The following is a 72,089-nucleotide window of genomic DNA, read 5'->3' on the forward strand; positions in this document are numbered from 1 at the left end:
TTTCTTATAACGGTTTTCTATGGTAAGAACATGCTTAACGCGTAATTAAACGCATTGCGTTCATATTCTGGGCTCATCTGATTTTTTATACATGTATGGTTTATTAATATGATGTGTACGGTCCTTATATCACTGTCTTTGTACAGTAAGCCACGTTAAGCGTTTTCTTATAACGGTTTTCTATGGTAAGAACATGCTTAACGCGTAATTAAACGCGTTGCGTAGGTATTCTGGGCTCATCTGATTTTTTATACAAAGTATGGTTTATTAATATGATTTGTACTGAGTTTGGTCCTTTAATATCACTGTCTTCGTACAGTGAGCCACGTTAAGCGTTTTTCACGTAAGCGTTTTAGAATGTCCACTCTTGTCATGAATCGCCCGGAGGTAACGTTAAGATTCTTAAACATGAATGATTTTGTGTTTATATGTTAGGTTAGCGTTCTCAGCACGTGGGACATTTGTCTAAGCGGTCTCTGGTGTTTGTTTTAAAGTAGCCTACATTTTGTGTAAAATTGATTAGAACGCCACCTTGTCTACTAGACCTCAGTTACACAGACAGGACGCGAGCGGCGCGACGCAACACAGCTTGAAGCGACTGTTGCAAAGAGCTGGGACTAGGTCAGAAATAGGATGGGGAATCCGTGTGCTGTTGGGGATTTCACGGGTCGCGTCGCACCGTTCGCGTCCGGTCTAGACTGCGTCGTACATGTAATAGACCTCCGGGCGATTCATGACAAGAGTCAGAGAGTGGCAACCTCTTGAACCACCACCACGTTCGCGCTGGAAAACTTCCGCAGTCCCCAATTGGCCAAAATGCTCTGTTCGACTTTTCTGAGATCATCTACTCTTCCCTGTGGATGACCTGTGACCTACTTTCTGTCAGATCTGAATTTTTGAACTTGAATTTTTGACATTGAATTTTAGAAAACTGAATTTGAAGTTCTGAATTTCTTCATCTTGAAAACTTGAATCTGAATTTTTTAAAACTGAATATTACTGTTTGAAAATACATGTCTATAAAATTCAGCCATAAAAACATTTCAATTTGTTAAATTTCAAATGTTCAATATTCGTTTAAAAAAATTCAAATTCAGAACTATTTAAACTACCACCTAAAATTCAATTTTGTTAGATTACACTTGCAAATAATTCAGATTTACACAATTCAAATTCAAATCATTTTGTCATAATATAAGCTCCATATATAAGCAACTGAAAAAAATACAAATATCAGGTCATGTCAAAACATCTCAAGGACCCCAAAAACACCTTAGACTCCAGAGGGTTAAACTGGGTGTCTGATACTTCTTTACCACATCCACAGCACAGGTCTCATTTAACATTTCTTTATAGCTTGCGTCTTTACGGTCTCTGCCGCTCTACAAAGTGAAAGGGCTTTCTCCAAGTTCAAATCTTGTTCTCGAAGTAACCGTTCCCTCAACCCATTGTCAGGTAGCCTATTCCACACACAATCCTATCTTTGATCAAAGAATCTGCCAACTCTCCAAACTCACACGTTTTACTCCTCTGTCTGAGCTCCGTCACATACTGATCAATTGTTTCCCCACTTTTCTGCATGCACGTGAAAAATCGATGCCTTTCATAAGTAACATTTCTCTTGGGTATGCAAAACACTTCAAACTTGTCCATTATCGGCTGCAACTTCAAACTCTCTCCTTCTTCAAAAGTGAAATTATTATATATCTCCAAAGCCAACCACATGAAGAAACAATGACGCTTTCATCTTTTCTGACTTACGATCTCCATCAATCGCAGATAAATACAGAAGAAATCGTTGCTTGAATCGTCTCCAACTTTCAGCAACATTACCGGACAATTGAAGCTTCGGTGGTGGCTGTAATCCTTCCATCTCCTCTGTTTTCTTCGTCACACGTCTGTACGTAATCCACAAACTTTCACTTCTGAAACCACTTCTGACACCATGTTTTAGTTGTGATGTTGCTTTCCATTACAGACAAACTCCTGGTCAAATGAACTGTCACATTAAGATTTATTCGAATCTTTTCACATTGGCGTGCTGCCACAACGCACCTATGACAAACTCGTTAGCCCCCTACTACCTGCACCTGCGCCCCATATATGCAACATGACAGGGTTGCCACTACTTCATAAAACCAGCCGCTATCATTACAGTGTCGATTTGCAGACGCTCGATGTCGATCAGTAGACGCCACAGATTTATTTATTAAGTGTCGATTTGTAGACAGGTTTAGGGGAAAATCCATGACAGTCCATTACAGAAAAAACCATGACAGAAAAATCCATGACAGTCCTCAGAAGGTTTTTTACAATATAAACTACTTCCAATGTTAAATTAGACATTTGTCCATATTTGACCTGAGGAATATATTTCTGGCCAAAAAGTCCTCGATATTGAACTTTTTACAAATTCTCATTGACTACTTCTGATATCAGCCTATATTTGGCCCATTGAAAATATTTCTCGCCAAAGGGCCCCGAAAAAGCAACTTAGCTACTATATATTCTCAAATACTCTTTCTGATGTTTCCTCAGCCAGACAGTAGTTCTTATTTAAGGAGTATTCGATCTTAAACATTCTATACTCATCGACTCCTTCTGATGTTACCTCATATAGTATAGCCATATAGTAGTCCATATTTGACATAATTAACATATTTCTGGCTAAAGAGTGCTCGATATTGAACTTTCTACATATTCTCATTGATTTTTTTTTATATATATTTTTTTAAAATATTTGACAAATGTTGATATTAAAAGTTTACAATTTGTACCTGAATGTTTGTTGTTTTTCATAGTGAGATTTTTGAGGAATTGTATTGAATCCAATTAGGGTCAATTTGACCCGCACCACAAAGGGTGTACACAGAAATCGAACAGTGGACAAGGGTTATCCGTACAGTAGTCCGTATACACGGGTTTCTGTGCAACGTCATCACATAGATGCGCGCGCATCTAAGAGGCAGAAAGCAACAGTCTTTACGGCTATATCTAGCAGAAGCAGAGATGACGCAGAGCTGTTGTGCTGTAAACTAACATAAATGCATAGGGTATGTCAGGTTTTTATGATTCGCAAACTTAGTTGGACTATTTCATACTAGTCAACTAACTAACGTTTTACATAATGTTATATTAATGCAAATGAAACACAAGCAAACAGATCCAACTCTGAATCTGCAGTTTATTATTGAGTCAACAAGAATTTACAAACAATGCGAAATCTATGTTAATTAGAATTTTCTTTTACAGAACTCGGCATAACATATAGCGGTCTTGCCTCTTGGATGGTATACAAGAAACCTGTGTATTTGACCTTTTGAACATTTTTCTGTCCAAGAGTCCTCGATCTTGATCTTTCTGTATATGCCCATTGACTCCTGATGTTTCATCAACCATATAGTAGTCCAAATATGATCTACGGAATATAAATGCTGGCCGAAGTGTCCCCAAACTTCAACTTTTTATACATGCTCATTGACTCTTTTGGATGGTTCATCAGTCAGACAGCAGTCCAAATTTGACCTTTTGAACATATTTCTGCCAAAGAGTCCTTGAGCTTGAACTTTCTGTACATACTCATTGACTTCTTCGGATATCTCATCAGACATAAAGTAGTCAAAATTTTACCTATTGAACATATTTCTGGCCAAAGTGTCCTGGAACTTTGACTTTACATACTCATAGACTCCTTTTGATGTTTCATCGGCCAGACATAGTCCTTATTTGTCATATTGAACATTTATCTGGACAAAGTGTCATCAAAGGGTAACATACTATGCATTCTCATTGCATTCTATTAATGTTACTTCGACCAAACAATAGTCCATATTAAACCTACTAAACAAATGTCTGGCCAAGGAGTCCTCGGTCTTGAACTTTACATACATGATCACAGATTCCGTGTGGTTTCATTAGCCATAGAGTAGTCCATTATTTGAACTATTGATGAAATTTCTGGCATAAGAATCCTCAATCTTTATCTTTCTGTACATGCTCATTGACTCCTTCTGATGTTGCATCAACCATAATAGTAGTCAAAATATGACCTAATGAACATAAATGCTGGCCGAAGTGTCCCCAAACATCAACTTTCTATACATGCTCATTGACTGCTTCGCATGTTTCATCAGTCAGACTGTAGTCCTAATTTGACCTATTGAACATGTTTCTGGCCAAAGGGTCATTAAGGCTAACATACTCTGCATTCTCATAGCCTATTGATAATGTTACCTTGACCATACAGTAGTCCATTTTTGACCTACTAAAATTTTTGGCCAAAGAGTCTATACAATTTCTATACATGCTCACAGATTCGTTGTGACGTTTCATCAGCCATACAGTAATGCATTTTTGACCTATTGAATATATATCTGGCTAAAGAGTCCTCGACTTTGAACTTTCTCTATACATATCCAGGTGTTTCATCAGCCATTCAGTAGTCCAAATTTTATCTATTGAACATATTTCAGGCCAAAGGGTCATTAAGGCTAACATACTCTGCATTCTCATCATAGCCTTCTGATAATGTTACCTTGACCATACAGTAGTCCATTTTTGACCTACTAAACACATTTTTGGCCAAAGAGTCCAAGATCTTGAATTTCTATACATGCTCACAGATTCCTTGTGACGTTTCATCAGCCATACAGTAATGCATTGTTGACCTATTGAATATATATCTGGCTAAAGAGTCCTCGACTTTGAACTTTCTCTATACATATCCAGGTGTTTCATCAGCCATTCAGTAGTCCAAATTTGATCTATTGAACATATTTCAGGCCAAAGAGTCCTCAAAGGGCGAATTAATATACATTCTCTTGGTCCACTTATGTTACATAAAACATACAGCAATCCATATTTCACCTTCTCAAAATATTTCCGGTCAAAAAAAGTCAACGGATAACGTTCTACACATTCTCATTTACTTCTGAGGATACAGTAGTCAAGTCAAGTCAAGTCACCTTTATTTATATAGCGCTTTTTACAATACAGATTGTATCAAAGCAGCTTCACAGTGATAACATGAAAATAATACAAAAAACAAAACAATTTCATCATCGTCCACCTTTAAGGCAGATCTATAATATTGTTGAATATTAAATGTCTCCAACTAAGCAAGCCAGAAGGCAAGGCAACAGCGGCAAGGAACCAAAACTCCATCAGGTGACAGAATGGAGAACAAAACCTTGGGAGAACCCAGGCTCAGTCGGGGGCCAGTTCTCCTCTGGCCAACGAGCGAACAGTGGATGATTATGATTCAGGAGCATTACAGGTCAGAAGTCAGAATGAATCAGAGAAATTGTCCAGTTCCGGTTGGTTGAAGTCGGAGTGGAGAGGAGGAGAGACTGGTTGACACTTCAGGTGTTATGGAAATTTTACATTTAGATGTGTTTCTTTTACTTTTGTATGGGTACAACTTTTATTAGCATTGAAGATGTATTGTTTACTCATGAGAATTTAAAGGAATATAATCATATAAGCAAAAAGCACATTATTAAAGATATAAAACCAAGCTTTTAGAAATGTTAAAAGTTAGGACAAACTTTCAGGAACGAAATGTTCTCTGAGTCATGTGAAGGCTGACAATATGTGTGTGCGCAGTTTCGATCAGCACACGAGATCTATAGCAGGAAACTTTTGCTGACATGACAAGTTGTTCTGTCTGATATAAATAATGTTGGACATGAGATCATGAGCACATGAGACCATGAGCTAAGAAGTCTGGGTTTAAGGTAACAAAAGGTTTTTTTACACAGGATGTGTTAGGGTATATAACATTGGGGAAAGGGACTAGCCTTCGCCTTCTCATGTCAGATGCTCTCTGCGTGAGAATGCCATGGGCCTTCTCATATCAGACGCTGTCTGTGTGGGAACGTCTTATTTCATGCATGAAATAAAATACTTTGTTTAATCTTTTGAGAATCGATTTTGTCTCCTTCATCCAGGTTATTGAATATTGATAATTTCCACGACAAATGGCGACGAGGATGCGATTGCAACACCGATGATCGTCGTGAGGGAGAACAGTTGACTGATCATCCCGAGAGAACACTCTACGGCTCAAAATCCTCAAGCTTAAGGAAAGAGAATTGTTCAACTCCTCACGACGACCTAGGTGGACGCAATCCCAAGATTAAAGAACTCACAGACAGTGAGACTCACAAGACGGTGAGAAGAGAAAATTTCTTATGTAGCAAATAAGACAAATTTTGTTGATTGATATTTGCGTATTGAATATATATTTTTTCCTAATGAGTCACGTTTGGGATAAGCCTGATAGTAAGTTCCCAAACAGGTTTGGGATAAGCCTGATAGTAATTTCTCAGACCAGGAAACGTATTAAAATTTCCTTAAAAGGCTAGGGTTTGGGATAAGCCTGATAGTAATTCCCAAACACCAGACATCAATCACTTGTCTGGGAAAGACCTATATTGACGGATATAGGCAAGTGGTAGGCGTGGTAGCGACGCAAGGAAAATTTAATACGTAAAAGAGAGCGTGGGTGACTGCGTGAGGAAAATTGATAGGTAAAAATAAAATAATAAAAAGAATAAATAAAATACGCAAATATAAATTAACAAAATTAAGTATTATAGGGAAATTGAACAAACAAAATTGTTTAAGTAAAATGGGTGATGAAAATTCAAAAAAGAAGGATGGAGAACAGGTTGATTTCTCGAAGGGTTCATACAAAATAATGGACAAAGCTATAGGGATTTGGTATCATGAATATGTGCCGTATTTGAAAGAAAATTATGGGTTTAATGGGGGTTAAGTATGTCACATTTGACTAAAACTAAAGCAAAATTGGTCGACTCACGTTGTCAAGAAGAAAGACAAGACACATAGAGAAAAGCATTATGACGTATCTTAAAAATGACTGCTCTGACATTGTTTCTTCTTCTCCCTATTATGGTATTGTTTTTTTGTTTGTTTTTGTTTTGTGAGAATAAGAGAGGAGGACAGGACACATCCGGCTCATCTTCCACCTCCTTGCAATCCTAACCAGATTCCAGCAGCCGCAGAAGGACGGGGTCACGCAGTTCCTAACGCACCACACGAACAACCACCACCGCTCTGCAGCCCTCCAGAAAATGAAAGTAAAGACTTTGTTCTTGGACGGATTGGACAGTGACATTTCAAAAGCAATTCAAAAGAGCTGTGTCGGATGGCAATGGCCTCCACAGCAGAAATGAGACGACACGCAAAACATCATGAAGACATCATGAAAGTGCAGTGAAAAATCAACGCAGCCAAGCAAGACAAAGACCTCATGTTGGCCCTGGTGACAATGCAAGGTGTGTATATGGGCAACAACAACTCCAACCATCACCAAATGAACCAGAGAGACAATGGCAGAGGAAGTGGCAGAGGACGTGGTTGTGGAAAAGGACGAAACTGTCAACAACAACGCCAAGAGCCCTATGATCCAGACAAATGTTTTCATTGTGGATGAAAAGGACATTGGCGTGATGAATGCCCACACGGCGAAGGCGGGGATCAGGCGGATTGAAGGGAGGAGGAGGGGGTGAGCGACGGGGTTCCTGTCTCTCCAACTGATGAGTATAATTTACCTTTATTTTCTGATTCTGCTCTATGCAATGAAGACTTGCTTGCTAGGGTTTTTCTATAAGGCTCATATTTCTTTACCCTTGATAGAAATGACTGTTAATGACGTATCTTTACTATTTCTGCTTGACACGGGAGCTTCCAATTTTGTAATTAAAGCCACAGAGTTTGAAAAACCAATTCCACTCTCTGGTAAGACGACTTCTTCCAGAGGTGCAACTGGTCATGTGGTCATAGAACAATATTCGAAAACACTTGAGTGTTCAATTGAAGGGGGAAAATAAAAATAAAAATTGAGCATTGTTTTTTTAAATTACTAAGTTATGTCCAGTGAATTTAATGCGAAGGGATTTACTTTGTAATTTGGGGGTTTCTGTTCATTGTAGTGATCAGGGCTTATCAGCTGACATGAGAGTGCTGTATGAAACTGAAGACACAGAGGAAAACTCCTCTGTTTTTATATGAATGGCAAATTTCTGACACATGTCTGGCAAAAAAAAAAAGCTCGAGACAGAGTGTTGCCATCGTCTGACTTTATGGAAGACTCAGATTTACATTGCACTTCTCATGTAAGCACTGATCATGATGATGAATATGCGCAGCGATGATTTAATGTTGACATAGAAAATGTGATGACTGACTATGTGTATTGGACTGACCAATGGTGTGTTTTGAATGTGAAATTGACTGACAAACAGACAGTGTTTTATGACATGGAAAATGCACAGCCTCATATATCACTGGCCAAACCAGTGAAGGCTGAATGGCGTGACGCGGGTCCCTTCATGGCCAGGTGCCATGAACTGACCGACTGGGTCATAATAGATCAAAAAAGAATGATCTGCCAAAATGAAGGTACCAAAAACAGCCATGTCATGAAACACAGAAGTTTGAGAGCAGTCACAGTGTTGGATGAGGAAGTGAAACTAAACAGACTGAGTTTAACACAACTCCCTGTCATAACAGACGGGTTGGAGAGAGTTTCCAAAATGTTTAAGGGCTACTGATAAATATGATGTAGGTCTGATTGCAGATTGTGAGCCGATTCAAATAAAGACCAAATCCGACTATAGACCAAAAAGAAAATGCAGTATCCATTGAAAAAGAAAACAGATCAGCAGAGAAGGCTGCAGCTCAACTTCCTGTTCAGATAACCATAGCAATAGAGCTGAATGAGGAACTAGGTGACAGAAGCGATGCAACAACACGCTTCTGCCTATGATAAAGAGAAATGGAGGAAGGCAGGCCGGGAATATGGAAATGGACAATGGGGCCCCAACCAATAAATAACAAACCATGTTTACCTTCTCATTTTCTTTCAGGTATATGCAAGTTTGATGCATGGATTGGACCATGTCTCAAAAGGGAGGATGTTTACTATTATGCAAAATAACTGATTTACCAAAGTTTTTTTTTTCCACAGTGGCAGCAGATTTTTGCAGCAGATGTTTGATTTGTGGGACTAACAATGTGGGGAGGGGTCAGGCAATGGGACAGGGGGGGCATCCCAGGCCGCAAGACCATTCTCACATGTAATGCTCGATTATATTGAATTATCAAAATCTGACAAAAAGAAATACTGCGTAGTGGCAGTCGACATGTTTTCAGAATGGGTAGAAGCCATGCCAACAACAAAGGCAGATTCAAAAGGGGAAATCCTGAAAAATGGGGAAATTCCACGATGGGGAAATCCTGAAAAATTATTTAGTGACAATAGCTCACATTTTGTAAACAGTGCAATTTCAATTTGAAACATTCCTGGGTACATCCAGAATGGGGAGGAGCTAACTTACAAGAGAATGAGAAAGAGGGGCTGGGACGCGCGAAATCCTCGAACATTGCCTGACACAAGTCGGTGTGAAAATGACATGTTGCAATATTGTGTTGAACTGGATAAGGTGTTCTGTGATATCTCAAACCAGGTCCAGGCAGCAGTTCCAGAGCCAGCTGAGACGGCCCTGCACAGCATCCGGCCAGGAGATTTCGTGTTGATAAAGGATCTGAGACGAAAGCATTGGAAGACGAAAAGGTGGCAGGGGCCATTCCAGGTTTTGCTGACAACTCACACTGCGGTGAAAGATCCATGGGACGCACTGTCGAGAAGCATCAGCTCATGCGGTAGCTGCAACGGAAGAAGAATCCCACTCAAAGCTAACGAGTGCCAAACAGAGATCAGACTAACCAGAGACGTGTCATCCCGTAGGTTACCAATTTGAAAACCACCATCACTGGAGAGCGGACGAATCAATAGTAAGAGACGATCCGGCAATTTTAGGAGTGGTCAGAACTGTATCAAGGACTTTGTGGAACTTTAACGGCGTGGGTATTGGAATAACGGGTCTGATATCAACTAGACCTGCCCTGAGACCAAGAATACATAGAGAAACGGGACTGATATCATTCACACAAGAACATTTTCTCGCCTGACAAGGTTGTAATGTGTGGCAATAGGTCACTAAATATTATCCTCTTAATTAATGTGGCTGTAAGCCTAGCACGAGATGATAGCATAGAGGTGAAAATGACAAAGGGAAAATGGGGTAAGACCATGTATTTTTGTAAGGATCCATGTCAATGGCAAGATGAGTACGGAGGTAATCAGGGTGCTATCAGAGTTTTGATGGTCTATGGACCAGGGGCGGGGTATATCTCACTTCCTATAGCAGGAAACTTTTGCTGACATGACAAGTTGTTCTGTCTGATATAAATAATGTTGGACATGAGATCATGAGCACATGAGACCATGAGCTAAGAAGTCTGGGTTTAAGGTAACAAAAGGTTTTTTTACACAGGATGTGTTAGGGTATATAACATTGGGGAAAGGGACTAGCCTTCGCCTTCTCATGTCAAATGCTCTCTGCGTGAGAATATCATATCAGATATTCAGATCAGACGCTGTCTGTGTGGGAACGTCTTATTTCATGCATGAAATAAAATACTTTGTTTAATCTTTTGAGAATCGATTTTGTCTCCTTCATCCAGGTTATTGAATATTGATAATTTCCACGACACAGGTCAGCGGCGTCGTCGTGTAATGGCGCTGGTCCTTCATCAGATCTGGATACGGCCTGGTTCCGGTGGACAGCGGTAAACCTCGGGATAGACAGAGAGACTAAAATATTAGCGTAGACGCCATCCTTCTTATGATGTACCAAGTACATCAGGATTTACGGGAAGTGTTCCCGGTCCCGGCTGTTCTAAACTATGCAGCCTAAAATTTAATTATAGAAGTCTATAATGTGTTATGTGTATGCTAGGTGTGTTTTTAGTCTAGATTTGAACTGACAGAGTGTGTCTGCTTCCCAGACAATGTTAGGAAGACTGTTCCAAAGTTTTGGTGCTAAATAGGAAAAGGATCTACCGACAGCAGTCGATTTTGATATTCTAGGTTAGAGTTCTCAACGGGCCTGAAAATTACAACCCGACCCGACCCGGCCCGTGGCTTTTAAAGCCCGGACCCGAACTAACCCGACACATCAACATGAATTATCTGCCCGAACCCGGCCCGAATTTTTTTTTCTCATACACGTATTGACCAGCAGACGGGAATTCAAATCAACCTTTAATGTCCACGCCTTTTAACAATACAAACAACTGAAACAATAAACTTTAACTATATAGATGGGCTATATAAATATGCCTTAGTCTAAATAAAAATCTTCACACAATAATAAATAAAAAGAACTCAAACATGTATAACGTTACCCAGCCAGTGGGCGGGCTGTAGGCTACATAACCTGTAGAATTTTCATCAGAATCCAGCACCAGTCCAAACACTTTCCAGACCTCTGATTTCCCATTCCTGTAGTAGCGATGGTGAATTCACCTGCGGCAAGTTTACATTTCACCAACTCCATCTTTTTCTCCCGGCTAAAGGAGACGCAGCGCGCAGCGCGCACGCAGGCGTCAGGTCTGCCCGCACCCCTCTCCATGATGCACGCCACGTTACACGCACACGCAGCAGCCAGACTTTTTACGGTGAACAGCAGCGATGATTAATAAATGTTTTTTTTTTTTCACTGAGCGGAAAAGATTAAGCCCGAGGTCCGACCCGACCCGAGTCATTTGCTTATATTTTCGACCCGAACCCGGCCCGACCCCGCGGGTCCCGTCGGGTTGGCCGGGCCGACCCGACCCGTTGAGAACTCTATTCTAGGTATTATTAACTGGCCGGAATTTTGAGATCGCAGTAGACGTTAAGGACTATAATGCGTTAAGAGCTCGCTCAAGTACTGTGGAGCTAAACCATTTAGTGCTTTGTAAGTGATCAGCAATATTTAAAAATGTATATGATGTTTAATAGGGAGCCAATGCAGTGTTGACAGAACTGGGCTAATATGGTCATACTTCCTGGTTCTGGTAAGAACTCGAGCTGCTGCGTTTTGGACCAGCTGTAGTTTGTTTATTAAGCGTGCAGGGCAACCACCCAGTAGAGCATTACAATAATGTAGCCTTGAGGTCATGAACGCATGAACTAATTGTTCTGCATTATTCATTGAGAGCATATGACGTAATTTAGATATATTTTTAAGATGGAAGAAAGCGGTTTTACAGATACTAGACACATGACTTTCAAATGAAAGATTGGTATCAAAGAGCACACCCAGGTTCCTAACCGACGACGAAGACTTAACAGAGCAGCCATCAAGTGTTAGACAGTACTCTAGGTTATTACGTGTGTAAGTTTTTTGTCCAATAATTAAAATATCAGTTTTTTTCTGAATTTAGTAGTAGGAAATTACTAGTCATCCAATTTTTTTTATTTATTTATTTATTTATTTATATCAGCTATGCATTCCGTTAATTTTGTGAATTGGTAGGTTTCGTTAGGTTTTGAAGAAATATACAGCTGAGTATCGTCAGCTTAACAGTGAAAGCTAATTCCATGTTTCCTAATGATATCTCCTAATGGTAGCATATACAGAGTGAACAGCAGCGGTCCTAATACTAGGCCTTGTGGTACGCCATACTGAACTTGTGATTGATAAGACATCTCTTCATTTACTTGTAACCGCATTCAAAATGGCTATAAAGTCATTTAACTATGTGGGGAATTAGTTATATTTTAATCAGGAATATGATTAAGATATCTTGCACATTACAGTTACGTTAAATTATCGAAACTGATAATGGATCAATTGTATATATTAATGATCATAGTGCACTATGGTTCTTCATTAATATACAAATAGTCCAATTACAGATCGATTATAAGATAATTCTGATTGGAATTAAGTTAGTTACGTTCGTCCAGTGAACGGGCGTTTGTATTGATTCTCAATAGGATCATCGATTTTATAAACACAGAAGAGATCATCCTCTGGCCAGAAGAATGACGACTCCTATCCTTATAAAATTTATAAAGCATTGTAGCTTAAGATCAGACATTTCAGGGACGATGTAATGTGAGCTTGAGACAGTTTAATCAAATCATATTTGTATTTTAATGAAACGAAGCTAATGAATACATAATTCTACATCTAAACACGTGATACAGGTATTTACACAGGGTAACGTTACGTAAACACATAAGACAAACGGATAACGACATGGAGTTGCGCAGGGGAAAATGGAGGTGAACTAAAGCTAAAGAAGATTGGATATCATTGTCTAAATGATATCAAATATCGCAAACATCATATACAGTTAACCTTTGAGAACACCAAGGAAATCATTCATTTAAAACAGGGATAAGCAGTCTTTAAGCAATTAAATCTAGAAATAAATAAATACTTGTACCAGGTCTCTCTGTATGCGTGTGTGTTATGTCACATAACACAATTTGATGCGTCTCCCGGAGCACGTGGGCTGTGCGCGGTCCTTTCAAAAGGTGTCTGAAGTTGAGTGTTGCTGGAGGTTGAAGAATGAATGGTTGCCCATTCAATAATGGAGCCGTTGCAGTTTTCATCTGCCGTTGGGTGGCAGGGAATGGAGAGGCCTTGCAGGCTTGTAGGCCCGCGGCCTCATCTTCAGATAGGGACGTTCAGCACGTCAAGATGTTGGAACCAAAGCATGGGCAAGAGAGCGAGGAGTAGGGTTCCTTACTATTTGAGTGTAAAGCTGTCCTGCCCTCTGGGGGGTGTGAGCCAATAAAAGCGCTCCTTTGGAGGAAGATTTTATGGCTCTTTGTGTTCAGGACAGAGAATTTGAATAAGTAATTTGAAGGGTTTTTCAGAGAGGACCCTTCAAGATTCTGATAACATACAATACTAATTCTTATAACACAACATTAGTTAAATGTAATGTAAATTAACCAGTGGGCGACGACAATTAGATTTTAAAAAGACTAAACATGCAACACGTGAGTGTGTCAAGTGAACATCACGTCTTAAGCATTAATGAACACATAAAAAGGAATCCCACATCAATACGTTTTACAATCATGAGATGGGAAAATTAGGTACATGTTTAACACATCTTTCAAGTGGTTATATTTATAGAATATAGGACAACAGGGGTTCATTTGTCTTTCAGCCGGCATTGGGTGAGGGTCGACTCTCTCTGTGCATTCCTAAGCGTCGTAAATGGGCTGTCGGTGCGACAGGACACGTAACGAGATTTAAAATGACATTAAACACATATGAAAAATACACACTACATAGGATTTGCATATTAGAAGCTTTCACACTTAGGTTAATGTACATTAACATTGTGGCCATTTAATATGATGAATTTAGAGAACTTGTGTGTGTGTGTGTGTGTGTTTGCCACATGTGTGTGAGTTTGTCACATGGCTTTCTCTCTTGCAGAGAGGAAGTGAAAAAGGGGGGGTTGGAATGTCTTTGAGGCTGGTCACATGGCAATGCGTGTTTTAATCCGTGTTCAAACTAAATTCGTAAATGTACCACCCATTGATGCTACATACTGCTACAAACTGATAACGGTCAGTAGTCTATACACTAGTCCATATTTGACCAAATAAACAAATTTCTGGCCAAGGACTCATCGATCTTTAACTTTTTTATACATGCTCACAGATCCATTGTGATGTTTCATTTACCATACAGTAGTCCATATTTGACCTATTCAACATATTTCTGGCCAAGGAGTCCTCGATCTTGAACTTTCTGTACAAACTCCTTCTGATTTTTCATCAACCATGGTAGTCCAAATATGACACACTGAACATAAATAATGCATTGAAAAATAACATCAAAGATATGCCCTTGTTTCAATGCATTGCATAACATATCTTTCTTATTTTGCGTTGCATTGCATACACGATGTAATTTAATTCGCTGTGCAATGAAGAATAACATACAAGATATGCAATTGTTTCGTATATAATTTTGCATTGAAGAATAATAAAGATATTTCATTGCTCTGCCTACAACTAACATATTTCAATGTGCAAAACGTATATCGTGTTGCATTGCTTTCACGACCTAACCTTAAAAGCTGTGCATGAAGAATAAAACAAGATATTCACTTGTTTCAATTCATTGCATAACTGACTTGTGTTGTGATAACTTTTGTGCTATTGCATTGTATTGCATACACGATGTAACAATCCGTGGTGCATTATCTCTTTTTTGCACAACTGAATAAGAAAATTAATGTATGCAATACAATAACATATGATTTTTCTCCAATGCATAAAAGGATAAGTTAGTTATTTTATGCAATGCATCAATACAATTGCATATTTTATATGTTTATTCCTCAATGCACAAAGGTTTAATTTCGTAACGCAATACATTGCAAAATGACGAATGTTTTGTTTTCAATCCACAATGGAATAAGGAATTCATATTTTATTTTTTATTTTTTGTAAGCAGTGCAATGAAAACGTACTCGGTTACTAACGTAACCTCGGTTCCCTTTCGTCCAGGGAACTCCGACGTACGTCGGGTTCCCCTGACGAATTGGGATCACGCTAGGGAGCCTATTACCTTCGAGAAACTAACAAAAAGCCAATGAACATTGGCATGCAACATTTGCATTCCGCGGACCCGCCCGTCAGCGCGGGTATAAAAGCCGGAAGTAAACATTGCATCATCGCCTTTCGCTTCGGAGCCTCAGTTATACTGTGCCTGCCTAAGCCTTTTGGAGAAACAACAGCTTACCTGGAGAGCAGAATCGCCGGTGTGACAGCGCGGTGCAGCGATCTTCGCCTTCAAAGCAGCAAAGGGTTGCAGTTTCCCCCGTCTGTCTGCTGCGGTGGTCCCTCGGCGCTTCGGCGCGTTCTCTCTCTCTCTCTCTCTCTTGTTTTTCTCTCTCTCTTTTCTTTCTAAAAGAGCTGGCGGGTGTTTCGCGTCCTTTTCAGGATGTCGACTCACCCGTGCGTTTCTGGATGCGGTAGACTTCTCCCTCCGGATGACGGCCATCAACACTGTCTCGCATGTTTGGGCTTAAAGCATGCTGAGGCAGCGTTGTTGGATGAGTCATGCTCTCTCTGTGGGAGCATGGCCATCGCGACGCTCCGCTCGAGACTGAGATCCCTGAAATATGGGGGAGTCCCTTCGGATAATGCCCGGTCTAGTTCGTCTGTCGGCTCAGTTCGACAGGCGGCTACTTCGGTCATTCCCGTTGGTGAGCGTATGAGGGTTACAGTGCGGAATGTCTCGTGTGGTGAAATATCTTCGCGAGCTTCCCACTCCTCTAGTAGCTCGCTGCCAGCGGCGCTTCCGGCGGAACTTCCGGGGCCGTCCCGCACGGTTCCGGTTGTTTCCTTTGGAGCGCCCCCGGAGGACCAGATGTCTATCGCGGCATCGGAAGGGGAGCAATCATCTTCGGGTGACGAGTCAGCGGGTCTACCCCCTTCGGGTGTGGTGGCTGCAGCTGACGCTGATCCTGAGGTGGTTGCTATGCTCGAAAGGGCGGCCGCGTATGTGGGACTCGAGTGGAACCCTCCGCCCGGGCCCTCACATTCGCGGATTGATGATTGGCCTGCTGCGGTACGTGCGGATGCCCCGCGTACCGCTCCAGTGCCCTTCTTCCCTGAAGTGCATGAGGAGTTGAGGAAGTCCTGGTCGGCGCCTCTGGCGTACCGACGGGGGCCTCCTCGCCCCTCCCTCTTCACCACCCTTGACAGCGGGGCGGCGCACGGGTACGAGGGAATCCCCACAGTGGAGCGGTCTATCGCGATGCAGCTGTGTCCGAAGCCCGCTTCCACCTGGCGGGGTGCCCCTTCACTCCCCTCCCGCGCCTGTAGGTTCTCCTCGGGTCTAACCTGGGAGGCCTATAAGGCGTGTGGAGACGCCGCCTCCGCTCTGCATGCCATGGCTCTGCTTCAGGTCCACCAGGCCAAAGCACTCCATGACCTGCAGGGGGGTGGTCCCGACCCAGCCTTGCTGCAGGAGCTGCGTGCGGCGACCAACTTCGCTCTACGGGCGACGAAGGTTACCGCACGTTCGCTGGGTCGGGCGATGTCCACGCTTGTGGTCCAGGAGCGCCACCTGTGGCTTACCCTTGCGGATATGCGGGAAGTCGAGAGGAACAAACTTCTCGACTTTCCCGTGTCCCATGGGGGCCTCTTCGGCGAGGCGGTGGATAACTTAGCCCAAGAGTTTTCCGCCGCCCAGAAGCAGTCGGAAGCTATGCGGCATGTCCTGCACAGGAGGAAAGCCGCTGCTGGCCCAACTCCTGTTGCTGCACAGCCTCCGGCCGCTCGTCGCCGAGGTCGTCCTCCGGCGGCCGCTCCCCCTCCAGGCCAGCAGTCTCAGCCTGGGGGACGGAGGTCGGGCCGTAAGAGGACGGCCCAGCCCGCTCCGACGCCACCTGCACCTTCCAGGAAGAAGAGAGGTGGACGTCGTTCCTGATGCGGGCGACCTGGAACTGGATGCTGCTGCTCTTCGGGAGGCGGTTCCGATCCGCCTCCTTCCCCCGGGGGAGGGCCGGGTGGAGAATCCTTGGTTTGTTTGTGTTCCGCCACTGACACAGTCAGTGGTACCCACTTCCTCATTAAAAGAGCAGTTTCCGCATCCGTTTCCAGGTCACCCACGGCCGAGACTGTCGGGCACGCAGTCTCCCCCGTGCGAGAGGGTCGCAGCGGCAGCACGTGTCGTCTCAGTGCGACACGGCCCCCGCTCCCCTCTCCCCAGCCTGTGGGTAGCGGCCTCGCGGAACCCTCCGCGTCGCCCCGGCCCACGGCTGGCCACGGAGGCGCAGAGACGGGGTTGCGAGGAGTCAGGGCCTCGTTCCTCGTCTCTCCCCCTCCCCTCGCCACGGGGCAGCCCGCAGCAGAGGGTACACGAAGAACCCTCTCTGCCGTCTGCCCCCCGGAGTGGACAGGTAGGTGTCAGTACCTGCGCCCAGACCCCGCTCGCGGTCGCCATGTCGTCGCTGGAGCCGGGTCCCTGTCCCCCGCCCTGCTGCCCCTCCGCGGGTACGCCGGTGGTTCGGGTGGGTCTACTCGCTCGGTTCTTGGAGGCCTGGCTAGCGCTTCCAGCTCCGTCCCGGTGGATCCTCCGCACCATTCGGCTCGGCTACGCAATTCAGTTTGCCCGCCGGCCTCCCAGGTACAGGGGCATTCTCTTCACCCGTGTGCGGTCAGAGGATGCCCCTGTCCTGCGGAAAGAGATCGATGTCCTGCTGGCGAAGGACGCGATCGAGCCGGTCCCTCTTGCCGAGATGAGGTCCGGGTTTTACAGCCCCTACTTCATTGTACCCAAGAAAAGCGGTGGGTTACGACCAATCCTGGACCTGCGTTCCTTGAATCGGGCCCTGCACAAACTCCCTTTCAAGATGCTCACGCAGAAGCGCATTTTCGAATGCATCCGTCCCCGGGATTGGTTTGCAGCAATCGACCTGAAGGACGCTTACTTTCACGTCTCGATACTTCCTCGACACAGACCGTTCCTGCGGTTTGCGTTCGAGGGTCGAGCGTATCAGTACAGAGTCCTGCCCTTCGGGCTGGCCCTGTCCCCCCGTGTCTTCACGAAAGTCGCGGAGGCGGCCATTGCTCCCATGAGAGAGCAAGGCGTTCGCATCCTCAATTACCTCGACGACTGGCTCATTATAGCTCACTCTCGGGAGGTTCTGTGCGAACACAGGGACATGGTGCTCCGGCATCTCAGTCAGTTGGGTCTTCAGGTCAACTGGGACAAGAGCAAACTCTGCCCCACGCAGAGGATCTCTTATCTCGGTATGGAGCTGGACTCGGTCGCCCAGACTGCGCGCCTCACAGAGGAGCGCGTCCAGTCAGTGCTCACCTGCCTCAGGTCTTTTCGAGGCAGGACAGCGGTTCCACTGAAACAATTTCAGAGGCTCCTGGGGCATATGGCGGCCGCAGCGGCAATTACACCGCTCGGCCTGTTACATATGAGACCGCTACAGCGCTGGCTTCACGATCGAGTCCCCAGGTGGGCGTGGCAGAGTGGCACGTTCCGGGTCCAAGTGACCCCGCACTGCCGCCAAACCTTCTCCCCGTGGTCGGACCCTGCGTTCCTTCGGGCTGGAGTGCCCCTGATCCAGGTTTCCAGGCATGCTGTGGTTTTCACAGATGCCTCGGCCACGGGGTGGGGGGCCACGTACAAAGGGCATGCAGTCTCGGGTCTGTGGACGGGGCCCCAGCTGCATTGGCACATCAACTGCCTGGAGTTGCAAGCAGTACGTCTAGCTCTGTGTCGCCTCGTAGGGGTTCTCAGACACAAGCACGTACTGGTCCGTACGGACAACACTGCGACCGTTGCGTACATCAACCGTCAAGGTGGTCTACGCTCCCGTCGTATGTCGCGACTCGCCTCCCACCTCCTCCTATGGAGTCAGAAGCATCTGAGGTCGCTTCATGCCGCTTACGTGCCGGGGGCTCTCAACCGTGTGGCCGACGAGCTTTCACGGTTCACCCCCCTGCCCGGAGAATGGCGACTCCATCCCCAGGCGGTCCAGCTGATTTGGAGTGTCTTCGGAGCAGCACAGGTCGACCTGTTCGCCTCTCCGGACACGACCCATTGCCAGTGGTTTTACTCCCTGTCCGAGGGGACCCTCGGCACGGACGCCCTGGCTCACAGCTGGCCCCGGGGCCTACGCAAATATGCGTTCCCCCCAGTGAGCCTTCTTGCGCAGACTCTGTGCAAGGTCAGGGAGGAAGAGCAGCAGGTCTTGCTAGTGGCGCCGTACTGGCCCACCAGGACTTGGTTCCCAGAACTCATGCTCCTCTCGACAGCCCCTCCTTGGCCGATTCCTCTGAGGAAGGATCTACTTTCTCAGAGACGGGGCACTCTACGGCACCCGCGTTCAGACCTCTGGAAACTCCATGTCTGGTCCCTGGACGGGACGCGGAGGTTCTGAGTGGACTGCCACAGGCAGTGGTAGACACTATCGCTTCCGCTAGAGCCCCCTCTACGAGGCGCCTCTATGCGTTGAAGTGGAACCTGTTCGTCGCTTGGTGCTCCTCCCGTCAGGAGGACCCCCGAACTTGCCCGATCGGCGTTGTGCTTTCTTTCCTGCAAGATGGGTTGGAGCGTAGGCTGTCCCCTTCAACCCTCAAAGTGTATGTCGCTGCCATTGCGGCGCATCACGATGCAGTTGACGATAAGTCGGTGGGAAAGCACGACCTGGTCATCAGATTCCTGAAGGGTGCTAGGAGGTTAAACCCTCCTCGCCCTGTACACTCTGTACCCCCTTGGGACTTGACTCTGGTACTGAGAGCTCTCCAGAGTCCTCCCTTTGAGCCTTTGCTGACAGTAGAGCTTGATATCCTGTCTATTAAGACAGCGCTCCTGTTAGCATTGGCTTCTTTTAAAAGGGTCGGGGATCTGCAAGCATTTTCGGTCGACGAATCGTGCCTAGAGTTCGGGCCGGGCCTGTCCCACGTAACACTGAGACCTCGCCCCGGATATGTGCCCAAGGTTCCTACCACTCCGTTTAGAGATCAGGTAGTGAACCTGCAAGCGCTGCCCCAGGAGGAGGCAGACCCAGCCCTAGCTTTTCTCTGTCCCGTCCGCTCCTTGCGGTGTTACGTTGACAGAACGCAAAGCTTCAGGACCTCAGACCAGCTCCTTGTCTGTTACGGAGGCCGGCAGAAGGGGAAGGCCGTCTCCAAGCAGAGGTTAGCCCACTGGATAGTGGATGCCATCACCCGAGCCTATGAGGCTCAGGGTGAGCCTTGTCCCCCCAGGTTGCGCGCTCACTCAACTAGAGGTGTTGCCGCTTCCTGGGCGTTGGCTCAAGGCGCCTCGCTGACAGACATTTGTAGAGCTGGGGGCTGGGCGACACCTAACACGTTTGCTAGGTTCTATAACCTCCGTGTGGAACCGGTTTCCTCCCGGGTTCTGGCTTCGTCCAGTGGGTCGAGGGAATAGGTTGTGTCGGCTTGCTGCGCCACTCTGTAATCAGATAAGTGCGTCTCTTCCGCTCCGCTGGCCCCTAAGTGGTAACCTCGTTGAGCTCCTCCATCACCCCCCCGGCGCCCGGCGTAGCGGACCGCCCGGCGCCAGGTTTGCTCCTCTAGCAAGAGTCGTAGCAGACTGGGTGTTCAGTGGTCTTGAGTACCGGTTTTTGCCACGTCAGTCCAGCCGTGTCTTTCCCCGACGGACTCGCGCCGTCGTCCTTGTTGTATGCACTCCCAATTCCAATGGTTGGGACCATCTCAGGGACTCCATATGTTCACTATGTGAATTCATATGAGTATTCCAGGCCAGTTCAGGCATCCTGGTTTTCCGTAGTGTGCCTCCCCCCCCGGGGGTTGAGGCACGCTTCCCAGTGTTATCCAATGTCCTCTGTGTGGGTCTTGCGGAACAGCAGTGGATTCCTAGCAGCCCCCGAAATTTATTGAAACTGCTTAGGGCGGCTTAGCTGGGCACTGGAAGGGGCCAGCACCATGGCGTTTTATTAGGGATCCCAATTCGTCAGGGGAACCCGACGTACGTCGGAGTTCCCTGGACGAAAGGGAACGTCTCGGTTACGTATGTAACCCTCGTTCCCTGAGTACAGGGAACGGAGACGTACGTCCCTTTGCCATGTGGCTGCACCTTCGCAGGGGTCCGTTACTTCGGCTCCTCAGCGAAAAGCGATGATGCAATGTTTACTTCCGGCTTTTATACCCGCGCTGACGGGCGGGTCCGCGGAATGCAAATGTTGCATGCCAATGTTCATTGGCTTTTTGTTAGTTTCTCGAAGGTAATAGGCTCCCTAGCGTGATCCCAATTCGTCAGGGGAACCCGACGTACGTCTCCGTTCCCTGTACTCAGGGAACGAGGGTTACATACGTAACCGAGACGTTCTCTCTAGGAGAGGGAACGAGTACTGCGTCGAAAGAACGCTACGGGAAAGATATTTCTTTGTCGAGATTGAAGCCTAAAATTAATCCTTAATTTTGTAATATTGTAAAACGCTTTTCTGAAGCATACAACCTAGGCGGAGCAATACAGCTCACCCATTGGCTGCTCTGCCAGAAAAGCACAGCCTATGCGAGGCCAGAGACGCTGACCAATGAGGACGCTTCGCGCCCTTCTGCGTCACCTCCCGCCCAAACAGGCGTGGCCTAGGCCTATAAATACGAGCATAGCTGTCTAACACGCCGATTTTCGTCAATGAAGCGACGCAGCGTGGACACGCACGGCCATGAGACGCAGTACTCGTTCCCTCTCTTAGAGAGAACCGAGGTTACGTTAGTAACCGAGTACGTTCTCTTACGTAGAGTTCTCTCGTACTGCGTCGAAAGAACGCTACGGGAACCCTATGCAAACCGCCGTGCGTGTTCTTGGATCGACACAGACACCTAAGGGCGCGCGCGCCCTGGTATACAAGCGCCTACCCCAAGAAGTATAGGGAGAGCGGCTAAAATAGCATCATCCCTTATAGTAGTGCCTCTTAAGGCATAATAGCATATATATGTAATATAGATATATATGAGGGGTAATAGCATGCTCATGGGACACATTGTCAGTGAGTGATGCTTAAACATTGAAGTGACCTGGGCCGCAGCGCGGGGCAGGAACACTTATACATATTAACATTGAAGTGACCTGGGCCGCAGCGCGGGGCAGGAACACTTATACATTTTAAACATTGAAGTGACTTGGGCCGCAGCGCGGGGCAGGAACACTTACACATAGTCTTCTAGACCGAGAGCAGTTTAGCCTGCAACGCAGGAACCTCTAGGTTATAGAACCTAATAAATGTAGACGGGGAGGCCCAGCCTGCCGCCATACAGATATCTTGTAACGAGATTCCGCTATACCAAGCCCATGAAGAGGCCATGCCTCTCGTGGAATGTGCTCTGATGCCCAAAGGGCATTCCAAGCCTCTAGATGCGTAGGCTAGCGCAATGGCGTCCACTACCCATCGAGACAGACTCTGTTTCGTTGCGGCTCGTCCCTTGGAGCGCCCGCTGAACGAAACAAAGAGCTGCTCCGTCTGTCGAAAAACAGCGGAGCGGGACACGTAAGCTCTTAATGCCCTGACCGGGCAAAGGGAGCTATTTCCGTCCTCTGAGGCCGGCAGGGCCGACAGGGAGATGACCTGAGCCCTGAACGGTGTGTTGAGGGACTTAGGCACGTACCCATGCTTCGGTTTCAATACGACTATAGAGTCGTTTGGCCCGAACTCCATACAAGAAGCTCTCACTGAGAGCGCTTGCAAGTCTCCCACACGCTTCACTGAAGCGAGAGCCAAAAGAAACACGGTCTTGAGAGACAGGTGTTTCATGTCAACTGAGTGAATAGGCTCAAAAGGGGCCCCTTTCATAGCGTTCAACACTGTAGAAAGGTCCCAAACGGGGACTGAAGGAGGCCTTGGAGGGTTTAACCTCCTGGCGCCTCTCAGGAAGCGGACCACCAGGTCGTTCCTGCCTAGTGAACGGCCAAGCGTTGGATTAACGAACGCTGATATGGCAGCCACATAGACTTTGAGCGTGGATGGGGTTCTTCCCTTATCCAATAGCTCTTGCAAGAAGGAGAGAATCTCCGGTTCTCCACACTGAAGTGGTGACAGACCTTGATCTGAACACCATCCAGAGAACACCGACCATTTGGAAGCGTAGAGCCGTCTAGTAGACGGAGCCCTAGCTTGTTCGATCATGTCTAACACTCCTCTTGGGAGGTTAGCGGGTACCCGTTTATGGCCCATACGTGTAGGGACCAAAGCTCGGGGTGAGGATGCAGAATCGAGCCCTTGGCCTGTGAGAGGAGGTCTCTCCTCACTGGAATCGGCCACGGGGCAGTACTTTTCAGTCGCATCAAAGCTGGGAACCAGGTCTGATTCGTCCAGAATGGAGCAACTAGCAGTACTGAGCATCCGCTCTCCTTGATACGCTCCAGCACTTGAGGCAGGAGTGAGACAGGAGGAAAAGCATAGAGCGGGCGGCGGGGCCAGACTCTGGCCAGCGCGTTCGCGCTCTTCGAAAAGAATTCTGGGCAGTGAGCGTTTTCCTGGTTTGCAAACAGGTCTATTTCCGCTCTGCCGAACGTTTTCCACAGCAGACGCACTGTCTGTGTGTGTAGGGACCACTCTCCCGTAGGAACGTTGTCCCGTGAGAGTCTGTCCGGGCCTACGTTCAAGTGGCCTGGCACGTGCATTGCTCTTAACGAGCGCAGGTTGTGCTGGGCCCACACCAGTATGCGTTCCGCTAACCTGAATAGGTTCCGGGATCTCACGCCACCCTGGCGGTTTATGTAGGCTACTACCGACATGTTGTCCGAGCGGACCAGGACGTGGTGTCCTTTTATCCGGGGACAGAAGCGCCTCAGCGCAAAGTCCACTGCCATCATTTCCAGGCAGTTTATGTGCGGTAGTTTGGCTCGCTCTGCCCACTGGCCAAAGAGCGGTCTGCCGTCGAGCAGTGCTCCCCAGCCTGAGGTGGACGCGTCCGTGGACACCACCTTCAGGCTCGAGGAAGTCCCCAGGCTTACACCTGACCGGTACCAGTCTGACGCTCTCCATGGTGTCAGGGCTGAAATGCATTCCTGAGTGACCTTGAGGCGATAACGACCGTGTAACCATGCTCGGCGCGGTACGCGCGCTCTCAACCAGAACTGTAGTGGGCGCATGCGCAGCAGGCCCAACTGCAGCACTGTTGAGGCTGAGGCCATGAGGCCCAGCATTTTCTGAAATCTCCTGAGTGGCACTATGTGGCCGCTGAGGAAGGATTTCGCCATTTGCAGGGTATTTCGCCTGCGCTGTGATGACAGCTGTGCTGTCATAGACAGTGAGTTCAGATCCAGTCCTAAAAAGGAGATCCTTTGACTGGGAAACAGTGAACTTTTCTCCCAATTGACTCTCAGACCTAAGCACTCGAGGTGATCGAGTATTAGTGTCTTGTGGTGAGCGAGTTCTGACGGCGATTGAGCCAGAATTAGCCAATCGTCCAAATAGTTCAGAATTCGAACGCCCCGGAGTCTCAGGGGTGCCAGCGCCGCGTCCATGCACACTGTAAATGTACGAGGTGCTAGAGACAGGCCGAATGGCAGGACTGTGTACTGATATGCCCGGCCCTCGAAGGCGAATCTCAAAAATCGCCTGTGACGTGACGCAATTTGTATGTGAAAATACGCGTCTTTCAGATCTATTGCCATAAACCAGTCTCCTCGGCGAATTTGCGCGAGGATACTTCTGGTCGTGAGCATTCTGAACTTCCGCTTTGTTAGCGTTTTGTTCAGACGCCTTAGATCTAAAATGGGTCTGAGACCCCCGTCTTTCTTCGGTACCAGGAAATATCTGCTGTACAGACCCCCTTCGCTCTGAGCTTGAGATAAAGGCTCTATGGCCCCTTTGCTCAATAGCTTCGCTATTTCGGCTCGAAGTAGATGTGCTACTTCTGTTTTTACCGTGGTTTCGACTTTTCCCGTGAAACGGGGAGGGCGTCGATGAAACTGTAGCGAATAGCCTCTTTTTATAGTCTCTAGCACCCATTCTGAGACCCCGGGTAGTCCTTCCCATGCATCTGCACGTGTGACTAGGGGTTGAATGTAATCTGGGCTCTGGTCGCGAAATGGCGGCGACACGAGAGCAACCGTGTGCTGTAACATGGACGCCGTGGCGTCTGAGGCGGGGGACATGTTTAACACAGTATGCGTCCCGCGCGCGCTCGACTCTCTGAGTTGAGAGAGAGCACGCGGGGCGAGCCCTACGGGGCTCGTTATGTTTGTGAATAAACGTGGGCGCTTGGTAGCGGGCACATTTATAACACCGGGGACACTGTGTTTGTGTACTGACTGACCGTTCGTTAGTTTCGTTTTTACAGAAACCGCGGAACGTGCAGTGTGTAGTGGTTGTGGGCACTGGACAGTGGGCACGCTCACTACACGTAAAGCACAATCGGTGTGAGCCGATTTTATGTGTGCAAACCCTGTGTTGAACGGGGCTGTGCTTGCACGGGTTGAAAAACCGGGCTCTGGTCGCGAAATGGCGGCGACACGAGAGCAGTCGTGTGCTGTAACATGGGCGCCATTGCAGCGTGATGCGGGGGCGCGCTTAATCGAGCGGGCAGCCCGCGCGCGCTCTCAGCTCTCTCAGCTGAAAGAGAGAGCGCGCGGTGCGAGCCCCGTACGGCTCGGCATGTTTGAGAATAAATGTGGGTGCGTGAACGCGGGTACATTTATAGCACTGGGAAGTACTGTCTATTAGAACTGACTGACCGTGCATTGGTTTCGTTTCATAGAAACCGTGTGACATGTAGCTTGTAGTGATTGTGGGCGCTTGAAAACGGGCACGCTCACTACATATAATGCACAATCGAAATGAGTCGATTTATGTGTGCAAGCCCTGTATTGTGCGGGGCTGTGCTTGTGTGTACAGATGGGCACTGGGTCGTGGGCATACAGTTACACACATTACATCATCGGCCATGGCCGGGACACCGTGTAGCACAGAGAGTACTGTCTATCAGAACCGACTGACCGTACATTCGTTTCGTTTTTACAGAAACCACGGGACATGCAGTGTGTAGTGATTGTGGGCACTGAAAAGCGGGCACGTTCACTAACTTACATGTGAAGCACAACCGACATGAGTCGATTTTATGTGTGCAAGCCCTGTATTGTGTAGGGCTGTGCTTGTGTGTACGAATGGGCACTAGGTCGTGGGCATTACGGATACACACATTACACCATCGGCCGTGGCCGGGACACCAGTAAATACATTTTCAGATTTACCTGGGGCGTCGTGAAAACGGCGTCTGTGTGCAGGCAAACGGGCATTGATGCCGATTTGGTGACTGCAAAATACACTGGCACGGTCGCGAATGTTGGGACTGTGCGAGCGAGACATTTTAGTGAAATCCGGCCGCGGCGGGATTTTAACACTGTAGCTTTCCTCGAAGCAGAAATGCGCATCCTGGCTAAAAACGGGGCTTTCCGGGACTCCGCGATTTCTTCGTGAATTCAGGAAGAAAAAGGCGCGGGTCGTGAGGACGGTAACGTACGTTCCTCTGCAGAAAAGCAGCCGTCCAGCCGGTAAGCGCATCGATGCTGGTCTTTCTCCGTCGACGCTCACGAGCGGCGGGGGAGGGGAGATCCTCGGAGCTCGCCCATCCCTCGCTACCCGAAGCGAGGAGAGAACAGCAGTCGTCCTCCACAGACACGGCTTCATCTTCCTCGTCCATGACGGACGCGGCGGCACACAGCGGCCCTTGTCCGTCGGTCAGAGAGTCCAGCGAAGCGGGCGGAGGAGCTAGCGGCAGCAGCGGCGAGCACCTCGTGGTGGAGGGAGGTTCCGGGCTCCGCTGAGCACGGCGCTTTTCACGGCACGGCACTACAGCGGGCGGAAAAGATGCAGCTTCAGTAAATGAACGCCAGGCGAGTCCGCAGAGTCACCGTAGGCATCAAATCACAGTGATGGCAGCCGCCATCGACGAGAGCTGAAGCTGCGTGATACTCACAGGCAGGAAACACAAGCACGTGGTCCCCGTCGCTGAGCGGGGCTCTACACGAGCCACAGGAGGTGCGAGACATCTTGAAAAAGACGCTCGGCTCTTTTAGTGTGGAAAAACTGTGTGACGCGACGGCGAACACACACACAAAACACACACACATAATGTAAAGGATATTCCACGCCGGAGAAGCGCAGCAGGGAACGGCGGCTGAAGGCGGCGATGACCAGCGGCTTCAGGTAAGGGCTCGTCCTGCTGAGGTGCTTGTATCCAAACGGCTGTGGCGGCTCGAATCAATCCAGCGATGCGTGCAGCTTCGTTGAATTTAAGAAAATCGGCGTGTTAGACAGCTATGCTCGTATTTATAGGCCTAGTCCACGCCTGTTTGGGCGGGAGGTGACGCAGAAGGGCGCGAAGCGTCCTCATTGGTCAGCGTCTCTGGCCTCGCATAGGCTGTGCTTTTCTGGCAGAGCAGCCAATGGGTGAGCTGTATTGCTCCGCCTAGGTTGTATGCTTCAGAAAAGCGTTTTACAATATTACAAAATTAAGGATTAATTTTAGGCTTCAATCTCGACAAAGAAATATCTTTCCCGTAGCGTTCTTTCGACGCAGTACGAGAGAACTCTACGTAAGAGAACAGCTTGTCTTCAATGTTGTAATATTTAATGCAATATAGAACAAGTTGGTTCTTGCATGTAGAGTAGTCAATAAAGTAGTCCATATGGCACCTTTTGAACATATAAAACTCTGGGCCAGAAAAGTCATCGAACTTCAACTTTTTGTCCCCTTTAGATATTGCATTATCCTGAAAGTAGTGCATATTTGACCTGATGAACAATTTTGCTGGCCCAGATCTTGAACTTTCTATACATGTTCACAGATCCCTTCATTAGCCAGACATAAGTGCATATTTGACCTATTGAATATATTTCTGGCCAAAATGTCCTGGAACTATAATTTTACATACTCATAGACTCCTTCATATTTAATCAGTATACAGTAGTCCAAATTTGACCTTTTGAACATATTTCTGGCCAAAGTGTCCTTGATCTTTATCTTTTTATGAAAACTCTTAGACTCCCGATTCTTCATGAGACAATTGTCTATATTTCACATATTGCACATATTTCTGGCCAAAGCGTCTTGGAACCTTTACTTTCTATACATACTAGAAGACATCTGAGAATGTTACATCGACCAAATAGTTATCTATATTTGAACTAAATAACATATTTCTCGCCAGAGTGTCTTTGATCTTGAACATTTTATACATGCTCATAGTCTCCTCTAATGTTAAATCAGAGAGACTGTTAGTTCAAATTTTTCCTAATGAAAGCTTTAAGCCTTGAACTTTAACATTTGTAACATACTTTTAGACTCCTTCTGATGTTTCATCAGCCATACAGTTTTGCAAAATTGACCGATTTAAAATTTTTATAGCCAAAGTGTCCTGTAACTTTAATGTTAGATTCTCATAGACTACTTCTAATGTTTCATCAGCCAGACCAGGCAAATTTGATCTATTGAACAAATATCTGGCCAACGTGTCCTGGAACTTTAATTTTACATACTCATAGTCTGCTTTTGATGTATCATCAGCCAGACAGTGGTCTTTATTTTTCCAATTGAACTTTTTCTGGCCAAAGAGTCATCAAAGGCTAACATACTATGCATTCTCATAGCCTTCTGATAATGTTACCTCGACCATATTATAGTCAATTTCATCAGCCATACAGTAGTCCAAATTTGTCCTTTTGAACACTTTTCTGACCAATTAGTCATCAAAGGGTAACATACTATGTATTCTCATAGCATACTAATAATGTTACTTTGACCACACAATAGTCCATATTTGACCTACTAAACAAATTTCTGGCCAAAGAGTCCTCGGTTCTGAAGTTTACATACTCATAGACTGCTTTTGATGTTTCCTCAGCCAGAAGTCCATATTTTTCCTATTGAACAAATTTCTGGCCAAAGAGTCCTTGATCTTGAACTTTCTGTACATGCTCATTGACTCCATCTGATGTTTCATCAACCATATAGTAGTCCAAATATGATCTACGGAATATAAATGCTGGCCGAAGTGTCCCCAAACTTCCACTTTCTATACATGCGCATTGACTCTTTCGGATGGTTCATCAGTCAGACAGTAGTCCAAACTTGACCCATTAAACATTTTTTAGGCGAAAAGGTCATCAAAGGGTAAATTTATATACATTTTTATATAATACTTCTGATGTTACATCAGCCATACAGAAGTGCATATTTGACCTTTAGAACATATTATTGGCCAAAGAGTCCTTGATCTTGGATCAAGGTCAATATTCCATATTTGACCAAGGTCAATAGGCCATATTTGACCTACTAAACAAATTTCTGGCCAAAGAGTCCTCGGTTCTGAAGTTTACATACTCATAGACTGCTTTTGATGTTTCCTCAGCCAGAAGTCCATATTTTTCCTATTGAACAAATTTCTGGCCAAAGAGTTCTTGATCTTGAACTTTCTGTACATGCTCATTGACTCCATTTTGATGTTTCATCAACCATATAGTAGTCCAAATATGATCTACGGAATATAAATGCTGGCCGAAGTGTCCCCAAACTTCCACTTTCTATACATGCGCATTGACTCTTTCGGATGGTTCATCAGTCAGACAGTAGTCCAATGTCTTGACCCATTGAACATTTTTTAGGCGAAAAGGTCATCAAAGGGTAAATTTACATACAGCTTTATATATTACTTCTGATGTTACATCAGCCATACAGAAGTGCATATTTGACCTTTAGAACATATTTCTGGCCAAAGAGTCCTTGATCTTGAACTTTCTGTACATGCTCATTGATTTCTTCGGATATTTCATCAGCCATAAAGTAGTCAAAAATTTGACCTTTTGAACATATTTCTGGCCAAAGTGTCCTTGATCTTTATCTTTTTATGAATACTCTTAGACTCCCGATTCTTCATGAGACAATTGTCTATATTTCACGTATTGCACATATTTCTGGCCAAAGCGTCATGGAACCTTTACTTTCTATACATACTAGAAGACATCTGAGAATGTTACATCGACCAAATAGTTATCTATATTTAAACTAAAGAACATATTTCTGGCCAAAGTGTCTTTGATCTTGAACATTTTATACATGCTCATAGTCTCCTCTAATGTTAAATCAGAGAGACTGTTAGTTCAAATTTTACCTAATGAAAGCTTTAAGCCAAATAATCCTTGAATTTTTACATTTTTAACATACTTTTAGACTCCTTCTGATGTTTCAACACCCATACAGTTTTGCAAAATTGACCGATTTAACATTTGTATGGCCAAAGTGTCCTGTAACTTTAATGTTAGATTCTCATAGACTACTTCTAATGTTTCATCAGCCAGACCAGGCAAATTTGATCTATTGAACAAATATCTGGCAAACGTGTCCTGGAACTTTAATTGTACATACTCATAGTCTGCTTATGATGTATCATCAGCCAGACAGTGGTCTTTATTTTTCCAATTGAACTTTTTTCTGGCCAAAGAGTCATCAAAGGCTAACATACTATGCATTCTCATAGCCTTCTGATAATCTTACCTCGACCATATTACAGTCAATTTCATCAGCCATACAGTAGTCCAAATTTGTCCTATTGAACACTTTTCTGACCAATCAGTCATCAAAGGGTAACATACTATGTATTCTCATAGCATACTAATAATGTTACTTCGACCACACAATAGTCCATATTTGACCTACTAAACAAATGTCTGGCCAAAGAGTCCTCGGTTCTGAAGTTTACATACTCATAGACTGCTTTTGATGTTTCCTCAGCCAGAAGTCCATATTTTTCCTATTGAGCAAATTTCTGGCCAAAGAGTCCTTGATCTTGAACTTTCTGTACATGCTCATTGACTCCATTCTGATGTTTCATCAACCATATAGTAGTCCAAATATGATCTACGGAATATAAATGCTGGCCGAAGTGTCCCCAAACTTCCACTTTCTATACATGCGCAATGACTCTTTCGGATGGTTCATCAGTCAGACAGTAGTCCAAACTGGACCCATTGAACATTTTTTAGGCGAAAAGGTCATCAAAGGGTAAATTTACATACAGCTTTATATATTACTTCTGGTGTTACATCAGCCATATCAGCCACAGAAGTGCATATTTGACCTTTAGAACATATTTCTGGCCAAAGAGTCCTTGATCTTGAACTTTCTGTACATGCTCATTGATTTCTTCGGATATTTCATCAGCCATAAAGTTGTCAAAAATTTGACCTTTTGAACATATTTCTGGCCAAAGTGTCCTTGATCTTTATCTTTTTATGAATACTGTAAGAAATTATAGTCTGCCCCGATCCAACTTCCACTCCAATATATACATTTATATCAAAATGTTCCTTCACTTAAAAGAGCTTAATTATCATATAGAGACAACTACATTCAATCTCAGTAATATGTAAATATCACAGAGGGCAACCAACCACCATTTTGATTACAGGGACTTCAAATAGCTTCTTGACACATTAAACATTTGACCGTTCTGTTTCAACACAAGATCAAAGATGTGATCACTTCAGATAGATTGTATCACCTAAACCTTTTGCTGTTCTGATTTCATTTACATTAAGAGTTGAGAACTGTACCAACCGGGCAGTTAACAGGATCCAAATTACGTTCTCCACACCAGGTAGAGAATAATTTCCATTTCAAAGCATAAAGTTTTCTCGTGGAGGGAGCTCTGGATTGCAGGATGGTCTCCACGACCTCAGTCGCGAGACCGGATTCTATGAGCTGGGCCCCCTCAGAGGCCAAGCCCACAGTCTCCACAACTCTGGGGGAGGGTGAAATATTGTGCCCCTTGCTTTGGACAGCAGGTCCCTCCTGACAGGAATCTCCAATGGAGAGCCGTCCAGAAGAGACACTAGATCCGAGAACCAAACTCGGGCCGGCCAATACGGGGCTACTAACAATAGATGAGCCCCTTCCCGGCGAACCCTCTCCAGAACTCCCGGGAGCATTGATACCGGGGGGAAGGCGTACAGGTGTGACCTCGGCCACACCTGTACCATGGCATCCAGTCCGAGAGGAGCTGGATGAGTGAGGGAGAACCACAGCGGACAATGGGTTGTATCGTACGAGGCAAAAAGATCGATCTCTGCTCGACCAAAGTTCTCCCATAGGAGCTCCACCACTTCGGGGTGAAGTCTCCACTCCCCGGGCCTCAGCCCCTGCCTCGACAGGATATCTGCACCCACATTCAGATGCCCTGGAATATAAACTGCCCTGAGAGACAGCAATTTCCCCTGGGCCCATAGGAGGATCTGATGAGCCAGTTTGCACAGTATACGAGACCTCAGACCCCCCTGATGGTTGATGTAAGAAACCACCGACATGTTGTCTGACCGGACAAGCACATGGTGGCCTCTCAGGTCCGGCAGGAAGTATTTGAGAGCATGAAATACCGCCATCATTTCTAGCCGATTTATGTACCAAGAGAGCTGATGGTCCTGCCAAAGACCCGTCGCCGAGCGGCCACTCATGACCGCCCCCCATCCTGTGAGGGATGCATCCGTCGATAGCGTTAAGCGTCGACAAGAAGCCCCCAACACTGGGCCCTGGGCGAGGAACCAAGGCTTCTTCCACATGACCAAGGCACGTAGGCAGCGCCGCGTGACCTTGATCATGCGGAAAGGATTTCCCCTCGGAGAAAACCCCTTGGTCCTGAGCCACCACTGCAGGGGTCTCATGTACAGAAGGCCAAAAGTTATCACGTTGGACGCAGCTGCCATGAGACCCAACAATCTCTGAAACTGTTTCACAGTGTGTGACTGTCCTAGTTTTACTCTTTTTACGGCTGTGAGAATCGCAGAGATACGTGCTGGAGACAATCGTGCTTGCATGGTTGTCGAATCCCACACCACCCCTAGATAAGTGGTCCTCTGAGCTGGGAGGAGCACACTTTTCTTGGTGTTTAACCGTAACCCCAACAACTTTATATGAGACAGAACGACATCTCGATGCCGAACTGCCAACTGCTCGGATTGAGCTAGAATCAACCAGTCGTCGATGTAATTTAATACGCGAATGCCCTGGAGTCTCAGAGGAGCCAGAGCAGCATCCACGCATTTTGTAAATGTGCGGGGTAATAATCCTAGGCCGAACGGAAGAACCCGATATTGGTATGCTTCGCCCCCGAAAGCAAACCTCAGGAACTTCCTGTGATGAGGATGGATAGACACATGGAAGTACGCGTCCTTCAAGTCTATTGTGACAAACCAGTCCTCGGACTGAATCTGTGACACAATCTGTTTTAGCGTAAGCATTTTGAACTTGAGTTTCTGAACTCTGCTGTTTAAATGACGCAGGTCTAGAATCGGACGCAACCCCCCATCCTTCTTCGGAACGATGAAGTAACGGCTGTAAAACCCTGACTCTCTGCTGGTAGGAGAAACCTTCTCTATAGCTCCCTTTTGAAGAAGCGTCAGTACTTCCTGCTCTATGACCAGAGCCTGCTCTGGGTCCACTACTGTGGAGAGGACCCCTAGAAATCTGGGTGGACGAAAACCGAACTGAATTCTGTAACCCTTTTCTACTATACGCAGGGAGTATGTGAGCGGTGCGGAGTGGGAGCGGAGCGAGGAGCGGAGTTGCGTGATTTTGCCAGGAGCGAGGAGCGGATTTTTTTTTATGTCGGAGCGTTGATTTTCTCTCGCTCCGAAACCGCTCCACTATCGCTCAATTACGAATCACGACTCCCTGAGCCATCGAGCGCAAAAAAAGTCAAGTCAATGTTCCAGTCATACGCAACTGCCCGTTCGTCTTCTACACTAGACGTAAAAGGAGAAGTCGAGCAATACCTTGGAATGCCCAGATTGAACACCGATCACGTCCTTCGCTTCTGGACAGACAACTCTAATGTACTGCCACAACTTTCACAAATTGCAAGACGCGTATTTAGCATTCCCAGTGGTTCGGCCAGCGTGGAAAGCTTGTTTTCTATTGCTGGTCTGATGTCCAGCAATAATCGCATGTGCTTGGCACCTGCCACTCTGCAAAAGCTAGTTTTTCTGAAAGTAAACGCAGCACTGGAGAAGATATAGCTAGCTTTGCTAATAAAAAATATGTTCAACCAGCCAGCATTTTTTCTGTTCATAGTAGCCTATTTCTTAAAATTAATATAAAAATTGGCATAAAGAGATCTATATTTTTTCGTTTGGCAATTTGTTTAACTTCATATTTTAGTTTGTGATTTATTTATTTAATTGAATGTAATGTTTTTCGTTTGATAATTTATTTAATATAATGTTTTTCGTTTGATAATTTATTTAATTTAGCCTCATTCAACTCTTATTTTTTATTTTGCTTTGTTTAAAAGTGAGCTAAAGGAATTTATTGGTTTGGGGCTGTTCAAAAATCCAATAAAGCATGGATGTTCTTCTCTTAGTACTGCGTATTCGTTTTACAGTGAGTACATGCATGCATCTTCTGATCAGAAGTTGGTGTTATTTAAAAAAATATATATATAAATTTACCGTGGAGCGAAAACGGAGCGAGACATATTAAGGACGGAGTGGGGAGCGAGCGAGGAGCGGGAAATTGTACACCCAGAGCGGAGTAATTATGAAATGCTTTGAGCGTGGAGCGCAAATTCCTTCCGCTCCGCTCCGCTCACATACTCTGCGCAGGACCCACTGAGAAATATTTGGCAGAAGTTTCCACGCTGCCAGAAATTCCACTAAGGGAACCAGTCTCTCGAGACTGGCCTCTGGATTTGGTTGAACAGTCACTTCGGCGCCCTGAAACGGTGAACCGGCAGGGAACAACCGAACTGACTGCTCCACGACCCTCCTCGGAGGATCGTATGGGGACGCTGACACCACGGTGCCCTGTAACGGCGAACCGGCAGGGAACAACCGTTGTGGCAGCGCTGCGACTTTCCTCCGAAAGTCACCCCCCAGAGGGCGCCGAGGAGGAACGATTTCTCGAAACCGTCCCTCCCCGGAGGGGACCACCCTCAGAAGTTTGACACCATAGGCGTCAGGACTTCTTCTTCTTAGACCAAGCCTTCTTAGATATAACAGTCCTCAGATCTTGCCTATCACCAGATGGCCTGGCCTGCGACCGCCACCCAGACCCCCCAGGTTGTGGAGGAGCCCGAGCGGCGATGCTACGTTTCTGTTGCACTCTGTGCTGTGAGGAGCTCGTAGACGGCCGAGGCTGCTCTGATTTAATGATTTTACGAAAAACAGTCTCGGGGGCATCAGATCGGCGAAGAAGAAACTTCTGGAACGCTGCAGATTGCTTTTTTGTTTCTTGAAACCTATCAACGACACAATTTATAGCATCGCCGAACAGACTTGTAGGAGAAAGCGGGGCGTCCAGAAGAACAGATCTATCTGTATATTTGATTTCAGAAAGATTTAACCATAAATGGCGCTCCGTGGCCACCAGGGCTGCCATAGCCCACTGATTTGGCCGTCTCCTTGGTGGCACGGAGAGATAAATCTGTTGCGCGACGCAATTCTCGAATTGCGTCAGCACTAACTTCCTCACTTTGATCGATATCCCTCAGCAGGTCGGCTTGATAAGCTTGCAAAATAGACATTGTATGCAAGCACGCTGCTGCCTGACCTGCTGCCGAAAACGCTTTACCCACAAACAATGATGTAGCTTTTAATGGTTTAGTGGGTAATGTCGGGTGATGACTTTCAGTGATGACGCTGACTCGGGAGAGAGATAGCTCGCAAGCGTCTCTTCAGCCTGAGGCATTGTCACGTAACCAAAATCTTTAATACCTTTAACATTACTATAAATAGATGTTTGGGGATTAAAAACTCTGAAAGATACCGGTTTATTCCACGATTTCGACACCTCAGTGTGGAGATCGGGAAAAAACGGGAGTTCCCGACGGGGAGGCTGTGATCTAGATGGAAAATAGCGATCATCTAGTAAACTCTTTTTAGAATCACAATCAAAATCATCGGCTGGCCAGTCAATATTTAATTTAGCTACAGCGCGAGATAAAACCTCAATAAGCCCCTCATCACCAGAGGTATGAGCTGGCGAAACTCATAATCCCCTGTATCAACACTGACAGCGTCCAATTCCTCGGAACTGGATAGCTGCGGCATTGGTGCCTCAACCCGGGGAGAAGAAACCGCAGGGCGGGCTTCCCCCTGGGCAGAGACACTGGATCCAGCAGGTAAAGGCTGAGATAGGGCGGTGCCCGTCTCAAACCCTGCTGCTAGATCCATCTGCGAACCCCAAGATACGTTTCGCCGCTGTGCCAGCGGGACCCGTACCTCGGGGAGCGCGGACCGAACCATCCTCCTCAAAGAACGCCCGGCGAGAGCGGAGCGTCCTCACGGACAGCAGCTCGCAATGCTCACAGTCAGCTCCCTCGAGAACTGACTGGGCATGCTCCACTCCCAAACAAGCAACACAAAGCTGATGTGTGTCCCCACCCGTGATGTAACGAGGGCAGGGAACAACACAACGCTTGAATTCTTGCTTGCTCGCCATAATATATATATATATTGAGTGTGTTTGTAACAGACAACAATAAATCAGACAAAGGACAAAAACAGAGAGCGCTTCGCTGAAGAAACAGAAGCTGTCACGCTCTGCGTTCAGGGGTAATTTATAGTTTCCTGGTCTATGACGTCACGTGACGTCCCGCTCATTCATTGGACTGATTTTACATGTGCTTCATGACGAGACACTTGGAAGTGTTCCCATTGCGTAAACGCAGCGGGAGTTCCCTTGATAGGGAACGAATATTTTAAAGCATCTAGATAACGCAGTCATTTAAATCAGACGTTGTGAATACACAAGTTATTGTAAAGCCAGATATAACTTTTAAATGGAAGAAATGATTGTTAAATACATCGCTAAACACGGTTCTCAGGGATTGTTTGATGGAATAGAAAATATTGTTGATAAACCATATGAGTGGGCTATCGTGGTTTGCTTGAGAAAATAGGCAATTTAGAAACCCAGTTAGCACTGTTGAAAGGAAATAATGAAGAATTAATTCACAACTTGTCAAATATATCACTGCACAAGCAACATGACTCAGTCACAAGCACATGCTGATGCAAATAAGAATGAGTTTTTATGATAGCAACATATTTTAGAAAATGGTTTACTATCAAAAGGGGGGTGATTCCTTATGAAGCATGTTTTATTAGCGTTGATATGTAGTTGAAATTCATAATAATTGTTTAAATGACATTAATTTTGAAATTATTTTTTGAGACATTACTGATGTTTGATGTTTCGAGATGAAACTTCTGTGACTTTGATGTTTGAATGTGAAAAGATGCTTGTGGGGGAAAGGGGGGCAACCTCTTCTTTTGATTATGGTTTCAGATATAAGCATCAAGATGTTTGTCTGAAATGTGTAACCTCCTGGAGAAAGGTGATCTGGTCGTTTGAAGGACGAGAAGTATGGAGCTTATATTATGACAAAATGATTTGAATTTGAATTGTGTAAATCTGAATTATTTGCAAGTGTAATCTAACAAAATTGAATTTTAGGTGGTAGTTTAAATAGTTCTGAATTTGAATTTTTTTAAACGAATATTGAACATTTGAAATTTAACAAATTGAAATGTTTTTATGGCTGAATTTTATAGACATGTATTTTCAAACAGTAATATTCAGTTTAAAAAAATTCAGATTCAAGTTTTCAAGATGAAGAAATTCAGAACTTCAAATTCAGTTTTCTAAAATTCAATGTCAAAAATTCAAGTTCAAAAATTCAGATCTGACAGAAAGTAGGTCACAGGTCATCCACAGGGAAGAGTAGATGATCTCCGAAAAGTCGAACAGAGCATTTTGGCCAATTGGGGACTGCGGAAGTTTTCCAGCGCGAACGTGGTGGTGGTTCAAGAGGTTGCCACTCTCTGACTCTTATCATGAATCGCCCGGAGGTCTATTACATGTACGACGCAGTCTAGACCGGACGCGAACGGTGCGACGCGACCCGTGAAATCCCCAACAGCACACGGATTCCCCATCCTATTTCTGACCTAGTCCCAGCTCTTTGCAACAGTCGCTTCAAGCTGTGTTGCGTCGCGCCGCTCGCGTCCTGTCTGTGTAACTGAGGTCTAGACAAGCTGGCGTTCTAATCAATTTTACACAAAATGTAGGCTACTTTAAAACAAACACCAGAGACCGCTTAGACAAATGTCCCACGTGCTGAGAACGCTAACCTAACATATAAACACAAAATCATTCATGTTTAAGAATCTTAACGTTACCTCCGGGCGATTCATGACAAGAGTGGACATTCTAAAACGCTTACGTGAAAACCGCTTAACGTGGCTCACTGTACGAAGACAGTGATATTAAAGGACCAAACTCAGTACAAATCATATTAATAAACCATACTTTGTATAAAAAATCAGATGAGCCCAGAATACCTACGCAACGCGTTTAATTGTGCGTTAAGCATTTCCTTACCATAGAAAACCGTTATAAGAAAACGCTTAACGTGGCTTACTGTACAAAGACAGTGATATAAGGACCGTACACATCATATTAATAAACCATACTATGTATAAAAAATCAGATGAGCCCAGAATATGAACGCAACGCGTTAAGCAAATTCCTTACCATAGAAAACCGTTATAAGAAAACGCTTAACGTGGCTTACTGTACAAAGACAAGGACCAAACTCAGTAGCCTACGCATCATAATAATAAACCATGTATAAAAAATCAGATGAGCCCAGAATATGAACGCAACGCGTTTAATTACGCGTTAAGCAAATTCCTTAATAGAAAACCGATATGAAAACGCTTAACGTGGCTTACTGTACAAAGACAAGGACCAAACTCAGTAGCCTACGCATCATAATAATAAACCATGTATAAAAAATCAGATGAGCCGAGAATATGAACGCAACGCGTTAATAGAAATTCCTTAATAGAAAACCGATATGAAAACGCTTAACGTGGCTTACTGTACGAAGACAGTGATATTAAAGGACCAAACTCAGTACAAATCATATTAATAAACCACTTTGTATAAAAAATCAGATGAGCCCAGAATATGAACGCAACGCATTTAATTAAGCATGTTCTAATCATAGAAAACCGTTATAAGAAAACGCTTAACGTGGCTTAATAAACCTTAAATGGTCCTTAATAAACCATAGGCCTACTATGTATAACAAATCAGGTTTAAGGTTTATTAAGCCACGTTAAGTGTTTTCTTATAACGGTTTTCTATGGTAAGAACATGCTTAACGCGTAATTAAACGCATTGCGTTCATATTCTGGGCTCAGCTGATGTTTTATACATGTATGGTTTATTAATATGATGTGTACGGTCCTTATATCACTGTCTTTGTACAGTAAGCCACGTTAAGCGTTTTCTTATCGGTTTTCTTTGGTAAGGAAATGCTTAACGCGTTGCGTTCATATTCTGGGCTCATCTGATTTTTTATACATAGTATGGTTTATTAATATGATGTGTACGGTCCTTATATCACTGTCTTTGTACAGTAAGCCACGTTAAGCGTTTTCTTATAACGGTTTTCTATGGTAAGGAAATGCTTAACGCACAATTAAACGCGTTGCGTAGGTATTCTGGGCTCATCTGATTTTTATACATGGTTTATTATTATGATGCGTAGGCTACTGAGTTTGGTCCTTGTCTTTGTACAGTAAGCCACGTTAAGCGTTTTCTTATCGGTTTTCTTTGGTAAGGAAATGCTTAACGCGTTGCGTTCATATTCTGGGCTCATCTGATTTTTTATACATAGTATGGTTTATTAATATGATGTGTACGGTCCTTATATCACTGTCTTTGTACAGTAAGCCACGTTAAGCGTTTTCTTATAACGGTTTTCTATGGTAAGGAAATGCTTAACGCACAATTAAACGCGTTGCGTAGGTATTCTGGGCTCATCTGATTTTTTATACAAAGTATGGTTTATTAATATGATTTGTACTGAGTTTGGTCCTTTAATATCACTGTCTTCGTACAGTGAGCCACGTTAAGCGGTTTTCACGTAAGCGTTTTAGAATGTCCACTCTTGTCATGAATCGCCCGGAGGTAACGTTAAGATTCTTAAACATGAATGATTTTGTGTTTATATGTTAGGTTAGCGTTCTCAGCACGTGGGACATTTGTCTAAGCGGTCTCTGGTGTTTGTTTTAAAGTAGCCTACATTTTGTGTAAAATTGATTAGAACGCCAGCTTGTCTAGACCTCAGTTACACAGACAGGACGCGAGCGGCGCGACGCAACACAGCTTGAAGCGACTGTTGCAAAGAGCTGGGACTAGGTCAGAAATAGGATGGGGAATCCGTGTGCTGTTGGGGATTTCACGGGTCGCGTCGCACCGTTCGCGTCCGGTCTAGACTGCGTCGTACATGTAATAGACCTCCGGGCGATTCATGATAAGAGTCAGAGAGTGGCAACCTCTTGAACCACCACCACGTTCGCGCTGGAAAACTTCCGCAGTCCCCAATTGGCCAAAATGCTCTGTTCGACTTTTCGGAGATCATCTACTCTTCCCTGTGGATGACCTGTGACCTACTTTCTGTCAGATCTGAATTTTTGAACTTGAATTTTTGACATTGAATTTTAGAAAACTGAATTTGAAGTTCTGAATTTCTTCATCTTGAAAACTTGAATCTGAATTTTTTTAAACTGAATATTACTGTTTGAAAATACATGTCTATAAAATTCAGCCATAAAAACATTTCAATTTGTTAAATTTCAAATGTTCAATATTCGTTTAAAAAAATTCAAATTCAGAACTATTTAAACTACCACCTAAAATTCAATTTTGTTAGATTACACTTGCAAATAATTCAGATTTACACAATTCAAATTCAAATCATTTTGTCATAATATAAGCTCCATAGAGAAGGAAGTGGAGCCAGGGGATTTTCTCAAGAAAAAGAAAAGAATAGAGATATCCAGACCTGCAAGATCCAAAACTCCAGGCCTAAAAGATAGGATGGAACGAACTGATGAAGAGGCACAGACTTGAACAACACCAGTGACTGCTTCTTCTTGAAGAATGGTCCAAGAAAAAAAAGAAAAAGAAAAAAAATGTACAATGGGAAGTGAAACAAGAGGAGATTTCAGAAACAAACCATTTCAGAGACTACGGACAGCAGTTTCTCCACATAGAGGGAAAACAAGTGGATAAAGGATGTCCACACTGATAAAAATGGGCACAAAATAACACACACATGGACACAAAATGACACACACACACACACACACACACGGACACAAAATGACACACACACATGGACACAAAATGACACACACACACACACACACACACGGACACAAAATGACACACACACATACACACAAAATGACACACACACACACACACACACACACACACACACACTCTCTATTGTCTATTGATTGTTGATTATTTGAGTTATCAAAACTAAACAATATGCTAACATCACTGATGTGAACACCACTGAACATTTGACATTGTGAGAGCCCAACAAGGCCTTGAAGAAAGACAAAATTTTTGATAAACAAATGCATGATGGAGATGTGGCCTATTCTGGTTTAATTTGGAATGTAACATTTAAAACGGCTTTATGTGTATGTATCTTTCTTATTATTTGCCAATGCATTATGTTATGTATTCTGTTTAAACATTAGATTATTGTTAGATTATAGATAATTCCATGATCAATATTGAATGTTCCAAGTGGATATAATGGTTCTTGGTTACCTCGGTAAAAAAAAAAAAAAAAAGTACATTTCATTATCACAAACTATGATAATTTTGCTCAAGTGAAGTAGAGCCATAACTCGTATGCAGGAGGCGTAGATCCCAAAGACGGGTAAGATTCTCTGATGGCCATAAGGGAACAACCTAAGCCAGGGCTACGCCCCCACTGAGGCACCTGCCCACCAGGAAAGGGAGGTGTTATCTATGAAAAGGGAGTGGTTTTGATGCTTCTTTTGGGCCAAGAGCATCACAGGGGGGTCTGTAAGAAATTATAGTCTGCCCCGATCCAACTTCCACTCCAATATATACATTTATATCAAAATGTTCCTTCACTTAAAAGAGCTTAATTATCATATAGAGACAACTACATTCAATCTCAGTAATATGTAAATATCACAGAGGGCAACCAACCACCATTTTGATTACAGGGACTTCAAATAGCTTCTTGACACCTTAAACATTTGACCGTTCTGTTTCAACACAAGACCAAAGATGTGATCACTCCAGATAGATTGTATCACCTAAACCTTTTGCTGTTCTGATTTCATTTACATTAAGAGTTGACCATTTGGGTTGATCAAATCCTGAACAAATGGTAATCAATTGTAGAATGAGAATGGGTGTGGGACACAGAGAATCTTCTCAGACAAGGGGGAGTCTCAACTTCTTTAACATACAGACCACAGCTGTCACAATAAGAGCAACTTAATTTACATTAAGAGTTGTAAACTGTATTAGGATAAAAGGTTTGAGATTTGGATGTTCTGGGTTCATTCTGACGCCGGTGAACCCAAAGTGCTGTCTGTACTTTGTTACTACTTTGCTGTAATAAACTTCATTTTTTGAGATCTTCGACGTCCACATCATTTTTTCTTACAATACTCTTAGACTCCCGATTCTTCATGAGACAATTGTCTATATTTCACGTATTGCACATATTTCTGGCCAAAGCATCTTGGAACCTTTACTTTCTATACATACTAGAAGACATCTGAGAATGTTACATCGACCAAATAGTTATCTATATTTGAACTAAAGAACATATTTCTGGCCAAAGTGTCTTTGATCTTGAACATTTTATACATGCTCATAGTCTCCTCTAATGTTAAATCAGAGAGACTGTTAGTTCAAATTTTTCCTAATGAAAGCTTTAAGCCAAATAATCCTTGAACTTTCACATTTTTAACATACTTTTAGACTCCTTCTGATGTTTCATCACCCACACAGTTTTGCTAAATTGACCGATTTAACATTTTTATGGCCAAAATGTCCTGTAACTTTAATGTTAGATTCTCTTAGACTACTTCTAATGTTTCATCAGCCAGACCAGGCAAATTTGATCTATTGAACAAATATCTGGCCAAAGTGTCCTGGAACTTTAATTGTACATACTCATAGTCTGCTTTTAATGTATCATCAGCCAGACAGTAGTCTTTATTTTTCCAATTGAACTTTTTTCTGGCCAAAGAGTCATCAAAGGCTAACATACTATGCATTCTCATAGCCTTCTGATAATGTTACCTCGACCATAATATAGTCAATTTCATCAGCCATACAGTAGTCCAAATATGATCTACAGAATATAAATGCTGACCGAAGTGTCCCCAAACTTCAACTTTTTTATACATGCTCATTGACTCTTTTGGATGGTTCATCAGTCAGACAGCAGTCCAAATTGGACCGTTTGAACATATTTCTGCCAAAGAGTCCTTGAGCTTGAACTTTCTGTACATACTCATTGACTCCATCGGATATCTCATCAGACATAAAGTAGGCCTGGTCAAAATTTGACCTATTGAACATATTTCTGGCTAAAGTGTCCTGGAACTTTGACTTTACATACTCACAGACTCCTTTTGATGTTTCATCATACATGCATCAGACATAGTCCTTATTTGTCATATTGAACATTTATCTGGACAAAGTGTCATCAAAGGCATTCTCATAGCATTTTAATAATGTTACTTCGACCAAACAATAGTCCATATTAAACCTACTAAACAAATGTCTGGCCAAGGAGTCCTCGGTCTTAAACTTTACATACATGCTCACAACATTCCGTGTGGTTTCATTAGCCATAGAGTAGTCCATATTTGAACTATTGATGATATTTCTGGCATAAGAATCCTCGATCTTTATCTTTCTGTACATGCTCATTGACTCCTTCTGATGTTGCATTAACCTAAAATAGTAGTAGTCCAAATATGACCAATGAACATAAATGCTGGCCGAAGTGTCCCCAAACATCAACTTTCTATACATGCTTATTGACTGCTTCGGATGTTTCATCAGTCAGACTGTAGTCCAAATTTGACCTATTGAACATATTTCTGGCCAAAGGGTCATTAAGGCTAACATACTCTGCATTCTCATAGCCTTCTGATAATGTTACCTTGACCATACAGTAGTCCATTTTTGACCTACTAAAATTTTAAGCCAAAGAGTCTATACAATTTCTATACATGCTCACAGATTCGTTGTGACGTTTCATCAGCCATACAGTAATGCATTTTTGACCTATTGAATATATATCTGGCTAAAGAGTCCTCGACTTTGAACTTTCTCTATACATATCCAGGTGTTTTATGAGCCATTCAGTAGTCCAAATTTGATCTATTGAACATATTTCAGGCCAAAGAGTCCTCAAAGGGCGAATTAATATACATTCTCTTGGTCCACTTATGTTACATAAAACATACAGCAATCCATATTTGACCTTCTCAAAATATTTCCAGTCAAAAAAAGTCAACGAATAACGTTCTACAAATTCTCATTTACTTCTGAGGATACAGTAGTCCATACACTAGTCCATATTTGACCAAAGAAACAAATTTCTTGCCAAGGACTCATCGAACTTTAACTTTCTTTACATGCTCACAGATCCCTTGTGATGTTTCATTAACCATACAGTAGTCCATATTTGACCTAATGAACATATGTCTGGCCAAGGAGTCCTCGATCTTAAAATTTCTGTACAAACTTCTGATTTTTCATCAACCATGGTAGTCCAAATATGACATACTGAATATAAATAGTGGCCGAAGTGTCCCCAAACTGAATACTTTGGCCCGAAATATTTTCAATAGGTCAAATTTGGACTACTGTATGGCTGATGAAACATCCAAAGTCAATGAGCATGTACAAAAAGTTGCATAGTATGTATAGTTTGTATGTATAAGTTTCCAGGACCCTTTTGCCAGAAATTATGTTCAGCAGGTGAAATATGGACAACTGCCTGGCTGATGAAGAAATCAGGAGTCTAAGAGTATGCATTAAAAGATAAAGAATCAAGGACACTTTGGCCAGAAATAGGTTCAAAATTTCAAAAGTGAAGTTTTGTATGTCTGATGAAACATCAGAAGGAGTCACTGAGAAGAAAGTTCAAAATCGAAGACTCTGGCGAGAAAATTTGTTTAGTAGCTCAAATATGGACTACTGAAAGGTACTGCATAGTATGTTAGCCTTTCATGCCATTTAACATCAGAAGGAGACTATGAGTGTGTATAGAATGTTCAAGATCAAGGATACAAATACTTTCATTAGGTTAAAATATATTTACTCGTCGATCTTTACGGTCGATGTAAAATTCTCAGAAGTCATTAGTATGTATAGAAATTAAAGGTTCCAGAAATATCCCTTTGGCCAGAAATATGTTCAATAGGTCAAATTTGGACTACTGTACAGCTGGTGAAACATCCAAAGAGGTCAATGAATATGTACAAAAAGTTGTGTAGTTTAATTTATAGTTTAATTTACATTTAAAAAGGTAAAATGTGAACTACAGTATGGCTGATGAAACATCAGAAGTAGTCTCTGAGTATGTTTATAAAGATCAAGATCGAGGACCCTTTTGCCAGAAATATGTTCAGCAGGTGAAATATGGACAATTGTGCGGCTGATGAAGAATCAAGAGTCTAAGAGTATGCATTTAAAGATAAAGATCCAGGACACTTTGGCCAGAAAGATGTTCAATAGGTCAAATTTGTACTACTGTGTGGCTAATGAAACACTGAAGAAGTCAATGAGCATGTATACAAAATGGTTCCAGTACTCTTTGGGCAGAAATATGTTCAGTAGGTGAAATATGGACAATTGTCTGGCTGAAGAAGAATTAGAGTCTAAGAAAATTTATAAAAACATAAAGATCACTTTGGCCAGAAATATGTTCAAAAGGTCAAATGTGAACTACTGTATGGCTGAGTCTCTGAGTATGTTTATAAAGTTCAAGATCGAGGACACTTTGTCCATAAATATGTTCAAATATGCACTACTCTGCATATTGCTATATATATTATATTGCTACTCTGCATACTCTGCTATATGGCTGATGTAACATTCTCAGAAGTTTATTATTAAGTAAAAAAAGGCAAAGGTTCCCGGACTCTTTGTCCAGAAATATGTTCAGCAGGTGAAATATAGACAATTGTCTGGCTGGTGAAACATTGGAAATAGTCTATGAGTATGTAACGTTAAAGTTCCAGGACACTTTAGCCAGTAATATTTTCAATGTGTCAAATTTTGGACGGAAAAAAGTTTAATTGGAAAAAAAATAATGACTATTCTTTGTCTGATGATACATCAAAAGCAGTCTTTAGTATGTACATTTAAAGTTCTTGGACACTTTGGCCACAAATTCGTTCAAGAGGTCAAATATAAACTACTGTCTGGCTGATGTAACATCAGAAGTAGTCTACAATAATGTATATAAACTTACCCTTCGAGGACTTTTTGCAAAGAAATATGTTCAAAAGGTCAAATTTGGACAACTGTTTGACTGATGAAACATCCGAAGGAGTCAATGATTATGTACAGAAAGTTGACGTTTGTGGACACTTCGGCCAGCATTTATTTTCCGTAGGTCATAATTGGACTTCTATATGGTGTATGAAACATCAGAAGGAGTCAATGAGCATGTACAGAAAGTTCATGATCGAGGACTCTTTAGCCAGAAATATGTTTATTAGGTCAAATTTTGACTACTTTATGGCTGATGAAAGATATTTGGACAGAAAAGGAGTCAATGAGCATGTACAGAAAGTTCAAGTTCAAGGACTCTTTGGCCAGAAATATGTTCGAAAGGTCAAATATGCACTACTGTATTTCTTATGTTACATAAGAAGTTAACTATAAACATGTATATAAATTTACCCTTTGATGACTTTTTGGCCTGAAAAATGTTCATTAGGTAAAATTTGGACTGATGAAACATCCGAAAGAGTCAATGAGCATGTATAGAAAGTTGCAGTTTGGGGACACTTTGGCCAGCATTTATATTCCGTAGATCATATTTGGACTACTATATGGTTGATGAAACATCAGAAGGAGTCAATGAGCATGTACAGAAAGATCAAGATCGTGGACTCTTTGGACAGAAAAATGTTCAAACGGTCAAATATGGACAACTCTACGGATAATGAATTCACAAGGAATCTATGAGCATGTTTAGAAAAGTTAAAGATCGATGACTCTTTGGTCATAAAATTATATATTAGGTCAAATATGGTAAATATGGTAAAATTATTAGAATGCTATGAGAATGCATAGTATGTTACCCTTTGATGACTCTTTGGCCAGGTAAATGTTCAATAGGACAAATAAGGACTACTGTCTGGCTGATCAATTAGAAGGAGTTTATGAGTAAGTTAAGTTAAAGTTCCAGGATACTTTGGCCAGAAATATGTTCAAGAGGTCAAATATGCACTACTGTATGGCTGATGTAACATCAGAAGTAGTCTATAAAAATGTATGTAAATTTACCCTTTGATGACTTTTTGGCCTGAAAAATGTTCAATAGGTCAAATTTGGACTGCGGTCTGACTGATGAAACATCCGAAAGAGTCAATGAGCATAGAAAGTTGAAGTTTGGGTACACTTCGGCCAATATTTATATTCCGTAGATCATATTCAGACTACTATATGGTTGATGAAACATCAAAAGCAGTCTATGAGTAGTAGAGTTCAAGAGTTGACTCTTTGGCCAGAAATGTGTTTAGTAGGTCAACTATCATATGGACTACTGTATGGTCGAGGTAACATTATTAGAAGGCTCAGAAATGCACAGTATGTTAGCCTTTGATGACTATATGGCTAGAAAAATGTCTGGCTAATTCCAGGACACTTTGGCCAGAAATATGTTAAATAGGTCTTAATGAACATAGAAGTATGTTCATTAGTTTAAACATGGATATCTATTTTGTCGATATATGACATTCTCAGAAGTCAATCAGTATGTATAGATCAGAAGGAGGAGGGAGTCTATGAGTATGTAAAGAAAGTTCAAGATCGAGGACTCAGGCCAGAAATTTGTCTAGTAGGTAAAATCAGCCTGTTCTCACGTAAATGCGTCTCTATAGCACGTGTGTTTATCGTGCAATTTTTTTTACGCGAAAATTATTTTCACGTATAAATTACACGATAAACACATTGCGTGCTATAGAGACGCATATACGATTAGTAGGACTACTGTATGGTCGAGATAATATTATCAAGAAGGCTATGAGAATGCATAATATGTTAGCCTTTGATGACTCTTTGGCCAGAAATATGTTCTTTTGTTTAAATATGGATAACTTATGGACTAATCTACATGTATGTGCTCTTGCATTGCATTGCATACACGTTTTAACTTAATCCGTTGTCCTGTGAGAATAACATAAGACATGCACTTGTTTAAGTGCATTGCATACCATATCTAACTTATTCCCTTGTGCATTGAAAATAGCTGTTTCTTGAAATGTTATACACGAACCAACGTTATATAATTGTGCATTAAATAATACAACAAAATATATGCTGTTTCATTGTACTGCTTACAAACAATTGCATTCAAGAACTACCTTATTCCATTGTGCATTGAAAAGGAACAAAATATATTTCGTTTTGCGTTCTCGAACCCTTGTGAATCGAAGAAAACCCTATCTGCAATAAAAATTGCATTGCATAAAAAAACTTACTTATCATTTTATGCATTGGAGAAAACATATATGTCATTGCAATACAATAGCATACACGATTTTTCTCATTCAGTTGTGCGTTTGAAGAGTGCCACGGATTGTTTCATCAAGAATGCAATGTATGTATTGTAAATAACTTATGTGCTGTTGCATTGCATACACGATGTAACAATCCTTGTTACATTATCCTTTCTTTTTAGGTAAGGTCGTGAAAGCAATGCAACACGACATATGTTACTTTTTGCTCTTCAATGCATATTGAAATGTTAGTTGTAGGCAGAGCAATGAAACACCAATCATTATTATTTTTTAATGCAAAATAGAATACTATAGTTTGCGTATCGTTAGAACACATTAGTTCGTTAGTGTATTGCAGGGTTCCTCAATTAGTTTTTACCAAGGGCCAAATTCTGTCGACAATATAAAGCCAAGGGCCACAATGTTATGGCCTCAATGTTTGCTCTGCTATTATTGTTGTTGTTTTGTTAAAAGAGTCACAAATCACAATATAATTATTCTGATTTTATTTATGTTTATTTATTATTTTCTTTTTCTCATTAGTCTGTTTTATTCAAGCAATTATGAGCATTTTTCAGATACAGAAAACTAAAGAACTTTGCATGGTGGATATTAAAAACAAATTAACAAACAACAACTCTGGATCTCCATGTCTGCATGGGAGTCCTGCACTGATCCTGCTCATCACCACACTGGATCTCTTCTCATCAACTTCCCCAATAGCAGATTAAATTATTAGACCTATCAGCATTAATATTTTATTGTTCTTACTTGGATCAAACTAAAAGTATTAACTGGCATGTACTCACCATTCAGTGAAAGAAGTGACAGCAAGAGGCAGCCTGCTTTAATTTTAGTTTTAGTCTAGTCTTTGTGTCAAGCTGTCATTTTAGTTTTTGTTAGTTTTAGTCACGTTCACTCTTTTTTTAGTCTAGTCAAGTTTTAGTTGACGAAAACTGATGACATTTAGTCTAGTTTTAGTAATTGAAAATTGTATTTTAGTCTCTTTTAAGTAATGCAACCCAGTCAATATAAAATTTCAAACAAGGTTATCTTATTATATTTAGGGCTGTGACGGTGGCAGTCTTTTTACCACCTCGGTGGGTTGTTTAAAAAAATATATATATATATTTTTCGATCTCTTTTCTGATATCTTCATGTTTTCTACTTGATGTAATGGTCTTAAGAGCGAATTTTATCCTCCACAGGGGCGAGCCATTTAGGCTATGTTTTATATTGCGCTGCTAGAGAAAGTGAAACTAAAAATAACCTGCCTGTGTCAAAAACGCGCTTTAGCCTAACTTACAACTAAACTTGCAGCATTTACGTTGCTTCTCGTCTCGTTTTCGTCAGGCGATAAAGGTTAGTTGACGAAGATATTTCATCATAATTTTTGTTGACGAAAGCAACACTAGGCTGAAGCAATATGTCACGAACACACACAGGAAACGGTAGATCCGATAGCAGTATACTTTATTAAAGGGTAATCCGTACTCACAACCAGTCCAGGCAAGGGTTGAAATCCAAAAGGCAATCCAAAAAACACAAGACATCAACAAGCAACAGGAACGGAAGTGTGGGGACAATATACAAGGACTCCGTGACAACACTGAAACAGACAGGGTATATATATACACAAGTGCAAACAAGGTGACGAGAATGGTCCATGGCCAGGTCCATGGAGGGGAACAGGAACAAGGGGGAATGGCTTAAGCGGCGGCCAGGGCGAAACAGACAGTCCATCGGGCGGCCAGGGCGAAACAGACAGTCCATCGGGCGGCCAGGGCGAAGCAGACAGTCCATAGGGGGGCCAGGGCGGAGACGACCCCTCGGACGGCCACGGCGGAGACGACCCCTCGGGCGGCCACGGCGGTGAAGACCCCTCGGGCGGCCACGGCGATAAAGACCCCTCGGGTGACGACCAGGACGAAGACGACCCCTCGGATGGCCACGGCGGTGAAGACCCCTCGGGCGGCCACGGCGGTGAAGACTCCTCGGGCGGCCACGGCGGTGAAGACCCCTCGGGCAGCCACGGCGGAGACGACCAGGGTGAAGACGACCACTCGGGCGGCCATGGCGGAGACGACCAGGGTGAAGACGACCACTCGGGCGGCCATGGCGGAGACGAGCAGGGTGAAGACGACCATTCGGGCGGCCATTGGCGGTGAAGACCAATGCGGAACAGGAACAGACCCTGGCTCAGGAACTGCAACAGACACCACCGGCTCAGGAACTGCAACAGACACCACCGGCTCAGGAACTGCAACAGCAACAGACACCACCGGCTCAGGAACCGCAATGGACACCACCGGCTCAGGAACTGCAACGGACACCACCGGCTCAGGAACTGCAACGGACACCACCGGCTCAGGAACTGCAACGGACACCACCGGCTCCGGAACTGCAACGGACACCACCGGCTCAGGAACAGACACGGGCACCGGCTCAGGAACAGGCTCGGCAGGCGTGACGAGAAGCTCAGGCTCGGCAGGCGTGACGTGAAGCTCAGGCTCGGCAGGCGTGACGTGAAGCTCAGGCTCGGCAGGCGTGACGTGAAGCTCAGGCTCGGCAGGCGTGACGTGAAGCTCAGGCTCGGCAGGCGTGACGTGAAGCTCAGGCTCGGCAGGCGTGACGTGAAGCTCAGGCTCGGCAGACGTGACGTGACTCCTCCACGCATGCAGTACCGCCACTGCATAAAAGAGAAAGACAGCCCTCTTGGCCATGGCGGGACTGAAGGTGGGCAGCTCCGAGACGCTCTCAGGGATGACAGCGGGCTGCATGGGGACAACCTCCGGGATAACAGCGGGCTGTACGGGGACGACCTCCGGAACCACAGCGGGCTGCACGGGGACGGCCTCCGGGACGACAGCGGGCTGCTCGGAGGGGACGGCCTCTGGGACGACAGCGGGCTGCTCGGAGGGGACGGCCTCCGGGACGACAGCGGGTTGCTTCCTCCCCCTCCGCCGTCTTTGACGGCAAGGTGCAGGCTCCGGGCTGGAAAAAAACAACGGTGAAAGGAGCTCTGGGTTGAGCATCCCCGGCCCAGGGTCGAAGCGAGACCGGGGCGGAGAGTGGTGCCGGGATTCATCTCTAGCCCCTCCTCTCCTGCGACCTCCACGGGTCCCAGAAAACCTAGCCAGACGGGTTCCCTTAAAGGATTGTCCGTGTCCGATGGAAGGGGGCTCGGGAGATTCTACCGCCATGGTCTCCTCAGTCAGACGGGCCCACAACGCAAAGCATTGAAAAATGTTCATGCGAGGTGCCTCTCCAGCTTGCGAACTCTCGCAAGTTGCGGAAGAGCCACGGAAATCCATACCGCTGGATCTAAGTGTGACGGAGTCCTTCTGTCACGAACACACACAGGAAATGGTAGATCCGATAGCAGTATACTTTATTAAAGGGTAATCCGTACTCACAACCAGTCCAGGCAAGGGTCGAAATCCAAAAGGCAATCCAAAAAACACAAGACATCAACAAGCAACAGGAACGGAAGTGTGGGGACAATATACAAGGACTCCGTGACAACACTGAAACAGACAGGGTATATATACACAAGTGCAAACAAGGTGACGAGAAAAAGCTGAACGAAATGAACAATCAGTGACAGACAGGATTATGGGAAATGTAGTGAAAATGCCTAGACACCGTGAAAACTGAGACCTTTAGTGTTAAACCCAGGGAACCACCAGACACTGTGACACAGTAGCTCTGATGAAATGGCGTTTGATATTATCAGCAGCACGATCTGCGTGCATAACAAACGTGTTGGCTTTGCGTTGTGGTGGTCAGGCAACATAAAACAAAATTGTTCAGTCCATTCAGATTTGAATTGTCTATTTTCTGTGTCCACTTTTCTTTTCTTAACACTTATTATTTTCGGCATATTTTCGTTGTGCGCGAATACTGTCAGATACTGCGCGTTTGAATTTTAATGCCAGTGATGTGCTTACGCTGATGTTACCATGACAATTTTGAAATAAGCGCGGGCCAAACATTTTCCTCCCACGGGGCCGGATTTGGCCAACGGGCCGCCTAATTGAGGAACCCTGGTGTATTGCATGTGTTTTTCTTACATGCACAAGGGATTCAGTTAGATCTTGTATCCAATGCATATCTGAAACAAGTGCATATCTTGTATGTTATTCTTCACTGTACAGCGGATTAAGTTACATCGTGCATGCAATGCTAAAGAACATATTTTATGTTATCGCGTTAATGCACAACTAAATAAAACATATATTGTATACAATGCAATGCAACAGCAAACATTGCAATTGTATTGTCTTGTAAGCAGTGCAATGAAACTAACTATATATTCTGGTTTATTCTTTAATGCACAATAGAATAAGTTATTTCTTTGTATGCAATAATTGCAATAATAGCATTTGTTTTTCTTACATGCACAAGGGATTCAGTTAGATCTTGTATCCAATGCATATCTGAAACAAGTGCATATCTTGTATGTTATTCTTCACTGTACAGCGGATTAAGTTACATCGTGCATGCAATGCTAAAGAACATATTTTATGTTATCGCGTTAATGCACAACTAAATAAAACATATATTGTATACAATGCAATGCAACAGCAAACATTGCAATTGTATTGTCTTGTAAGTGTCACAGGTCGAGGTGGGCCAAGCCAGACTGCACCCACCCCTGGACCAGGATCACCCTGAGGAGCGCGTCAAAGGAGGAGGCAGGAGACAGGAATAAAAAAAATGACAACTTTATTTAATGTCTAAAAGCAATTTGAAAATCCTATCTAAAATCCTCTTCCTTCCTCTTCCCAGGAATCCGAGGCAACACCGTGGTAAGTTTATGGACAGGTAGGTATCGCAGGTGAGTAGGTAGGACAGGGCTCGCTTCCTTCTGGCGCTGGTGCCAGACTCACAACGGTAAGTGACGAACAGGTGAGTATCCCAGGTGAGTAGACGGTCGAAGCTCACTTCCTTCTGGCGCTGGTGCCAGACTCACAGTGGTAAAGGACGAACGGGTGGGTATCCCAGGTGAGTAGATGGTCGGAGCTCACTTCCTGCTGGCGCTGGTGCCAGACTCACAGTGGTGAGTGACGAACAGGTGGGTATCCCAGGTGAGTAGACGGTCGGGGCTCACTTCCTTCTGGCGCTGGTGCCAGACTCACAGTGGTGAGTGACGAACAAGTGGATATCCCAGGTGAGTAGACGGTCGGAGCTCACTTCCTTCTGGCGCTGGTGCCAGACTCACAGTGGTGAGTGACGAACAAGTGGGTTTCAGGGCTACAACAGACTCAAGTCACAAGCTGAGCGGGCCTTCACTGGAACAGCCGGAATCAACACTTCAAATAGAGGTGAACAGCTCTCACATGGGCGGCAGGAGACAGAGTCACAAGCTGAGCAGGGCTTTCACTGGAACAGACGGAATCAACACTTCAAATAGAGGTGAACAGCTCTCACATGGGTGGCAGGAGACAGAGTCACGAGCTGAGCAGGGCTTTCACTGGAGCAGACGGAATCAACACTTCAAATAGAGGTGAACAGCTCTCACATGGGTGGCAGGAGTCAGAGTCACAAGCGGAGCAGGGCTTTCACTGGAACAGACGGAATCAACACTTCAAATAGAGGTGAACAGCTCTCACATGGGTGGCAGGAGACAGAGTCACAAGCGGAGAAGGGCTTTCACTGGAACAGACGGAATCAACACTTCAAATAGAGGTGAACAGCTCTCACATGGGTGGCAGGAGACAGAGTCACAAGCGGAGCAGGGCTTTCACTGGGACAGACAGCATAAAACTTCAAGCAGAGGTAAACAGTTCTCACGTGTGCTGCCGGGGGCAGAGTCACAAGCTGAGCGGGGCTTTCACTGGAACAGACAGCATAAAACTTCAAGCAGAGGTAAACAGTTCTCACGTGTGCTGCCGGGAACAGAGTCACAAGCTGAGCGGGGCTTTCACTGGAACAGACAGCATAAAACTTCAAGCAGAGATAAACAGTCCTTATGTGTAGTGTGCACACGGGGGGCTTTTCCTTCTGACATCCAACAGGTGACTACAATCGATCTCACTAGGCTCTTATGATGAACGGTAGACCAGCATGACACATGGGGAGTGCACGGCGATAAAAGATAAATCTTCCACACACACACGACAGTCCAACTCCAAACATGCAACGTGATGGGAAACGTCAATTCCAGCACTACAAATCCACTCTTCAAAGTGCAAAATAAGGCCAACACTCACCCAGAGGTCTCGATCTGAAGAGCCGATGATAGTCAGAGTTGGGACAGATGTGGTGAATAATTTCCTCACCACTACAAGCGGGCTTCACTTCGCTGTTTTCAATGGTCAAGGGAGAGGCTAGAGATCGACAAGGAATCAGTATATTTCACTCAGTGCGATGTATACAACGTGATCCGAGCACTCCAAACCAGTATCCAATTTAGTGTAGAAAACATGCGTTTATGAGATTCAATTTGTCAATCACTCATCTCACTCTTTTCCAGTCCAGGCGAACGAATTCCACTCTTCAAAACCGCCCTCGGATCCCACAAGCGACACTCCTCTTCTTTCACGATGATCCTTCAGCTGCAACACTCTACAAACGTTTCCCAATGGGAGAGAACCACACCAGATCGACGGGGGAAGACAAAGAAACAACAAGCCCACACGGAGAGAGAACACCCAGCCTTCTCTTCCTCTTGTGTTTTATGCTCTCCAAACACTGGCGCCACCTCAATCAGGCACTCAAAGTGAAGTCCCCGCACCTGTTGCCAATCTGCCGTTTAGTTGTCATGACAACAGACACACACACCGGCCCGGGGACAGTGTTACACTGAAAGTGCCCCGGCGGGAACACTTCTCTTGTGAAATCAGTTCCGGGGATTATTTGTAACCCCGTGACATAAGCAGTGCAATGAAACTAACTATATATTCTGGTTTATTCTTTAATGCACAATAGAATAAGTTATTTCTTTGTATGCAATAATTGCAATAATAGCATTTGTTTTTTCTTACATGCACAAGGGATTCAGTTAGATCTTGTATCCAATGCATATCTGAAACAAGTGCATATCTTGTATGTTATTCTTCACTGTACAGCGGATTAAGTTACATCGTGCATGCAATGCTAAAGAACATATTTTATGTTATCGCGTTAATGCACAACTAAATAAAACATATATTGTATACAATGCAATGCAACAGCAAACATTGCAATTGTCTTGTAAGCAGTGCAATGAAACAAACTATATATTCTGGTTTATTCTTTAATGCACAATAGAATAGTTATTTCTTTGTATGCAATAAGTAATATGTCCTGTTTCATTGCAGTGCTTACAACTAACATTCCATTGTGCATTGAAGACATAAACAAATGTTGCTTTGCATTGCACACACAATCTATCTTAAAAAGATATGCATTGAAAAATAACATCAAAGATATGCACTTGTTTCAATGCAATGCATGAAATATATTTCTTATTCAGTTGTGCATTGAAGAGATAAGGCATAACATCTATGACGTGCGTTGCATTGCTATGTGAACAACACATAGAAAGTTGTGTTGCTTTGCATTGCACACACAATATATCTTAAAAATATATGCATTTAAAAATAACATCAAAGATATGCACTTGTTTCAATGCATTGCATAAAATATCTTTCTTATTCAGTTGTGCATTGAAGAGATAAGGCATAACATCTATGAGTTGCGTTGCATTGGAATGTGAACACATAGCATGTTGTGTTGTGTAACTTTGCATTGCACACACGATCTATTTTAAAAATATATGCATTGAAAAATAACATCAAAGATATGCACTTGTTTCAATGCATTGCATAAAATATCTTTATTATTCAGTTGTGCATTGAAGAGATAAGGCATAACATCTATAACGTGCGTTGCATTGCAATGTGAACACAGCATGTTGTGATGCTTTGCATTGCACACACGATCTATCTTAAAAAGATATGCATTGAAAAATAACATCAAATATATGCACTTGTTTCAATGCATTGCATAAAATATCTTTCATGTTCAGTTGTGCATTGAAGAGATAAGGCATAACATCTATGACGTTTGTTGCATTGCAATGTGAACACAGCATGTTGTGATGCTTTGCATTGCACAAACGATCTATCTTAAAAAGATATGCATTGAAAAATAACATCAAAGATATGCACTTGTTTCAATGCATTGCATAAAATATCTTTCTTATTCAGTTGTGCATTGAAGAGATAAGGCATAACATCTATGACGTGGTTTGCATTGCAATGTGAACACATAGCATGTTGTGTTGCTTTGCATTGCATTGCACAAACGATCTATCTTAAAAAGATATGCATTGAAAAATAACATCAAAGATATGCACTTGTTTCAATGCATTGCATAAAATATCTTTCTTATTCAGTTGTGCATTGAAGAGATAAGGCATAACATCTATGACGTGCGTTGCATTGCAATGTGAACACAGCATGTTGTGTTGCTTTGCATTGTATTGCACACACGATCTATCTTAAAAATATATGCATTTTAAAATAACATCAAAGATATGCACTTGTTTCAATGCATTGCATAAAATATCTTTCTTATTCAGTTATGCATTGAAGAGATAAGGCATAACATCTATGACGTGCGTTGCATTGCAATGTGAATACATATCAAGTTGTGTTGCTTTGCATTGCACACACGATCTATCTTAAAAAGATATGCATTGAAAAATAACATCAAATATATGCACTTGTTTCAATGCATTGCATAAAATATCTTTCTTATTCAGTTGTGCATTGAAGAGATAAGGCATAACATCTATGACGTTTGTTGCATTGCAATGTGAACACAGCATGTTGTGATGCTTTGCATTGCACACACGATCTATCTTAAAAAGATATGCATTGAAAAATAACATCAAAGATATGCACTTGTTTCAATGCATTGCATAAAATATATATTTTTATTCAGTTATGCATTGAAGAGATAAGGCATAACATCTATGACGTGCGTTGCATTGCAATGTGAATACATAGCATGTTGTGTTGCTTTGCATTGCACACACAATCTATCTTAAAAGATATGCATTGAAAAATAACATCAAACATATGCACTTGTTTCAATGCATTGCATAAAATATCTTTCTTATTCAGTTGTGCATTGAAGAGATAAGGCATAATGTCACGGGGTGACGATCAAGTGGAACTGCCCCGCTCTATGTTTGTTTCCAGAGGGAGCAAGTTCAATGCAACACCGGAACAGTTCCGGGTTCTTCCGGTGTAAACAATCTGACGGAGTTTGCTGATTAGGGAAACAAGTGACAGCTGGGCGAGAAGCTGAGATTGAGCCACGAGGGGGATTATAAAAGGATCCGGTTGATGGGCAGAAGGGGGTGTGCTCTTTTTGTGAAGGTAACAGCGAAATCTGCGCTTTGTGCTGGAGGTTTTGGCAAAGAGGACTTTTGGGCGAACTCAGGCTGGAGGCAATCCGTTGCGGTTGATCTACTGGTTGTATCGGACGATCGGAGGACAGATCGGGAAAGAACTCCCTACTAGGAAGAAAATGCTATGATGTGGTGAAACCCCCTGGCGTCCGGTGAGTTCTGTCCTGAACTTTTTAATGCCAGTTGAGACTCTAACGCCAGCCACATATGCAGTTTGGATGCACGGTTTGCCAGTGGAGCGGAGCGAGTCGACTGGGGGCTACGATAAGAGACCTTATTCACTGTGAGTTGATGAGAGTTGCAGTGCCTATTGTGAAGTGAACACGTGTGATCATTTGAAGTGACTGAATTATGCACTAGTGTGGAAACTGAAGTTTTATGTCTGCCTGTTCTCAGTCGTCTCTCCGTAGGCTCTGAAGGCCGAACTGGAATTTACTAACTGTTGTGTATTGAGTATATGCTGTGCAGGAATGCAACTTTGTCCTGTCCAAGTGGAAGAGGATTTATGAGAAATTGCTCGCTGCCGTTGAATGCTGACATCGCTGTACTGTGGTAAGAAGATTCAGTTGCTGGATGTTCAGTCTGTTATTCATCACGCTTGCCTTGTGAACATAGAGAAAACTGCCCGTTGCTATTAAATGCTGTTGTTGCCGTCCTGTGGAGAGAGAGCCCAATTGTTGACGACTGAAGCTGATACACACTTTGGGGCTGTGTGAACACAGGGAGTCTGCTCGTTGCCCTCGAAATCCTGCCCTCGCTGTCCTGTGGTAAGAAGATACAGTGGCTGAATGTTAAGTCTTCGATTCACTATGATCCTTCTGTGCACATAGAGAACCTATCCCCTCCTGCCATCGAACACTGTTACTGTGGCTCGGAGGATTGCCCTGCTGGCGCCAGTAGCCGTACTGTTCTGAGGGGAAGAGACTGATTGGTGCTGTGGCCTGACTGTTGTGGAGGGAGCGAGAGAGTTCCTCTGGGGACCATCCGTGACGGAGTACTGGAGCACGGCTGACGATTCCCTTCCCGACCCTTCCCGCTATCCCAAAGAGAGGCGACACTCAAAACAAATTGATGCTGTCCTGTGAGATCAGTAATCCCCTGTCTTTGCTGTCAATTTCTCACTAACGCGTGCTTCAATACTTACCTCCAGCTGAAGAGGAGTTGGGGTGCAAACCCCCGCCAGTGCCTGAGCCATTACCTACCTTCCATTACTTACCTCCAGTCGAAGAGGAGTTGTGGTGCAAACCCCCGCCAGTGCCCGAGCCACTACTTATCTTCCATTACTTACCTCCAGCCGAAGAGGAGTTGCTGTGCAGACCCCCGCCCGTGCCTGAGCCATTACCTACCTTCCATTACTTACCTCCAGTCGAAGAGGAGTTGTGGTGCAAACCCCCGCCAGTGCCCGAGCCACTACTTATCTTCCATTACTTACCTCCAGCCGAAGAGGAGTTGCTGTGCAGACCCCCGCCCGTGCCTGAGCCATTACTTACCTTCCATTACTTACCTCCAGCCGAAGAGGAGTTGCCGTGCAAACCCCCGCCAGTGCCTGAGCCATTACTTGCCTCCCATTACTTACCTCCAGCCGAAGAGGAGCTGCTATGCAGACCCCCGCCCGTGCCTGAGCCATTACCTACCTTCCATTACTTACCTCCAGTCGAAGAGGAGTTGTGGTGCAAACCCCCGCCAGTGCCCGAGCCACTACTTATCTTCCATTACTTACCTCCAGCCGAAGAGGAGTTGCTGTGCAGACCCCCGCCCGTGCCTGAGCCATTACTTACCTTCCATTACTTACCTCCAGCCGAAGAGGAGTTGCCGTGCAAACCCCCGCCAGTGCCATGAGCCATTACTTACCTTCCATTACTTACCTCCAGCCGAAGAGGAGCTGCTGTGCAGACCCCCGCCCGTGCCTGAGCCATTACCTGCCTTCCATTACTTACCTCCAGTCGAAGAGGAGTTGTGGTGCAAACCCCCGCCAGTGCCCGAGCCACTACTTACCTTCCATTACTTACCTCCAGCCGAAGAGGAGCTGCTGTGCAGACCCCCGTCAGCGCCTGAGCCATCATTTACCTTCCATCACTCACCTCCAGCCGCAGAGGAGTTGCTGTGGAAACCCCCGCCAGTGTCTGAGCCACTATTTACCCTCCTTTACTTACCTCCCGCCGAAGAGGAACCACTGTGCGAAGCTTTAACAGCGATTGCTCCATCACGTACTTCTGGTCGAGAGGAACTGAAGGGTGAACTACCCACACCACCTGCTGGATAGAAAAAGAGATTGGACTTGTTTTAAGTAAATAAAAATAAACGTTTTTGATCATTACCTTGTCTGTTCCCTGGTGTCTCTGGGTAACTCCTCGAGGTGGTACGTTGCTGAAGGGGAGGGAAGTCCACCCCGACCTGTGACAGATTTGGCGTAGTCGGCAGGGTTACCACTCGAGTTGAGCGACCAGAGACCCCTATGGCAGACGAAGAAGTGCCTGTGGCCCGGCCTCAAGTTATGCCCATCTTTATGGGAGCCCCTTGGGCCCAACGATATGGAGGACCCGGGTCAGAGTTGAGCCTATCGGAGTGGAGGGCTCAGGTTGAGTATCTGGCAGGACTCCAGGGGTTGAGTGCCCCACAGAGGTTACAGTTTGTCTTGAATTCACTTGAAGGAGAAGCCAGGAGAGAGGTGCAGGCCGCGCCCGAAGCAACTCGAGCTACGACACAAGCTGTGTTTGACTTCCTGGTCGGACAGTACGGTGATGCCACCCCAGTGGCGGTCCTACGGACACAGTTCTTTAATTGCAAACAAGGACCCAAGCAAACCTTACGGGCTTTCGCTCTACGATTACGGGAGCAGTTTACGAGGCTGAAGGGGAGGCGTGACCATGGCCTGGGTGGTGAAGAGACCTTGTTACGAGATCAGTTTCTCCTGGGGCTCCGGGAAGGTCCTGTCCGTCAGAGCTTGCGTGTACAGCTCCGCCGAAATCCCGCGTTGACATTCGAGGATTTGCGACGGGAGGCTTTTGCTCTGGAGTTGGACCATGCGGAGACGGCGGATCCCTCCATTTGTATGGCTGCCAGTGGTACGAGTGGTTTCGCTTCCTCTGGGCCATCCGATTGGAAACAGACCCTACGTACTGAACTTATGAAGGACGTCCGGGAGCAAATGACCGAGTTATCCAAGACCCTTCTGGAGGAGTTTCGCCGGGGACGGCCAAATCCGTTGCCCTTGCCTCGAGAACGTTCATATTCAGATGGGAACCAAAACCCAGGCAGACGCCCGTTCCGGCCTGACGGCCCTAGATTCCAGTGGGATGAACAGGGGCGTCCGATTTGTAACAGCTGTGGGGAGCTGGGAGATTACAGTCGCCAGTGCGGCGCTCGTCGCGGTTCGCAGGGGGGTTTTTAGAGTTACCGGCCACTGTGGGTCAAGTGGTCGGGACCCCCTTGATTGACCCTTCTTTGCCCACCACCTCCAGAGACCATTTAGTTGGGCATTGCCCCCTTGTGGAGATACAGGTGCACGGCGTCAGAATCCGGTGCCTAGTGGATACCGGGTCTCAAGTTACTCTATTCTCTGAAAGTCTGGCTAAAGAACTGTTCAGTACTCAATGCTTACAGGAGGCAGAAGCCCCCTGGCTTACCTTACGAGGGGCAAACGGTCTGGACATTCCGTATATCGGGTACCTGGTCACAGACTTGGAGATCCATGGGATCACCGTACCACAGAAGGGAGTTGTGGTTGTTAAGGACCCCTGTCTGGGGACGCATCGGGCACTTCTGGGCATGAATGTTATTACGGATTGTTGGGAGTTGTTCCAGGCCAGGCCTATTCGAACTGCTCCGCCAGCCGCGAAACGGGAGGGGGAACGCATCGTCGCGGATTGTCGCCGGGTTCATGCGGCTGGTTCCCAAGGAGGTCGCGAGGGTATCGGCCGGGTGGCTTGTCGATATGCCCTTTCTATTCCGGCCCGGAGTGAGGCTGTTATCTGGGCTCGGTTGCCTACTCAGCTATATGGACCTGAAGAGTGTGTGCTTGTGGAGCCTCATTTGGATTGTCAGACTGTGGAGGTAGCTCGAGGTCTGGCTGTTGCTCGTCGGGGCCGAGTCGCTGTGAGAGTGCGGAATGGAAACCATTACCCTGTCAACTTGTACCGCCACCAACGACTGGCCCGAGTCACCTCGGTGAGCCTTCAACAAGTGAGGGAAGGTGGGGGAGTCAGCTTCTGTCAAGTGAGCTCTACGGTGGTTGAGGTAGCCCTGACGCGGGTGGACCAGCCCAACTCCTTGGGGGAGGAGATGCCAGCTCATCTACTGGGGGAGTCCCTTCGAGGAGAAGGGCTGAAAGAGAGCCAGACACAACAGCTCCAGGCATTTATGGCAAAGTGGCAGCATATATTCTCCGTACATGACGAGGATTATGGCCGCACCGATGTTGTGAAACATCAGATTCCTACCGGCGAAGCTGCACCAAGCCGGGAACGATATCGTCCGGTACCACCAACACTCTATTCGGAGGTTCGTACGTTGTTGAGGGGGATGTTGGAGAAAGGGATCATTCGGGAGAGTAGTAGCCCTTGGGCGGCTCCGATCGTTTTGGTACGAAAGAAGACTGGGGCTTGGAGGTTCTGCGTGGACTACCGTAGATTGAACCAGGTAACCAAAAAGGACGCCTTTCCGCTGCCGCGGATTGAGGACTCTCTCACCAGCCTGACTCAAGCCGCCTGGTATTCCACTTTAGATCTGGCCAGCGGGTATTGGCAGGTGCAGGTGGAGGAGAGAGACCGAGAAAAGACCGCGTTTACTACCCCCTTTGGGCTCTTTGAGTGGGACCGGATGCCGTTCGGCCTTTGTAATGCCCCAGCCACTTTCCAACGGTTGATGCAGCGGTGTCTGGGCGGCCAGTTAGTGGACACCACGTTAGTGTATCTAGATGATGTCATTGTTTACTCCCCTGACTTCGAATCCCACCTTCAACATTTAGAGCAAGTGTTTCAGGCAATGGAGAAGTACGGACTGAAGTTGCAGCCAGACAAATGCCAGCTGTTCCGCAAGGAAGTGAAATTTCTGGGCCACTGCGTAAGTGCCTCTGGAGTTGCGGTGGATCCCGAAAAGGTGTCGGTGGTGCAAGGGTGGAGTGCGCCTAGAACAGTGCGACAAGTAAGATCGTTTCTGGGCTTTGTGGGGTATTATCGGCGCTTCATAAAAGACTTCTCGAAGATTGCCAAACCATTAAACCCAGCTCCTTGGTGGTTCAGGCCGTCCTCGTGGCCGTGGGTCCCCTTCCATCGCTTGGGATTCCGCATGCGAGGAAGCCTTTCAGAGGCTCAAGCAAGAGCTGCTACAGGCCCCAATCTTGGCATACGCAGATTTTACCCAGCCCTTCGTTTTGTACACCGATGCTAGCAACCTCGGCCTGGGAGCAGTACTGGCCCAGTGGCAGCAGGGAGTGGAACGAGTCATCGCTTACGCAAGTTGAAGTCTTCACCCCGCCGAACGAAATGACAGCTCGTTCAAACTTGAGTTGCTGGCCATGAAGTGGGCCATGAGCGAAAAGTTTAAGGATTACTTGTGGGGAGCTAAGGTACTCGTAGTAACTGATAACAATCCTCTGGTCCACTTACGGACAGCCAAATTGGGAGCAGTTGAACAACGGTGGGTAGCACAACTGGCTAATTATGATTACCAACTCCAGTATCGGCCGGGACGGGAACACACCAATGCCGACGTGCTGTCCAGACTCCGGAAGGCTGGGGTCCCCCACTAGAGTCTATCGAGGTGCACGAAGAGGGACTCATGGTAGGAGTTGTGGAAGCCCCTGGGCTCCAGCAGGAGGAAACCCCCGCTAGTTGGGGCTGGGACCCGCAGCAGTGGAAAGGACGGCAGGAAGGAGATCCGGGGGTAGTGGCAGTAAGATCCTGGTTGGCCCAGGGGTTATGGCCAGGGGTGGCGGAACGCCGGGCTCAAACATGGGTAGTGAGGAAACTTCTCGGGCAGTGGGAGAGGCTCTGCCTGAAAGATGGGGTGGTCTGTCGTTCGCTCTGTGACCCAACACTGGGCGAAAAGGTGTGCCAAGTGGAGGTACCGGAGGGTCAGATTCAGGCCCTCCTACAGGCTTACCACACCCAGCTAGGACACCAAGGGCAAGAAAGGACGATGTCCTTGTTGCGGAGGCACTTCTACTGGCCAGGGATGGAGGCGTCTGTGAGTTCGTTCGTCCAGAAATGCCCACGTTGCACGCTCTTCAAGACGAGGAAGGAGGTGAGAGCCCCATTGGTCCCTATACGAGCTAGGGCCCCTTTGCACATTGTGGCCATGGACTACTTGAAGTTGGGTCGGCCGACGGATCGTTTCCAGAACATTCTAGTGATAACTGACCTATTCACGAAGTACGCTTGGGCCATCCCGACCCTGGACCAGACTGCGGTGACCACAGCAAATGCTCTATGGAGGACAGTATTCCAGCCGTTTGGGTGCCCAGAGACTCTCCATTCAGATCAAGGGCCAAATTTTGAATCTAGGGTGATACAGGAGCTGTGTCAGCTCTATGGGTGTAAGAAAACTCATACCACGCCATATCACCCCCAGGGAAACGGCGGTTGTGAGCGGTTCAATCAGACGTTGCTGGGTCTGTTGGGGACGCTAGACACGGAGCATCAGAGTAATTGGGTGGATAATCTCCCTGTGCTGGTACAGGCCTATAACAACAGTGTGCACAGCACCACTGGGTATGCTCCAACATACTTGATGTTTGGGAGACATGTACGCCTTCCCACAGATCTATTACTTGGAACGGCAGGAGTTGGAGAGGATGTGAGTCTGACGGAGTGGGTGGGCAGGCATCATCAGTGACTCCACTACAACCGGGTCACTGATCAAATTAACCTAGCCTCGATTAAGAACAAGCGGCTGTACGATCGGACGGCCAGAGAGGCTCCGCTACTGCCTGGAGAGAGAGTTTTGGTCCGGGACAATCGACGCCAGGGTAAGGGCAAACTGAGCGATCGGTGGGAGGCCCTGCCCTACGTAGTACAAAGCCAGCAATGTCCTGACCAGCCGGTTTATACCATCCGCCTTTAGGGAAAGTCCGGCCCAGAACGGGTGATACATCGGAATTTAATCCGCCCCTGTCCGAATTATCCAAAACCTATGACAGAAGCTCCCACTGTTCCAGTGACACCTAGACCGCCCTTAGTAGGTTGGGCAGTGGTTCCAAGGGGCCTAAATGTCGAGCCCAGAGAGGAGGGCCCCGCCTCACCGCCAAGACGTTCCCAACGGGACAACAGAGGACAACCCCCTGCAAGGTATGGAGACTGGGTCTCTGACCCTCGTTCTAGGGACTAGAACGGATTGGTGGGGGAGGATGTCACGGGGTGACGATCAAGTGGAACTGCCCCGCTCTATGTTTGTTTCCAGAGGGAGCAAGTTCAATGCAACACCGGAACAGTTCCGGGTTCTTCCGGTGTAAACAATCTGACGGAGCTTGCTGATTAGGGAAACGAGTGACAGCTGGGCGAGAAGCTGAGATTGAGCCACGAGGGGGATTATAAAAGGATCCGGTTGATGGGCAGAAGGGGGTGTGCTCTTTTTGTGAAGGTAACAGCGAAGTCTGCGCTTTGTGCTGGAGGTTTGGGCAAAGAGGACTTTTGGGCGAACTCAGGCTGGAGGCAATCCGTTGCGGTTGATCTACTGGTTGTATCGGACGATCGGAGGACAGATCGGGAAAGAACTCCCTACTAGGAAGAAAATGCTATGATGTGGTGAAACCCCCCGGCGTCCGGTGAGTTCTGTCCTGAACTTTTTAATGCCAGTTGAGACTCTAACGCCAGCCACATATGCAGTTTGGATGCACGGTTTGCCAGTGGAGTGGAGCGAGTCGACTGGGGGCTACGATAAGAGACCTTATTCACTGTGAGTTGATGTGCGTTGCAGTGCCTATTGTGAAGTGAACACGTGTGATCATTTGAAGTGACTGAATTATGCACTAGTGAGGAAACTGAAGTTTTATGTCTGCCTGTTCTCAGTCGTCTCTCCGTAGGCTCTGAAGGCCGAACTGGAATTTACTAACTGTTGTGTATTGAGTATATGCTGTGCAGGAATGCAACTTTGTCCTGTCCAAGTGGAAGAGGATTTATGAGAAATTGCTCGCTGCCGTTGAATGCTGACATCGCTGTACTGTGGTAAGAAGATTCAGTTGCTGGATGTTCAGTCTGTTATTCATCACGCTTGCCTTGTGAACACAGAGAAACTGCCCGTGGCTATCAAACGCCGTTTGTTGCTGTCCTGTGGAGAGAAAGCCCAGCTGTCGACGCCTGAAACCTGTATACACTTCTTGGGTTCTGCGAACATAGAGAGACTGCCCTCTGCCCTGGAATACTGCCATCGTTGCCCTGTGAGAAATTGTTCTCTGCCATCGAATGCTGTCATCGCTGCTCTGTGGTAAGAAGATTCAGTTGCTGGATGTTCAGTATGTTATTCATCGCGTTTGCCTTGTGAACATAGAGAAACTGCCCGTTGCTATCAAACGCTGTCGTTGCTGTCTTGTGGAGAGAAAGCCCAGCTGTTGACGACTGAAACCGGTATACACTTCTGGGGTTCTGTGAACACAGAGAGACTGTCCTCTGCCCTTGAATACTGCCATCGTTGCTCTGGGAGGAATTGTTCTCTGCCATCGAATGCTGTCATCGCTGCTCTGTGGTAAGAAGATTCAGTTGCTGGATGTTCAAGTCAAGTCAAGTCATCTTTATTTATATAGCGCTTTTTACAATACAGATTGTATCAAAGCAGCTTCACAGTGATAACATGAAAATAGTACAAAAAAACAATTTCATCATCATCCACCTTTAAGGCAGATCTATAATATTGTTGAATATTAAATGTCCCCAACTAAGCAAGCCAGAAGGTAAGGCAACAGCGGCAAGGAACCAAAACTCCATCAGGTGACAGAATGGAGAAAAAAACCTTGGGAGAACCCAGGCTCAGTCGGGGGCCAGTTCTCCTCTGGCCAATGAGTGAACAGTGTATGAAGTTCAGAATGAATCAGAGTATTTGTCCAGTTCCGGTTGGTTGAAGTCGGAGTGGAGAGGAGGAGAGACTGGTTGACACTTCAGGTCAGCGGCGTCGTCGTCGTGTCCTGGCGCTGGTCCTTCATCAGATCTGGATACGGCCTGGTTCCGGTGGACAGCAGTAAACCTCGGGATAGACAGAGAGACTAATATTAGCGTAGACGCCATCCTTATTATGATGTACCAAGTACATCAGGATTTACGGGAAGTGTTCCCGGTCCCGGCTGTTCTAAACTATGCAGCCTAATTATATAAGTCTATAATGTGTTATGTGTATGCTAGGCCGAAGAGATGTGTTTTTAGTCTAGATTTGAACTGACAGAGTGTGTCTGCTTCCCGGACAATGGTAGGAAGACTGTTCCAAAGTTTTGGTGCTAAGTAGGAAAAGGATCTACCGCCAGCAGTCGATTTTGATATTCTAGGTATTATTAACCCCCTGGGGTCTGAGGGGTTTTTGGGGCCCTTGAGAGGTTTTGACATGCCCTGACATTTGTGCTTATTTCAGCTACTTACAACATACCTTTGGCCAACACATAATTATGCTGTATTGCAGCACAAACTCTGCTACAATAATATGTGAGCAAAGTGGAAGTTACATGTTTGTATTTTATAGAAAAAAAATATTATGCGTGGTTAGTAAGTTTTGGGAAAAAATGTGTCACTGCAATGAGCTCATATAACTCATACTGAATAGTTTGGCACAAGACTTTTGAGTTACCATTCTTGTAGGCTAGAATGTTTACTACAAAATGATGTGAAAATCATTCTGATCACTCTTTCACAAAACAACAATATAATGATTTAAACTTTGCAAGTCAGTTTTTGTGCCAGCACTGCTTTATGCGTAGGGGTGTTGATGTCCATGAATATGAATGAGGGGAGACAATAGACACTCCCCCAATGGCTAATGCCCCCATCACAGTGCTGAGAGGCAGAGAGGAGAATCTGAGAATGAGAGGACATTCAAAGGTTTTGTTTTTTAATCTGTTTTTATTGTAATTCCTCTATGTGGAGGAACTAAATGTTGTGCCTCACAAGACCACAGTGCTACCGTACATATATAAACATATAGTACCAATCAAACGTTTGAACACATTACCATTTTTAATATTTTTAATATTTTTGGAAGATGGCTGCATTTATTTGATAAAAAATACAGAAACAACAGTAATATTGTGAAATATTATTACAATTTAACATAATGATTTTCTATTTTAATATACTTTAAAATATAATTTATTTCTTTGATCAAAGCTGAATTTTCAGCATCCTTACTCCAGTCTTCAGTGTCACATGATCCTTCAGAAATCATTCTAATATCATGATTTGATAATCAGGTATTATCAATGTTGGAAAAACAGTTATTATTATTATTATTATTATTAAAAAGAAAAGCATTTATTCAAAATAGAAATCTTTCCTAACTATATACTTTAACACATCCTTTAAAAAAAGAAAGAAAGGTAGTGTATACTGTTACAAACAGACTCATGGGCGAATGTGAGTAAACAGAGGTCACTTGCGGTCCAGTTTCCCAGGCAGGAATCACGCAGTCTGTGCAACCATGTCAACATCAGTCTCGGTTTTCCATGACAGGGTGGACTTGGACCTGTTGCTTATTTGCCATGGCTCTCTTCGGGACCGGTGCTTGGACATGTTCATTGTCACATCTGTTGATAACACAATCAAAGAAACTGTATTATTATCGCTATCAATCACTATGGCCATGGATTAAGAAAAAGACAACCGATTTTGTAATTTCACACAAGAATAGGTAGGCCCTACTTGTATATTATGACCAGTATATTATGTATATTGTAAACACAATTACATTTCATCAGTAAAATATTATGTCTGTGCACTTACCATCATTCTCGATTGAGAACTGAACGACACCTGCGTCCTCTGCGGTGCTGGAGAAGGAGAGTGTGATGCAAACACATTTCTAAAAAAATAAAAACAACTGTGTTAGCATACATTATCCAAAGATGGGCGATTAATGGGTATGGACGCACAATGCATGTAGTCTATATATCTGTTGATGGGCCATAGGACGGAGAAATATCTATTTATGGGCCATAGATCGCGCTGTTGATGGCCATTATCTGCGCACGCACTTACAGCATTTAAAACATTTACACCTGCATTCACAATCATCTGTGGCAATATTTTAGCGTGTGTCATAGGCTAACCAAAACCGAACATTTATATATAAAAATATAATGTCTAGTATTTAGACAGTAGGCTATCACATTTTACCGGAGGCTGAAATATATTTGCACGAAATCATATTTACACCTAAGCAGATATTCGCAAAAGTCAGTATTTTTAGCATGATAATCAGTGTCATAAGCTAATCAAAACGGATTGAAATATAATACAAATATGTTTAGAGAGTAATATCACATTGAAACACGACCATATACGAATGTTAGGGATATTGTAAGGCAATATTTCCTGTAATATGTCAAAAGCTAACCAAAACTAAGCAAAATATAGTCTGAAAATTCACATGAGTTCTATATAATCAGAAAAGAATTATATAAACACTAAACAACTTACTCGAACTTGTATCTTCTTCTGTGGGATCAATTCGCTCTTGAAAATGCAGCCGTTCTCCGTCTGAGATGCAACCGTTTCTCTGAGGAAAAGGTGAATTCTTCCTCGCTGTCCATAATCATCTGGAGGACGACTTTACCGGAGAAGCGTGCCATCCTCAAAACGCGATGAACTATCCGTGAATCTGACGAGAAACTGCGAGATGGCATTGATCGGAGGGCGTGTGCGATGCGTATAGATCACCTCAACTATTAGCATGTGAATAGCGCCGGGGGGCGTGGCGGCATCAGCTCATTAAAAATAATGAAGAGAGAACGAAAAACTGCGCCTCTCCTTGGTTTCAAACGGATTACATAAACTAAGAATATGTGTTTTTTAATATAAATTACTTCATTTAAAAGAAGAGAATTCTAGCTTCATAAAGACAAATGTCTCGTTCCTGAGTGACAAGTATTCGCTGAGTTACAGTTCATTTTCGGACGCGTTTCAGAATGGACTTCCCTGACAGAGAGAAGGCAGAACTCGCATCATGTTTATTTTTCTTTATTTGGCGAAAGACACAACACTTTGTTTTTATTGTGAGTATACACAAAAAAAATAGAAACTTAACTGGATCGAATGATGTAAAACACTTAAATGTAAGATCAAAACCAACAGAGTATTTTGAATATCTTTTGCACTGATAAGAAAAAAAGCGAGCAGATCACGCCGGCGTGATTGCCGACCCCAGGGGGTTAACTGGCCGGAATTTTGAGATCGCAGTAGACGTGAAGGACTATAATAAGTTAAGAGCTCGCTCAAGTACTGCGGAGCTAAACCATTTAGTGCTTTGTAAGTGATCAGCAATATTTTAAAATTTATACGATGTTTAATAGGCAGCCAATGCAGTGTTGACAGAACGGGGCTAATATGGTCATACTTCCTGGTTCTAGTAAGAACTCGAGCTGCTGCGTTTTGAACTAGCTGTAGTTTGTTTATTAAGCGTGCAGGGCAGCCACCCAGTAGAGCATTACAATAATCTAGCATTGAGGTCATAAACGCATGAACTAATTGTTCTGCATTATTCATTGAGAGCATATGACGTAATTTAGATATATTTTTAAGATGGAAGAAAGCGGTTTTACAGATACTAGACACATGACTTTCAAATGAAAGATTGGTATCAAAGAGCACACCCAGGTTCCTAACCGACGACGAAGACTTAACAGAGCAGCCATCAAGTGTTAGACAGTACTCTAGGTTATTACGTGTGGAAGTTTTTTGTCCAATAATTAGAATCTCTGTTTTTTCTGAATTTAGTAGTAGGAAATTACTAGTCATCCAATTTTTTATATCAGCTATGCATTCCGTTAATTTTGTGAATTGGTAGGTTTCGTTAGGTTTTGAAGAAATATACAGCTGAGTATCGTCGGCATAACAGTGAAAGCTAATTCCATGTTTCCTAATGATATCTCCTAATGGTAGCATATACAGAGTGAACAGTAGCGGTCCTAGTACTGAGCCTTGTGGTACGCCATACTGAACTTGTGATTGATAAGACATCTCTTCATTTACTGCTACAAACTGATAACGGTCAGATAAGTATGATTTAAACCATGCTAGTGCAATTCCACTAATGCCAACATAATGTTCGAGTCTATTTAAAAGGATGTTGTGGTCAATGGTGTCAAATGCAGCACTAAGATCCAGTAATACTAATAGAGAGATACAACCACGATCGGATGATAAGAGCAAATCATTTGTGACTCTAACGAGAGCTGTCTCGGTACTATGGTACGGTCTAAATCCGGACTGAAAATCCTCGCAGATATCATTTCTTTCAAGAAAGGAACACAGTTGTGAGGATACTGCTTTTTCTAATATCTTTGACAGAAATGGCAGATTAGAGATCGGCCTGTAATTGACTAGTTTTGTAGGATCAAGTTGCTGTTTTTTAACAAGCGGTTTAATCATAGCTAGCTTAAAGGTTTTTGGTACGTATCCTAGAGACAAAGATGAATTAATGATATTAAGAAGAGGATCTATGACATCTGGAAGCATCTCTTTCAGCAGCTTAG

The 72,089-nt window shown here is 44.6% G+C and overlaps 1 long non-coding RNA gene across 1 annotated transcript; it reads left to right on the plus strand.

Moving 5' to 3' along the window:
• Window positions 1–5,375: 5,375 nt before the first annotated feature.
• On the plus strand, window positions 5,376–10,223 carry LOC307000416. Its single transcript, XR_013798036.1, has 3 exons — window positions 5,376–5,735; window positions 5,949–6,171; window positions 9,495–10,223. It is a non-coding gene; the product is annotated as an uncharacterized lncRNA (long non-coding RNA).
• Window positions 10,224–72,089: the final 61,866 nt, after the last annotated feature.

Source organism: Phoxinus phoxinus, assembly GCF_949152265.1.
Source record: "Phoxinus phoxinus genome assembly, chromosome: 6".
Classification (NCBI taxonomy): domain Eukaryota; kingdom Metazoa; phylum Chordata; class Actinopteri; order Cypriniformes; family Leuciscidae; genus Phoxinus; species Phoxinus phoxinus.